The following is a 72,089-nucleotide window of genomic DNA, read 5'->3' on the forward strand; positions in this document are numbered from 1 at the left end:
CTACTCTATAATTTGGGACTTTTAGCTTATTAATGACTTTAATTGATTTACTATAACTGTTTAGTTGGTTTGGGGGTTTGTGTCAGCTGGCCTAGTTTTACGATAGGCGCCATCATGGCCGGATCCATTTTAGGGTCGTGACATCAAAATAAGCTACCACAAAAACTTGGTGATCTAGGCAGTTTTACAATTCTATGCACTTAGGGAGGAGTATATTTTGAAAAAGCACTTTGTGATTCTGGAGGTTCAATAAATTTGTTTCCATTTTCTATCATTAAAAAGCTAGATCTAGGTGAAGTGAAAGACACATGTGTTTCTCTTAAGTTAGCAGATCAAAGTACTAAGAAACTTAAGGGAATAATTGAAAATGTACTCGTAAGAGTAGATAAGTTTATTTTCCCTGTAGATTTTATTGTGCTTGAAATGAAAGAATGTCTTGATGAACCCATAATTTTAGGTAGACCATTTCTTGGTACAGGAAGAGCAATTATAGATGTTCATCAAGGACAATTAATTTTAAGAGTTGATGAAGAAAGAGTCATTTTTGATATGCAAAAGATACTAAGATATTCAGGAGATGAAACATCATCTTCATGTTTTTCAATTGACATAATTAGTTATCTTACAGATGAATTCAAGGATGATCAATTAATTCCAGATTCAATGGAGAGATGCTTGATCAAATCAGGCACCACACAGGACGATGATCCCACCATCAGAAGAGAAACTAAAATCGGACAAAGATTCAGAGGAAGAAAATATGAAATCCGAAGATGTTCAATCAAAAATTGAACTCAAAACTCTCCCTTATCATTTGAAATATGTTTATCTTGAGCAAGAATTATTTTCAGTAATTATTTCATCTTCTCTTACTGTAGAACAAGAAAATAGTTTGATTAAAGTATTAAAAGCACACAAAGGAGCCTTAGGGTGGACTGTAAAAGATATTAAAGGGATTAGTCCGGCTATTTGTGCACACAGAATCCTCATGGAGGATAGATACAAGCCAATAGTCTAGCCGCAAAGAAGATTGAATCCAACAATGCATGAAGTAGTGAAAAACAAGATCGTAAAGCTGTTGGCAGCAGGTATTATATACCCCATTTCTGACAGCCCATGGGTAAGTCCCATTTAGGTAGTGCCAAAGAAAGGAGATATGACAGTTATAAAAAATAAAAATAATAAGATCATACCTACCAGGACTATTACAGGATGGAGAGTCTGTGTTGATTACAGACGTCTCAATGATGTCACTAGAAAAAATCATTTTCCTTTGCCATTTATTGATCAAATGTTGAAAAGAATTAAAGGATATGGTTTTTACTGTTTTCTTGACGGCTACTCAGGATATAATCAGATACCAATTGCACCATAGGATCAAGATAAGAGAACCTTCACATGCCCTCATGGAACATATGCCTACAGGAAAATACCATTTGGTCTGTGCAACACCCCCTGCTACATTTCAGCGTGGCATGTCGGCAATTTTTGCTGACATGATAGACAAATTTCTTGAAATTTTTATGGATGATTTTACACTCTTTGGAAAAACATATAAGGATTGTCTTAACCGCTTGACCTTAGTTCTTAAAAGATGTGAAGAAACAAACTTAGTTCTTAGTTGGAAAAAATGTCATTTTATGTTTATGGGAGGAATTGTTTTAGGACATAAAATCACTGCTAAAGGGATATAAGTTAATAAGGCTAAAATTAATCTTATAGCAGGATTACCCCCTCCCACAACTGTGAAAGGCATTAGAAGCTTTCTAGGTCATGCGAGTTTTTACAGACGATTCATAAAAGATTTCTTAAAGATTTCAAAATCGCTGACTAACCTCTTGATGAAAGACATTAAGTTTGATTTTTAGATAACTGTGTAAAAGCGTTTGAAACGCTTAAGGAAAAGTTATCAACTGCACCTGTAATTGTGTCTCCTGATTGGAACCAACTTTTAGAGGTCATGTGTGATGCTAGTGATACAACGGTTGGAGCTGTTTTAGGCCAAAGAAAGGATAAGGTTTTGCGTCCCATTTACTATGCTAGTAGGACATTGAGTGAGACTCGGGTGAATTATGCCACGACCGAAAAAGAGTTACTAGCAGTAGTGTTTGCTTTTGATAACTTTCGCTCCTATTTGATAGGAACCAAGGTTACTGTTTTTACTGATCATGCAGCTTTAAAATACCTCTTAGCTAAGAAAGATACCTGACCTAGATTATTAAGATGAATTTTACTTTTGCAAGAATTTGACCTTAAGATAAAGGACAAAAAAGGGACAGAGAACCAAGTAGCTGACCATTTGTCTAGATTAGAAAATTCTCCCCCTGAGTTTAATGAGATAAAATAAGAATTTCTTGATGAACATATTTTTTCTGTTGACACAATTGTGACTCAACCACCTTGGTTTGCACATATCGTGAACTACTTGGTTGGAAAGTGGATACCGCAAGATTTCTCTTACCAGTAAAGAAAAAACTTTATATCTGATGCAAAGTATTATCTGTGGGATGAACCTTACTTATTTAAAATTTGTGTGTAGATAATATCATTAGAAGGTATTAGAAGGCGTGTACCTGAAGAAGAGATGAATAAAATTCTATATCACTGTCATGATGGAGCAATTGGATGACATTATGCAGCAAATCGAATGGCTTTTAATGTTTTAGAAATTGGTTTCTTCTAGCCCACACTCTTTAAAGATACTTGAGCATATGTAGCGCAATATGACAGGTATCAGAGAAAAGGTAATATCACCAAGAGAGATGAGATTCCATTGCAATCAGTACAGGTATGTGAAATATTTGATGTTTGGGGAATAGATTTTATGGGTCCTTTTTCTTCTTCTCACTCTTTTGAATATATCCTTATGGCTGTGGATTACGTGTCAAAATGGGTTGAAGCCTTCCCCACAAAAAAGAATGATGCTCGTACAATGTGCAATTTTCTTAGAAAAGATATGTTTACCAGATTTGGTACACCGCGATTCATCATTAGTGACCAAAGAACTCTTTTCATCAATAGACAATTTTCTGCTTTACTGTCAAAATATAATGTGACTCACAAAACATGAACAACATATCTTGCTCAAACTCAAGGACAAGTTGATGTTTCCAACTGCGAGTTAAAAAGAATTCTTGAAAAAACGATTGGAATCTCAAGAAAAGACTGCGCTTTAAAATTAGATGATGCATTATGGGCGTACCGAATGGATTTCAAAACGCAAATTGTAACATTTCCATATAGATTAGTCTTTGGAAAAGCTTGTTATTTGCTCATAGAATTAGAGCACAAAGCCTTTTGGGCATTGAAAGTACTAAACTTTGATTTAACCTCCGCTGGCTAAAAGCGATTTATTGAGATTAATGAATTAGAAGAATTGAGATTGGGAGCCTATGAAAATGCTAAAATTTTCAAAGAAAAAAATAAAAATATGGCATGACAAGTTGATTCGATCAAAGAGTTTCAAAATGGGATATTGGTACTTCTTTACAATAGCCGACTCAGGTTATTCCCAGAAAAATTAAAATCCAGGTGGACGGGTCCTTACAATGTTATAAGTGTTATTCCATACAGGACAATTAAAATTCAAAAAAAATGGAGGAGACAAGTTTAGGGTAAATGGCCACTTGCTAAAATTTTACTTTGGAGGACACTTTGAACAACATCCATCGGTTACTTTGATAGACTGATGAATTCTGCAATTAATAAGTCGAGCTGACGACATTAAAATCAGAACTAAGATATAAAGCCCGTAGCCATTGAGGAAGAAGCAATGGAGCCTCATATGCCCGACATAGATTTTGGTAATTAAATGCGTAATCAATTGATCTTATCAATATCTAGGTTATTGTACAACCAGAACATCTCATGAAGGCCTCTACAAAAACAGAGTCACCTGTGCAGGAGTAACTCCATGGTGATCGGTATGCCTAAGTAACTGGTTGATTAACCATTTAATGAATCAATTCAAAATGTTGGCACAGGTAAATTTGTTGGTTTATATTTAAATCAGGACCAAATGACTGATAAGGTCTTAAATTAGTCAGTCTATTACATATAAAAACATGTGTTGTCACACACTCTTTCAAGTTTCTCTCTCTCTCTCTCTCTCTCTCTCTCTATATATATATATATATATATATACCCATCTTTTATTTTGTTCTTAATTGTTGTTCTTGTACAATATTAAAGTTTTAAAGTAAATGTTTGCATATTTTTCAAACATAATATTTTTCATTTATGCCATATAACTTCCAAGTTTGTGATTTTATTTTTGTGAAAGTAAGAACGAGTATCTCCAAATTTAAGAAAGTGTTGAAATTGAGAAGAATTATGATCTCAACAAGTAGAATCAATAAAATTATGCTAGAACTTGCCGCAAATATCTATCAAGGCGAAATTCTAGACAACACTATTTTTAGAATGAAATTAGGTTTTTTTAACACACTTTAGCCTATCTATTTTTACGCATAAATATTTATATTTTCCTTTTTAGCACCCAACTTTGAGCCAAAAAAATAGAGGGATAAACTAAATTTTATTGATACACCATATTGGTTTATCCTACAAAAAGATCGATACTACTCCTTCCAGCTATAGTTGAGCAAAAATGATTATTAAAGCAAGTGATGAAGGAATACTTGTGGAGTGAATGTTCTATTTCACTCTTAAAAAAGAAGAAGAGAAAAACAAGGTGTATATATCTGTAGAATAAATTCTTGGTTCAAGAAACTTGAATTTAAGGAATCTATTGAGAGAAATAATGACTTAAGTGATATTAATTATGGAATTGGAGACCCGGACCTTTAGCCCAATCTCTAGAGTTATTTTCTTTGCGTTGAGTTGTACATAGTTACTTTGATAAAATAATAGGCTCTCATAATAAAGTTAGGTGGAACAAAGTCACTACAAATATATCACTTTACCTTACATACATTAAGCTTATCATTACAAGCCTGAAAAAGTACTAAACTAATTTTAGAAATTAGTGTTGATTCTACATTAGTGGAGACTAACATGAAGGGCAAGCTTATGGACAAAAATTTGAGAAACTCGAAATTGTAATCATAATATTATCAATCTCAAAAGGTTCATCAAAAAAGGAGTTGAAAGTCTTGGCAAATAAAAGTAGAAGCAGAAACAAGGTATAGATTTGGCGACTTGAAAGACTTATAGGTTTTGAATTTTATGTGAAATTTTATTTTTCTTACTTTTCTACTCTACAAGAAACAACAATTATTAATAAAATTACTGCCTCGAGGACGAGCAAGGATTCAAGTGCGGGGGAGTTTGATGACTATAAAATATTCATATATTATATACTTAAAAATAAATTATTTTAAATAATATATATATATATATATATATATATATATATATATATATATATATATATATATCAATTCTCTGTATTTTCTAATAGTATTTTGCAGGATATAAAAATGTCATGATAAAACAAAATAAAGGAATAAAAAGAAGCACGAGGCATCATGGCAATAGAACCATGAGGCAATATGGCAAAAGAACCACGAGGCAACATGACACCTTATGAGATTTGATTTCTATAAATAGTCGGTCATATTTGTATCGAAAGAAGAAGAGATCATACATGCCTAATTAGCAACTTTTTCTCTAGCTTTGGTCTTTGCTTCTTTCTTTATCTCTTTCATTCTCCTCTTGTAGTTTTTGAATTTTCTAAGAGTGTTGATAGTATTTTAATAATTCTTTTCTTTGTGAGATTTAAATACTTCATAATGGAATAATATCTTTTGTTGGGATAGTTGTTGAAGCTCAATATCGTTATAATATTAAATCTCAATTTTACTACATGCTTGACCTGAAACGTTCTACTTATATTTCTATATTATGATGGAATATTAGTTTTAATTAATTATTATCACTTCTATCTATTTATTATCCAAAGTTAGTTGTATGTCAATTTTGTAATTCTTACGAAGCAAAATTAATATACGATAACTATTGGGTAAAATAATAGAGTGAGAGTAATTATATTTAAGCTATCATTCCAAGTCTGTAATCTTGCTTACTTTCATTCTAATTCTCACGGAGGAGTTGTAGTTGGCAAGATTAATGATATTTAGTAAAAAGCAATCGCAAGAGGTTTTTGCTATCTTTTAGCACAACTCAGGCAAGAAAATTATTTCAGTTTAATTGTCACAAGTCATATATCATTTGATTCCCCGTGGTGTGTTATTAATTGATTATTTCTCAGTAAACAAAATATAATTGTATTAGCATTAAACAGTTATTCCTAAGAGAAATACCTGTAGAAGCTAATATTTTATTATTATCACGCTATCGAGTGAATCTAATGATTCCCAACTCTTTTTAAATATAAATCTTCCGAAAGTTATTTTGTTTCAACTTAAGCAATTTAAATTTTCAACAAACAAAACTTTATCAATTCGATTCTCTCAAATAGTAGTAAGAATATTATAAGTTTGTAGCTAGATTCTCCAATCTTTGTGGGACTATATCATAAACTATAGTAGAATTTGACAAAGTACGAGTAGTTAAATCTTATACACATTGGCCTCGTCAAGATGGCACATCTACAGCTTACCAAGGACATGAAACTGACTAAAAAGGTGTGGAGGTCGAGAACTAGGGTCGAAGGCTAGTAGCTAGTCGTAGGTTTATCATTTATAAGGACCCGACTGGTCGTTTTGAGTATCGGCACTTCGTTCGGTGATTTAGAACCAAACTCTGTGTTTTGATGCCTTAATATCCTTATTCTAGCCTTTCTTGATTTGCATGCACGGTCGAGGTATTGACCCGGGAGGCTTATATGCTAGAAAAAATGATAAAAACAAGAACTTTTGCCTAAAAAGTTACTTTTAGTTGACTTCGGTCAACGTTTTGAGTAAATGGACCCGAACTCATATTTTGACGGTCCCGGTGGGTCTGTATTGAAATATGGGATCTGGGCGTATGCCCAGAATCGAATTTCGAGGTCCCTAGCTTGAGTTATGAATTTTTATTGAAAATTAAAAGTCTGAAAAATCTAATGTCTTTAAGAATTGATTGAATGTTTGGCATTATTTATACCGAGTTCGTATTTTAGTTTCAGAGCCCGGTACAGGTCCAATATAATATTTTTGACTTATCTGTGAAATTTGGTGGGAAACGGAGTCGGTTTGACTTAATTCGGATGTCCGGTGGTAAAAATAAGATTTCAAAGCTTTCTTGAAAATTTTATTTGATTTGGTGTCCAATTCGTAGTTGTAGGTGTTATTTTAGTGATTTGATCGTGCGAGCTAGTTTGTATAATATTTTTAGACTGGTGTGCACTTTTGGTTTGGAGTCCCGAAGGGCTTGGGTGTATTTTTGTATCATTGGTTGAGAGACTAGTAGTGTTAAGAAATTTGGGAGCTTGACCATGGTTAATATAGGATTAAGACAACCTTTATTCAGTGTTTTGAGTACTCGAGCAGGTCCGTAGAGTATTTTATGATTGAAATTCATATATGGTTTGTGTCTGGGAGGTTTCGGATCATTTCGGAGAAGTTTGGGCTTTGTTGGTTTCTGGTGCGACACTGTTCATTCGCAATTGCGAACCTTTTATGGAAAGCAAAAACACTGTTCATTAGCAATTGCGAACCTTTTATGGCAATTGCAAAAACATTGTTCATCTTCAATTGCCAACCATTTATGGCAAATGCAAAAATACTGTTCATTCACAAATGTGAAGTTTTGTTCGCAAATGCGATATATGTATCCTTTTAAGTGCTGAGAATTCCGAGTTTTTTCTTGTAATGACCCGGCCGGTCGTTTTTAGAGTTAACACCCTGATCCTCTATTAGCTGCTTTTCCCGTATTTATTTCTGCTATTGTGAGTTGACGGGAAGATTCATTTTGAGTTTCAGATTATTTTGGGATACTTAGTCCCTAAATGAGAGCTTAAGCTTTAGAATTTGGACCGTAGTAGGAGTAGTGAGAAGATGACTTCGGAATGGAATTCTGTCGATTCCTTTAGCTCTTTTGAGTGATTTCTGGCTTAGGGGCATGTTCGCATTGTATTTTGGAGGTCCATAGCTTATTTAGGCTTGAAATGCCGAAAATTGAATTTTTGAAGTTTTTGGATCGATAGTGAGATTTTGATATCGGGGTCGGAATCCGATTTCGAAAGATGGAATAACTCCGTAGTATTGAATGTGACTTGTGTGCAGAATTTGGGATCAATCGGACATGGTTTGGTTGGTTTCAGAATCGGTTGTAGAATTCTTGAGATTTCTAGTTCATTAGGCTTGTATTGGAGGGTGAATAATGGTTTTAGCGTTGTTTAATGTGATCCGAGGGTTGGACTAAGTTCGTATGATGTTTTAGGATTGGTTGGCATATTTGGTTGAGGTCCTGGGGCCTCAGGTGAGTTTCAGGTGGTCAACAGATCATTTTGGACTTTGGAAAGATAGCAAATTTTCTGGTATTTTTGTTGCAGAGATTTGTTCTTTGCGTTCGCGAAGGGGAGCTCGCGTTCGCGAAGGTGTGGCCAGTGAAAGGATCGTGAACGCGAGGAGTTGAACGCGTTCATGAAGAGGAAAGATGGAACAGCTAGACCCCAATGATTTCTTCTACGCGTTCGCGTAGAGGACAACGCTTTCGCAAAGGATCTGGCAGGTGAAGCTACACGTTCGCGAGAGGGTACTCACGTTCATGAATGAGCAAAATTGGGCAGTGGATTTATGTTCATCGCAAACGCGAGGCGTTGACCGCGTTCGCGAAGAAAGGCGTACCTGAGCAGATTTTAAATTTCAAAAATGAAGGTTTTCAGTTCATATCACAAAATTGAATTGGGAGCTCGGTAGAGGGCGAAATTTTAAGAGATTTTCAGAGGAAGTCATTGGGTAATGATTCCTAACTCCTATATGATTATATCCCACTAATCTATGCTTGATTTCATAATCCATAGATTAGACTCGTGAATGAATGGGTATTCATAATCCATAATTTTTACCCGATTCTGAGACGTGGGCCCGGGGAGGATTTTTGGGCGGCTTTCCATTTTCTTACCTTAGCTTTGATTCCTTTAGCTATATTCTTTAATTGTAGTTATATTTACATTATAAAATTTATTTGATTAGATTTGGGTCACTCGGAGTTGGATACTCGTGGCAAGAGCGTGGTTTCAGGTTGATTTTGAGCTGGTTCGAGGTGAGTGGCTTGTCTAACCTTGTGTGGGGGAACTCCCCTTAGAATTTTGGCACTATTGTTATATGAGTGCTGTGTACGTGAGGTGACGAGTGCGTACACGTGCTAATTATTGAAAACCCCCGTTTTCGTTAAGTAAATATCTATGTTTTCCTGTAATTGAGCAATACCTGTACTTGAAGCCTCTTGCTTAGTTTAGGAAAATCATGCTAATGTGATCTAATTGTCTTACCTGCTTTAACTGCTTACTTGTATTCTGTGCAACATGTTTAGAGTAGAATTCCTGTTTATTGTCGTATAGAACTGTAGATTCTTTTTTGAGACTGTTGTGTGTTTACTTTGGGACTACGAGACGATATCCTAGGAGATCCCCCTCCAGTTTACTTTGGGACTACGGATTGGTATTCCGGGAGATCCCCCTGCATGTTTACATTTGGGACTACGGGACGACACCCGGGAGATTCCCTTGTATTGGATATTTACTTTGGGACTATGGATTGGTATTTTGGGAGATTCCCTAGAATTTTTATGATTCGTACTACGGGACGACATCCCGGGAGATCCTCTGCACATTTACGTTTGGGACTACGGAACGATATCCTGGGAGATCCCCTGTTGCTATCTCTGTGTACTGAGTATATTTTGTCTGTGATTTTACTCTTTATTGACTGTTAGTATTTTTAATTATACTGTCGCACTTCATACTATATATATATATATATATATATATATATATATATATATATATATATATATATATATATATATATATATATATATATGTATGTATGTATGTATATATATATATGTATGTATGTATGTATGTATATATATATATGTATGTATGTATGTATACGGTGAATCCGGGGGCCTGATTTCCTCGCCATAGGGTCGTATCGAGGTCATAACCCTCGAAGCTCGGAGCCAAGGTCGAGACTCACCCTCGGGGGTCGTCAGGTATCGGTCCGGAGGACATCGCATTTTGATAGCTATAGCGGGCTACAACAGGCAAGAGTGGAGTTCCCAAGGCACACAGCTTAATCTGACAAAGCTGACCTACCCGGGGCCTATTTCAAGATGTCACGTCCAGCCATCCTATCTCCAGGCCTTCATGGTTAACACATTTTGTACTATACCAGATTTCCCTCCTATATAAAGGGGATCCCCATCACTTTGTAATCCTCCGTCTGATGTTGCTCCAACTATTTCTCCACAAGATCAATAATATCTCTCTCTCTTTTCTCTCTAACTTCCTCGTTTTTATTGGCTCGAAACCACTCTTAGCGTCTATAGTTTTCATACTTGTTCTTTATTTATTGTTTGGTATTGGCCATAAAGAGCCTTGCTTGATAATATTCTATTGATTATCCCACTCCCTACTACCCCCGATAGCTCGAGATCGAGCCAGGATACCGACCTCGAGGCCATCCATCGACAAATCCGAAACCAGGACAACAATCCCCTCGATTTGATTACTGCCCCGTTTTAGCTTGTAATTTGTCGTTAAATTTCATATTCTTAGCACTATCTGCTCTAACAACTAGCATAAAAATGGATCACATATTTTTACAATCCCATTTACAAATTTAATTATCGTTACCATTTTTCCCCTAACCAGTTTGGCGCCCACCGTGGGGCAAAAAATAATAGTTATTATTTCTTGCTGATTCCATTGCAAAAACACAAGTTATCTTTCACACTTTTTCTTGTCCAAGAACTCTTGATTTCAAGTCGAAATGCTGGCCCGGTAAACAGGGTCAAGAATGACAACCTCGAAAACAATAGAGAAAAGGACACGACCATCCTAGAGGCCGATACACTACCGGATTCAACCCGGACTAAAGGGAAGGTCCCCCAACATAACATCCACATGATCATTGGGGGAACCACAGCTCCCCAAGGATCTATGTTCAAACGAACGAGAACGTCCGCTACAGAAGAAGGACCGACCCGAAAATGCTTACCCGAAGATACCCTCATATTCAGCGAGGAGGACCTCGAGGCTATGGCGAGACCGCACAACGACGTACTAGTGATCTCATTTCTCTTAAACAACACCAGAATATAGCGCGTGCTCGTGGATCCAAGCAGCTCGGCCAACATAATCAGGTTGAAAGTAGTAGAACAGCTGGGGTTGCTCAATCAAGTCGTTCCCGTTCCTCGAATCCTCCACGACTTCAACATGATCGACGAAGTAACAAAAGGAGAGATCACCCTCCCGGTTAATACATCTGGCACAATCTAGAACACCGAGTTCCAGTTCATCGACGGTGACATGAGATACAACGCCTTACTCAGCAGGCCTTGGATACACAACATAAGGGCAGTGCCCTCAACCTTGCACCAGGTGATAAGGTTTCCCACGAGGGATGGCATCATGACCATACATGGAGAACAGCGGGCAGCGCAAGAAATTTTCATAGTCCACCATGAGGCACCAACCCCCACACGCCCGGTCTCGGATTAGGAGGGAAGCGTACAGACCCCCGAAGACGACGAGGAAGACTTCCTCGCCCCCCGAACCTTCATCGCCCCCGAGGAATCGGATGCGACCAAATCAACTGTCGAAGAACTAGAGCAAACCATTTTGATCGAGCACCTCTCACAAGGTATACCTAGGGACGAGGCTGACTCCCGAACTCAGGACAGGGTTTATTCAATTTCTTAGTAACAATATTGACTGTTTTGCCTCGTCCCATCAAGATATGACAGGAATCCTGCCGTAAATAACCTCCCACAGGCTAAGTGTCGATCCCAAATTCAAACCCATAAAGCATAAGAGAAGACCGCAGTTCGAGGTAAAACATGCCTTCATCAAAGAGGATGTAGCGAAACTTCTTAAAATCGGATCGATTAGGGAGGTAAAATATCCCGAATGGTTAGCTAACGTAGTAGTAGTGCCAAAAAAGGGGAACAAGCTAAGAATGTGCGTAGATTATAAAGATTTGAATAAAGCGTGCCCCAAAGATTCCTTCCCGTTGCCTAATATCGATTGTTTGATCAATGCTACGGCCGGCCATGAGACCCTCACTTTTTCGATGCCTACTCGGGGTATAATCAAATCTAGATGAACCCCGAGGATAGGGAAAAGGCCTCGTTTATCATGAAGTATGGTACATATTGCTATAACATAATGCCCTTTGGGTTAAAAAATGCGGGAGCAACATACCAGTGCCTAGTTAATAAAATGTTCAAGCATCAAGTAGGCAAATCAGTGGAAGTGTATATTGATGATATGCTAGTCAAATCCCTACGCACAGAGGACCATTTGACCCATTTGTAGGAAACTTTCAACATCCTCAGAAGCTACAACATGAAGCTCAACCCCGAGAAGTATGCCTTCGGAGTAGGTTCGGGCAAATTCCTGGGCTTCATGGTCTCAAATAGGGGGATCGAGATCAACCCCGACAAAATAAAAGCCATCGAAGAGATCACGGTAGTGAACAATGTAAAATCCGTCCAATGGCTGACAGGGCGGATAGCGGCCCTAGGCAGATTCATATCAAGATCATCGGACAAAATCCACCATTTCTTATCCCTACTCAAAAGAAAGAGCATCTTCGAATGGACTCCGGAATGCCAGCACGCCCTAGAAGAACTGAAGCGGTACCTGACTAGCCCGCCTTTGCTGCACATACCCAAGGAAGATGAAATGCTATACCTATACCTGGTCATGTCCGAAATAGCGGTAAGCGATGTACTGGGTCGAGAAGAGCAAGGTTCCCTATTTGGAATAATTGGCTCTCGCACTGATATGTGCCTCGCGCAAGCTGAAGCCTTACTTTCAGTGTCACCATATCTGTGTTTTGTCAACTTATCCCCTCTGGAGCGTACTGCACAAACCTGAGTTATCGGGTCGATTGGCTAAATGGTCCATTGAACTCGGAGGGTATGATATCGATTATAAACCTCGGACGACCATCAAGTCCCAAATCCTGGCGGATTTCTTGGCCGCTTTCTCACCATCCCTCGTGTCCGAGGTAGAGAAAGAACTTTAATTAAAATCAGGCACGTCCACCAGGGTATGGACCCTGTTTATAGACAGTGCCTCAAAAATACGAGGATCCGGGCTCGGTATAGTCCTAAAGCCGCCCGTCGGCGGCACAATCAGGAAATCCATAAAAACCGCAAAACTAACTAACAATGAAGCCAAGTATGAGGCTATGATTGTAGGCTTAGAATTGGCCAAACGTTTGGGAGCTGAGACCATCGAGGCAAAATGCGATTCGCGCCTTGTAGTAAGCCAAGTGAACGGAAGCTACGAAGCTCGAGAGGACAGGATGCAAAGGTATTTGGACAAAATCCAAATCACATTACATCACTTCAAAGAATGGACCTTAGTCCATGTACCCCAGGAGTAGAACAGTGAGGCTGATTCCCTCGCGAACTTAGGATCCTCTGTCGAAGAAGAAGACCTACTCCCCGGAGTTGTCGTCCAATTGCTCAAATCTGTAGTCGAGGAAGGTCACGCGGAGATTAAATCCACCAGCCTGACATGGGATTGGAGAAATAAATACATCATTTATCTGAAGGACGGGAAGTTTCCCGCAGATCCAAACCAAAGCATCCCGGTTCTCACTCGACGAAAATGGGGTTCAGTATAGGAGAACTTTCGATGGCCCCCGGGAGGTATGCTTGGGACCGGGCGACACAGATTATGTGCTCCGAGAGATCCACGAGGGCATCTACAAAAATCATTCTGGGACTGATTCTTTAGTCCGAAAGGTGATCAGAGCGGGCTACTATTGGGACAGCATGGAAAAAGACGCCCATGGAATTTGTCCGAAAATGAGACAAGTGTCAGAGGTTTGCTCCCATGATCCACCAGCCCGGCGAACAGCTATATTCCATCTTATCACCATGGCCATTCATGAAATGGGGAATGGACATCGTTGCCCCTTTGTCGATGGCGCCAGGTAAGGCTAGATTCATTCTGTTTATAACTGACTACTTTTCAAAATGGGTGGAAGCACAGGCCTTCGAAAAAATAAGAGAGAAGGAAGTCATCAATTTTATATGGGATCACATCATATGCCAGGTCAGAATTCCGTCCGAAATAATATGCGTAACGGGAGGCAGTTCATCGGGAGAAAGGTAACACAGTTCCTTGAAGACAACAAAATCAAGAGAATCCTGTCAACACCGTACCACCCGTGTGCAAACGGCCAGGTCAAATCTACAAATAAAACCATCATTCAGAACTTGTAAAAGAAATTGGAGAGCACCAAGAAAAAATGGAGAGAAATGCTGCCCGAGGTGCTGTGGGCATACCGGACAACTTCAAAATTGAGCACCGGGGAAACACCTTTATCTCTAGTATATGGCGCTGAAGCACTGATACTAGTGGAAGTCGGGGAACCAAGCGCTAGATTCCATCACACTAATGAGGGCTCGCACAATGAGGCCATGAAAATGGCCCTCGAGATGCTCGATGAAAGACAGGAAGCTTCGCTGGTTTGGATGGCTGCCCAGAAGCAGAAAATCGAAAGATACTACAACAGAAGGACAAATATCCGATATTTTGGTATCGGGGACTTGGTCCTAAGGAAGGGTACTCTCAACACCTAGAACCCTAATAAAGGGAAACTGGGCCAGAATTGGGAGGGGCCATACCGTATCCTCAGGATAGTTGGCAACGCATCCTATAAGCTTGGCACCATGGAGGGCGAACAACTTCTGAGCAACTGGAATGTATGGATGCTCAAACGGTACTACTGCTAGGGCGTCTGATTGCAAAGTCCCACAAATATCCTCAAACAAACGTCGCACTCTATTCCTTCGACCGAGTGTTTCATCCCGAAACGGGTTTTTTCGGCAAGGTTTTTAATGAGGCAACGTCCACGCATTTCTCGAGAAATGACAAACGAGCTTCAATAGGGAATCATGTATCGGGCCAAACGGTCCAAGGAGCCGCACCCGCGCGGGCCGAGCTTACAACAACGAAAAGATATGTATTTACGCCAAGCAATAAAAGAATATCTTTTAGCATCTCACACTCCAAGAAGGGGAACTTCAATATACTCTCGATGGGGATCCCTCTACCAAATGCATCCCGAAGTACTCGGAGACTTAGCGTCAACTGCTTGGCGCCCACGCGACCCTAGAGTCGGAACTCCGGGCTCATAAAGCCCCAACAAGGTAACTCCGAGCTCACGAATAACGGTCTTCGAGCCTAAGAGAACTCGATGACTCGGAGACTGTCGCCAATCGCCGCACCCTGGAAAACCCGAGGCCGTAAGACCCCAAGCGGACAAACTCGGTATAACCAGGTCTATTTTACATAGAACAAAAATTGTAAGACCTCAACAGGCATGACAAACTGTAAAAACTCAACAGGCATGAAAATTTTGTAAGACCTTACTACAGGCGTAAAACTCAATCCTGAAGTTTAGGCTATACGTCGCATTTGTAATAATCCCGAAAGGGCATACCCTCAGTGTAGATGCCTAAACTATCACTCGGGATCAAAAATGGCTCCGGCCAAATACATATGACTACGGTCAAAACGACTGCTCCAGCCAAATTAATGCAACTCAGGGATGCCCGACTGTCGCTAAACAAAATTGCAGGCCATTACTTTGAATATACCTCGAAAAGAACTGGTTAAAATAGGCTTCCCTCAACTGGAAAACGAGCGTCGACCATGTTAGCTCCAAAATACTAGGCCTCGAGCTACTCAGCCTACGAGCTAAGAACCTTCCGAGGTGCTCGAACATCGCCGCTAACGACTTGAAATCGAACCTTAACGAGAGGAAAATAAAGCCTACAAAATGCCCAGGGGAAAAAGTGTAAGAGCCATTGTCGCTAGCCAAACGAGCCTACGGGCCGCACACAAAAAGTTCTCTACAACCAAACAACGTAAGAGCCATTGTTGCCATCTTGAAAATTGAAACTTAAGGATTAAAATGAGCTCAAGTCGTAACCCGATTCGGAGATCGGATCTAAAATAGTTAACTTCAAATGCCCACGGGCAAAAGCGTAAGATCCATTGACGCCGGCCAAACAAGCCTTCGGGCCACACACTCAAAAGGTCGCTTTGACCTAAGGCACAAGAGCCATCCTCATCCGCCTATGCAGGCATAAGAAAGCTTAAGGGTCAATTGAAGCTCGAGTCGCAACTCAACTCGGAGACTGAACCCGAAAACAAGCAAAATACGGATGCCCAAAGGCAAGGGATAAGAACCATCATCACCTGAACATGCAGGCACAGGAGATTGAAGGTCGAGTAGGCTCGAGACAAAACTCAGCCCGGAGACCCAACACAAAATGGTTGGCCAAAAGCGCAAGGACTCTCACGGTAGTCCATACTGACGGCTGCATCAACCAGCCGCATGATAACTCCCGAGTAGGTTTAAACATGCCACAGAGCTATATTGCGGGTCTAAGGTTCTTTCGCCAATCCTTGTTGAATTCAGAGCAGAAAGGGGAATAAGGGAAACAAAGCCGCAGAATTCTCTTTATACATATGCCAAAATAAAAGTACTATGTACAAGCAGGGAGATCGACAAGAAGAAACAACAGAGATCCTAATCTATTGCCGAGTTGGCAGCCTCAACAGCTCCCCAAAGGCTGCACCCAAGCGATTACGAGTCCCCCGACGGACCCTTATCAATGGCGTCCTCTCTCTCCAGGGATCCACCCCCATTTTAACACCACTTGAGCTGCCTTCCAACGCGCCCTCAATGGTTTGCCTTCGAGAACTTGGCCAGGCACGATCCGTGGCTCGAAGTAAAGTCGGGCCAGCTCCCTCAAACGTCCTCATAACGTAACAATCTGCGACGACTACTCCTTCCCCATGCAAAGATACAAGCGCCTCGGCCTCAGCTTTGATCTGAACCAATGCAGCCACCAGCTCTGAATGGAGGCTCTTATACTTGCCACTATCCTCTTTCGCATCCTAAAGCTGACGCTCAATCAAGGTAACTCTCAACCTAAGGCTTTCCATCACGGAAGCCACCTCGCTCACATGCCGACTAAGCTCGGAGATTTCAGCATCTCTGGCTCGAAGATCCCCTTTCAGCAGGGCGTTTTTCTTCTCAAACTACACAAATTGAGGCTCGAAAAGTTAAAAACAATGAAATCTCACAAGGGCTCAAATGATAAGTAAAAACAGGGGATGAATAACCTGCTCGGTAAAATAGGCCTTCTCGCGTTTGCGACGGCTCACCTCATCCTGGTACTGGGCGATAGCCTGTTATAAAGCACTTTGGCCTGAAACCATATAAATAGTTACGATAATGAAGGTCGAAGCAGCCCAAAGTGGCGAACAAGGCTAGCAGAAGTTACCCGCTCACAAAGTCTGCCCATCTCGCCAAACATGATCGAAGCATCGACCTCGGAAATACCCTCAAGAATGATCGTCGGCCTCCCAAGTGCATCTCCGCCTTCGATCAATGCTCCTGCCGCAAAAGTCTCCTTGCGAGGCCCGTCTAGCACTCCATGATATCGAAGGATCTCCCCCTGAGGAGAATCAGCAACAATCAATGGGCTAACGGGGTCAGCCAAAATCTCTGTCCCTTGTTCACCCTGGGTCCCAAATTGAGGCCTCTCTGAACTGCCAGCCAAGGGCATCCCAACTCGAGAAGAACTGCGGCCACCTGCCAATTCGTGGGCAGTGCTCGATACCCCATCCATTGCCTCACCGCCGTAAAGCTGGGTCGTGCCAGTATTAGACTCCTGCCTGGAAGCATCCACCCCCACGTGCCGAGGATCAATCGAGACCAAACACTCTTCGGAGGCTGCCAAGAAGCTGCTCTCTCCCCGTCTTTCAGCACGGGGAATTCCCATCACCCTGGAGGATGGAACCGCTAGGTCAACCTTGGAATATTCCACCTTGACCCTCTTGGGCTTCGGTGGTCCAACAGATAGACTCTCCTGCCTTTTCTTCTCCTCGCCAAGTACCAGAATGTCCCCTCTAACGGATGGTGCCTCCCTCATTAGTAGGATTCTTCCCAGACCTACATAGATGCAGAGGTTAAATGCATAGAATGGAGAAAGCTACTAAACAAGAAAGCTACTAAACTACGTCAAAATGCACGGGTGCATCAAGGCTCGAGTCTCACCATTGTCTTTGGCTTCCCACCGAGCTCGGGAAGAGTCTCGCCATGCTCGTTCGGTATATAGGCAATAGAGTATAAGCGGCCAAACCAACCCTCAAGATCCGGCACCGCACCAGGGTAGATCGCTACGGCTAAAAAGGCAAAAAAGGTAGAGTCAGACACATAAGGAGAAATCGCCAAGAAGGGGCAAAGACACCATGTTTACTTACGCCCAGCGTTCCACTTCTCAGGGAATGACATCTTCTCCACCGAGATCAGGTTAGACGTCCTCACTCGGATGAATTAGCTTAACCTCCCATCGTCCTCGAACTGTGCAGGCAAAAAGGGATTTCGGGGCTCGACAACGAAGCTTGATTAAGCCCCCCCCCCCCCCCTTCGAAGAAGATGGGTACTATACATCCGAATTAGATGGTTCAGGGTAATGGGCATTCCCTTTATCATGCTCGAGTAATGCCTGATCATATGAACCACACGCCAGAATGAAGGATGAACTTGACCCAGAATTACCTGATAACTCCGGCAGAAGTCGAGAATCACAGGGTCAATAGGGGGAGAGGATGGCCCCACCGGCCCCAAGGTGAATGGGTAGGTATACACACTCAGAAAGCAGGCTCTATGAGCCGTAATATCTTCCTCCCGAGTGGAAATCTCCACAAGCACGGTATTCCCCCAGAAATAGTTGGCCCTCACTCTTTCAACGTCCGATATAGAGCTGATATACCGAGTTACAAGCTTGCGGTGTCCTGATTTCGAGGAAGGTCTCTCGACCCTAAAATCGGAGGTCATCACAAAGGATCTTGGGATGCACTCCTCGACACGGGGGGGAAGTGGTCGCTTCGCCTTAAGAGAAAAATGAAGAAGATGAGCCCGCAACTTCCTGGGAAGCAGAAGTGGAAATTTTTGCCATCCTTGAGAAAATTTGAGGGAAGAAGAGAAGGGGGTTACATTCCTGAAAAAGAGAAAGAACAAGGTAAAAACAGACCTTACTAGGGGTTTTTTTGGCATGAAATAGAATCTAGAAAGGAAGAGGTAAGTATTTATAAAAGCACCATGGCTACATTGAAGGAAGCCAACCGCCGCAGTCAATGCTGAAACCTGCAGGGACGGTGCACGTAGTGTAGCTTGACATCTCGTAGTCGTTCGCAAAAACACCAAAGGAAGAAGGAGTTTAGGACCATTTCTTATCGCTTCTTATCACCTCCACTCTAAGATATGCGGAGACTATCTATATACGGCGAATCCAGGGGCCCGATTTCCCCGTTATAGGGTCATCTCGTGGTCATGACCCTCTAAGCTCGGAGCCAAGGTTGAGACTCACCCTCGGGGGTCATCAGGTCAGTCCAGAGGACATCACATTCCGACAACTATAGCGGGCTACAACAGGCAAGTGGGGAGTTCCCAAGGCATACGGCTTAATTTGACAAAGCTGACCTACCCAGGGCCTATTTCAAGATGTCACGTCCAGCCATCCTATCTCCACACCCTCACGGTTAACACGTTTTGTACTATACTTGATTTCCCTCCTATATAAAAGGGATCCCCATCACTTTGTAATCCCCTATCTGATGTTGCTCCAACTATTTCTCCACAAGATCAATAATATCTCTCTCTCTTTTCTCTCTAACTTCCTCGTTCTTATTGGCTCGAGACCACTCTTAACGTCTATAGTTTTCATACTTGTTCTTCATTTATTGTTTGGTATTGGCCATAAAGAGCCTTGCTTGATCATATTCTACTGATTATCCCACTCCTTACTACCCTCGATAGCTCGAGATCGATCCAGGATACCGACCTCGAGGCCATACATCAACCAATCCGAAACCATGACAACAAGCCCCTCGGTTTGATTATTGCCTCATTTTAGCTTGTAATTTGTCATTAAACTTCATATTTTTAGCACTATCTGCTCTAACAACTAGCATAAAAATATATCACGTATTTTTAGAATCCAATTTACAAATTTAATTGTTGTTACTATTTTCACGGTAAACAATATATAACTAGTACGACCCTGACCTTCCTCATCACTACTCGATCGAGGTTAGGCTTGGCATTTACTGGGTACCACTATGGTGTACTCATGCCCTTTCCTACACATGTTTTTTGTGTGCAGATCCAGGTTCTGCTGCTCAACCATTCTGTCAGTGAGACAGGCTATATCAGAGACTTCAAGGTACATCTACCGCGTTCGCAGACCTAGAAGTCCCTCTCTATTCTCCCCTTTAGCTTTAGACTTCCTGTACTTACTTTTGATTAGATATTTTGGAGTTAGAACACTATGTAGTTTTCTATAGCTTGTGATTTCATGAGATTTTGGGTTTTGAGAGTTTGATTCTGTATTGAGAGTATGTATTGTATATGCTGAGCAAAATTTTAGACTCTTTTATTATGTTTATACCCGTAACTTGCCAGTTTCGTATTTCATTTCCTCTTTTCGCAATTTGTTAGGCTTACCTAGTCGTAGAGACTAGGTGCCATCACGATAGTTCACGGAGGGAGAACTTGGGTCGTGACAAGTTGGTATCAGAGTACTAGGTTCATAGGAGACATGAATCACAAGCCGATTTATTAGAGTTTCACAGATCGGTACGGAGACGTCTGTACTTATCTACGAGAGGCTATATTACTATTAGGAAAATTCCACTTCATTTGATTTCCTTGTCGTGCGAGATTTTTGATATCAAAACTCTAAGTCTCTGACTTTTATTCCATCACAGATGGTGAAGACACGTGCTACCGGAAATGACCAGGTACCCGCGCCCCCTAATAGAGCCGCTAGAAGTCGGGACTGGGGTAGAGGCCAACGACGCGCACGTGGTTCAGCCAGAGCACCCATGCGAGCTACCACATAGGAGCCAATAGCAGCTCCAGCCGGAGCCCAGGGACCTGATACGCCTTCTGTTGCTACTATTCCAGCTCTTTAGGAGACCCTTGCAAAGTTCGTGAGCATGTACACTACTATAGCTTAGGTAGGGTTGATTTCCCTTGCTGCAGCCACATCCCATGCTGGGGGAGGAGCGAAGACTCCTGCCGCCTGCACCCTAGAGCAGCGGGTTCAGGTTGATCAAATCCTAGAGGTTATACCGATACCGCCTGTAGCCCCAGTTCAGTCCGAGGAAAGGGTAGCAGCTTCAGAGGATGAGCAGCGGAGGCTTGAAAGGTTCAAGAAGTACAAGCCTCCTATATCAGTGGTCTATCATCAGATGATGCTCTGGGATTTCTGGAGGAGTGCTACCGTATCCTCTGCACTATGGGTATATCAGGATCGAGTGGGGTTTCTTTCACTGCCTTCCAACTTCGTGGAGTCGCCTACCAGTGGTGGTGTACTTTTGAGTTGGATAGTCCAGCTGAGGCAACATCCCTTACATGGACCCAGAATTTAGATATGTTTTTGAGGGAGTATGTTCCTTAGAGCCTTAGGGACGCATGGCGCGCAGAGTTTGAACATTTGCGCCAAGGTACTATGACTGTGTCAGAGTATGCTGTCCGTTTCACCGACTTGGCTAGGTAGGCACCGGCCTTGGTTTCTATAGTTCGTGAGAGAGTCCGCTGTTTTTTTAGGGGCTCATTCCCAGCATCAGGTCTAGCATGGCTCAGGAGTTGGAGATAGATATTTCTTATCAATAGGTGGTAAGCATTTCTAGGAAAGTATAGGGTATGCATGTTTGGGATAGAGAGGATAGGGAGGAAGAGGTTTCAAGAGTCGGGCCATTATTCTAGTGCCTATGCCCCAGCTGCAGTTCGTCATGGTAGGAGTTATATGAGTCGCCCCGTTCATTCAGCTCTTCCCGCAGCCAGTGGTATTCCAGCTCCTCCTAGACCTCAGGAGCCTTATTATGCACCTCCAGTATCTAGTGCGCCTCCTGTGCGGGGTGCTTTCAGTGGTCAGTCTAGCAGACTTGGCTCGTCCCAGTCACAGCCGCCATATCCTCCCAGAGCTTGTTTTGAGTGTGGCAACGCACGCCATATGGTGATGGATTGCCCTAAACTTAGAAGGAGTGTACCTCCACAGACTTTTCAGCCACAGCGTGCTCCACCAGTCCCTCAGGCTATGATTACAGGACCGGTTACCACCCCACCTGCCCAGCCAGCTAGAGGTATAGGTCGGGGAGGTAGAGGTCACCCTAGAGGGGGAGGCCAGGCCAGATATTATTCCCTTCCTGCCCGTACTGAGGCTGTCGCCTCTAATTCTGTCATCACATGTAGTGTCCTGGTTTGTCATAGAGATGCATCGGTTTTATTCGCTCCAGGCTCCACTTATTCTTATGTGTCCTCTTATTTTGCCCCGCATTTGGCATATCTCGGGATTCTTTGAGTTCCCTATTTATATTTCCACTCCTCTGGGAGATTCTCTTAACCGTATTTATTGGTCATGTTTGATTGCTCTTAGTGGTTTTGAGACCAGAGCCTATTTATTATTGCTCAGCATGGTAGATTTCGATATTATCTCGGGCATGGACTAGTTGTCGCCCTATTATGCTATTCTTGATTGTCACACCAAAACTGTGATGCTGGCTATGCCAGGTGTATCGTGAGTAGAGTGGATGGGTACTTTAGATCACACTCGTAGTAAAGTTATTTCCTTTCTTAAAGCTTAGCAATGGTTGAGAAGGTCTGTGACGCATATCTAGCTTATGTGAGAGATATCAGTATTGATACCCCTACAGTTGATTCAGTCCTAGTAGTGAGGGCTTTTCCTGATGTGTTTCCAGATGATCTTCCAGGTATGCCACCCGACAGAGATATTGATTTCGGCATTGACTTGTTGCCGGACACTCAGCCCATTTCTATTCCTCCTTATCGTATGGCTCATCTTGAGTTGAAGGAGTTGAAGGAGCATTTGCAGGAATTGCTTGACAAGGGTTTTATTCAGACCAGTGTATCACCTTGGGGTGCTCCTGTCTTGTTTGTGAAGAAAAATGATGGTTATATGCGTATGTGCATTGATTATCACCAGTTGAACAAAGTTACAATGAAGAACCAGTATCCTTTGCCTCGTATTGATGATCTGTTTGACCAGTTACAAGGTGCACGAGTGTTTTCTAAGATTGACTTGCATTCAGGTTATCATCAGTTGGAGATTCAGGAGCTAGATATCCCGAAGACTGCTTTCAGGACTCGGTATGGTCATTACGAGTTCCTTATTATGTCATTTGGGCTGACCAATACCCCAACAACATTTATGCATTTGATGCACAGCATGTTCCGGCCATATCTTGAATCGTTCGTCATTGTCTTTATTGATGATATTCTGGTATACTCTTGGCGTCGGGAAGATCATGAGCAACACCTGAGGACAATGCTTCAGACCTTGAGAGAAAAGAAATTATATGCAAAGTTCTCGAAATGTGAGTTTTGGTTGGATTTCGTGGCATTCTTGGGTCACGTGGTATCGAGTGAAGGGATCAAGGTGGATTCGAAAAAGGTGGAAGCAGTGCAGAGTTGGCCCAGACCATCCTCAGCTACAAAGATCTGTAGTTTTCTTTGCATGGCGGGTTATTACCATTGATTTGTTGAGGAATTTTCATCTATTGCAGCACCTATGACCAGGCTGACCCAGAAGGGTGCTTCGTTCCAGTGGACGGATGAGTGTGAGGAGAGCTTCCAGAAGCTCAAGACAGCTTTGACTATAGCCCTATTATTGATATTTCCTACAAGTTCAGGGTCTTATACTGTCTATTATGATGCCTCGATGATTGGCCTTGGAGCGGTATTGATGCAGGATGGTAGGGTAATTGCCTACGCGTCCAGACATTTGAAGGTACATAAGAATAATTATCCTGTCCATGATCTCGAGTTAGCTGCTATTGACCACACCTTGAAGATCTGGCGTCATTATTTGTATGGTGTGACTTGTGAGATCTATACTAATCACCGGAGTTTGCAGCATTTGTTCAAGTAGAAGGACCTTAATTTGCGCCAGAGGAGGTGGTTAGAGCTACTGAAGGACTATGATATCACTATCTTGTATCACCCGTGCAAGGCCAATATGGTAACCGCTACTTTGAGTCACTGGACGAAGAGTTTGGGGAGTTTGGCTTACCTACCAGCAGCGGAGAGGCCCATGGTGATGGATGTTCAGGCCTTAGCCAGCCAGTTTGTGAGATTGGATCTTTCGGAGCCCAGTCGGGTTCTAGCTTGTGTGATTTCTCGGTCTTCCTTTTTGGATCGTATCAGAGAGCGTCAATTTGATGACCCTCATTTGTTTGTCCTCAAGGACAAGGTTCTGCATGGTGATTCAGATATGTGACCATTGGTGATGACGGGGTACTGAGGATGCAGGGTTGGATATGTGTACCCAATGTTAATGGTCTTCGGGAGTTGATTCTAGAAGAGGCCCACAGTTCGCGGTATTCCATCCATCCGGGTGCCGCAAAGATGTACCAAGATTTGAGACAGCACTATTGGTGGAGCCGAATGAAGAAAGATATAGTTGGGTTTGTAGATCGGTGCCTCAATTGTCAGCAGGTGCAGCATGAGCACCAGAGACTGCGTGATTTGCTTCAGCAGATAAAGATTCCGGAGTGGAAGTGGTAGTGAATCACCATGGACTTTGTAGTTGGATTCCCATGGACTTTGAGGAAGTTCAATGCCATTTGGGTGATTGTGGATCGACTGACCAAGTCCGCGCCTTCATTCCTATGTGTACTACCTATTCTTCGGAGCGGTTGGCGGAGATTTATATCCGGGAGATTGTTCGTTTGCATAGCAATCCAGTTTCTATTATTTTAGATAGAGGTACTCAGTTCACATCACGGTTCTAGAGGGTCGTACAGCATGAGTTGGGTACTCGGGTGGAGTTGAGCATAACAATTGACCCCTAAAGGGACGGACAGTCCGAGTGCACTATTCAGATTCTTGAGGATATGCGATTTGCGTGTGTAATGGAGTTTGGAGGTTCTTGGGATTAGTTTTTGCCACTGGCGGAGTTTGCCTACAACAACAGTTATCAGTCCAACATTTAGATGGTAATGTATGAGGCTTTATATGGTAGGCGGTGTAGATCCCCGATGGGTTGGTTCGAGCCGGGCGAGGCTAGAATTATTGGGTACAGACTTGGTTCAAGACGCTTTGGAGAAGGTTAAGGTGATTCAGGATAAACTTCGCATAGCCCAATCCAGACAGAAGAGTTATGCGGACCGAGAAGGTTTGTGATGTTTCCTATATGGTTGGAGAGCGGGTTTTGCTTCGGGTTTTGCCTATGAAGGGAGTTATGAGATTTGGGAAGAAGGGGAAATTGAGTCTAAGGTTTATTGGTCCATTTGAGGTATTGCGACGCATTGGGGAGGTTGCTTATGAGCTTGCCTTACCTCCCAGCTTGGCAGGAGTTCATCCGGTATTTCATGTTTCGATGCTCCAGAAGTACCATGGTGATCTGTCACACGTGTTGGATATCAGTTCAGTCCAGTTGGACAAGGATCTATCTTATGTTGAGGAACCAGTGGCAATATTAGACAGGCAGGTTCGAAAGTTGAGGTCAAAGAACATTGCACCAGTGAAGGTTCAGTGGCGGGATCGGCCAGTCGAGAAGGCGACTTGGGAGACCGAGCAGGATATGTCTGGCCGTTACCCTCATCTTTTCACCACTTCAGGTATGTCTCTATTGTCATGCCCAGAGCCTGGGGGGAGAGACCGACACCTGGTACCTCACTTATTCTTGCGTACCAACTTGCGACTAAGAGACTCTAAACATATAATATCACACTTAGGCCATGGGCCACATTGCAAGACGACTTGCAAACGCTGACTAAACATCAATATAGAGCTGGGCCGACAAGACCGTCATAACTACTACAGCTGGCAAACCAATCAAAATATACATACAAGGCCTACAAGCCCAACATACTGCACTAACTGACAGGATATGTCTAGTAGCCTCTACTGATGGATACTGTGATCGGAGCAGGACCGACCTACTCATAACATATATACATATGTACACAAGATGTACATAAAGCTCTAGACCCAGCAACTCCGAAAGGCATGGAGCTTACCGATCAAGCTGAACTCAGGCAATACCTAATGAGGAGGTCTACCCATCTGCCTGTCTGAACCTGCACGCATGAAATGCAGCGGCCCCAGAAAAGGGACGTTAGTACGAAATAATGTACCGAGTATGTAAGGCAATATACTGAAAGCTGAAACTGAACTGATAATATAATAACTGCAAGTATCTAGAAGTCAAAGATAATTTGAATATATGCTTCCTACTGATATTGACTCAACTCCCTCAATATAGTAAGTAAAATTATTGTCCGACCCTATATATATAACTGCTCTGCTGTAGTAGGCTCGCTCATAGGCGCTCGGCCACAGTAGGCTCGATATTTAACTTACCATCTGATCAGAAGTTGCCCAAGCCTGCCCATCGATTTTAGCTCGATAGTAATGAAAATACTGTTAATACTGTATATATAATCTCTCTTCTCTCTTGACTAAAAGAGGGAAATACTCAATTGAATATGAAGTACCGATAAGGAGAATATTGTAACTTACAAAACTAGAAAAATATACGTAAATTACGGGATATGAATTTTTCTTTATGCCTTGTTATCAAACTTGTGTAATGACGAAATCATGCAAAAATGAAGGAAGGGCTTAGCCTTAACATACTTGAGCCGATTCTCTTGACAATCCTCCTAACACACGCCAATCTCGATGAAACACGTAACGACGAATCGAAGTAGGGGAAAATTCGTGTGATATTCTTGAGAAAGATTGTACCGTGCTCTCTTAGAATCGCAAAATCCCATCGCGATTACACAGTATAACTTCGTTGCAAACCTCTTAGAATTGCAAATCTGTATTGTTTCCTTCAATCCATATAGAATTGCAATTCTCTTAGAATTGCAAATGTAATACATGCATTTTAATGATTATGTTGGAGTCTTTATCAAATAGAGTGGGCCCCACTTGGATGACTTAGTCACCAAATTCTTCTTAAAATGTGCCACCTTTTTACATGACTTAAGATCCATTTCTTGTCTTGATCAAGACAACCTTGGGCTGCCACTTTAAGGTTTAATTCTTATCCAAAATTTATCCACTTAATTCCTTAATTAACTTGTTAATCGCCCACTAACCAATAATTAATTAATTAATTACATAATTAAGAATTATCTCAAATTACTTAAAATACTACTCACTTTATACACACCTTATACACCTTACTATCATCGTCATGTGGTACCTTGTATGACACTAGTCCATAAATACCAAGTATTTTAGCTCGGGCCGAATTTTATCTCAAAATGTCAAACTTCGACAAAAATTCATTTTCTTTGACTTGTTTCCCCGCTCACCTTCACAAATTTACTCATCACTTGTTTGAAATAACATAACTCATATAAGCCAAATAATCTTTTCCTTGGACTGATGTCAATTACCCTACGATAAATTCAACGTACAATACTACAGGGTGCAACATCGTCGTAATTTAATACTGCGAAGCATAATCATCATCGTAATGTAATACTGCAAGGCTTAACATCATTGTAATATAATACTGCAGGACGTAACATCATCGTAATATAATATTGCGGGACATAATATCGACGTAATATTGTGGGCGTAACATCATTCCCCATTTGGAACATTCGTCCTCGAATGTTGGCTGATGCACTTATCATTCTCATAACCCATAGCTCTTGCGAATACTTTAATATTCTCCTTTTCTGTTTATGCAACTATTCTTTGAATAAATCCAAAGTCTAGGCTATTCCCCCCTTTAATCCTTTTTATCATACCACGACTTGTGGTCGAAATCTTTCCAATCTCATAACTGTTGCTACCTCCTGTCATGCAGACTATATAACTCTGAGTTTGTAAGTGCTCCTATGCCACTCTTCTCTCCTTTTCCCTCCAGCTTTTAGCCAATCTCTAGGCCTAACTTTGTAAACATATATAGAGCTTGACAAGATGTCCTTCTAGGCATCTATAGGTATACTTGAAGTTTTTTTTCTCGGTAATTTTTTTCGAACTTATGAATATTGCTATATTCGTCCCTTTTCTGGAGGCGCTACATTTCATGCATGCAGGTTCAGACAGATAGACGGGTAGACCTCCTCATTAGGTGTTGCCCGAGTTTAGCTTAATCGGTAAGTTTTATGCCCTTCGGAGTTGCTGGGTCTAGAGCTTTATGTACATCTTGTGTATATATGTATATATGTTATGAGTAGGTCGGGGCCCTACTCCGATCACAGTATCCATCAGTAGAGGCTTGTAGACATATCCTGTTAGTTAGTGTAGTATATTGGACTTGTAGTCCTTGTATGTACATTTTAATTGGTTTGCCAGTTGTAGTAGTTATGACATACTTGTCGGCCCAGCTCTATATTGATGTTTAGTCAGTGTTTGCAAGTCGTCTTGCAATGTATCCCATGGCCTAAGTATGATATTATATGTTTAGAGTCCCTTAGTCGCAAGTTGGTACGCAAGTATAGATAAGGCACCAAGTGCCGGTCTCGCCCCCCAGGTTCGGGGCATGACATCTATACTCATTCGATGACAAACGAATGTTTTAAAAGGGGGAGGATGTAACGACCCGGCCGGTTATTTTTAGAATTAATGCCATGATCCCCCATTAACTACTTTCCATGTATTTGTTTCTGCTATTGTGAGTTGTCGGGAAGATTCGTTTTGAATTTTGGAGTGTTTTGGGACATTTAGTCCCTAAATGAGAGCTTAAGGTTTAGAATTTGGACCGTAGTTGGAGCAATATGAAGACGGCATCGGAACAAAATTCCATCAATTCCATTAGCTCCGTTGAGTGATTTTGGGCTTCGGGGCGTGTTCAGATTGTATTTTGGAGGTCCATAGCTTATTTAGGCTTGAAATGCCGAAAGTTAAATTTTTGAAGTTTCTGGATTGATAGTGAGATTTTGATATTGATCCCGGAAACCGATTCCAAAAGTTGGAATAGCTCCATAGTGTTGAATGTGACTTGTTTGAAAAATTTGGGGTCAATCGGACATGGTTTGGTTGGTTTCAGCATTGGTTGTAGAATTCTTGAGATTTCTAGTTCATTAGGCTTGGATTAGAGGGTGAATCGTGATTTTATCATTGTTTGATGTTATCCGAGGGTTGGACTAAGTTCGTATGATGTTTTAGGATTGGTTGTCTTGTTTGGTTGAGGTCCTGGGGGCCTCGGGTGAGTTTCAGGTGGTTAACAGATCATTTTGAACTTTGGAAAGATAGCAGATTTTCTGGTATTTTTGTTGCAGAGATTTTTTCTTCGCGTTCACGAAGGGGACCTCACGTTCACAAAGGTGTGGCCAGTGGAAGGATCGCGAATGCGAGGAGTTGAACGCGTTCGCGAAGAGGAAAGATGGAATAGCTGGACCCCAAGGATTTCTTCTACGCGTTCGCGTAGAGGACAATGTGTTCGCGAAGGATTTGGCAGGTGAAGCTACGCGTTCGCGAAAGAGGAAATTTGACCAGTGGATTTTTGTGCTTCGCGAACGCGAGGCTTTGACTGCGTTCGCGAAGAAGGGCGTACCTGGGGAGATTTTAAATTTCAAAAACGAGGGTTTTGAGTTCATATCACAAAATTGAATTGGGAGCTCGGTAGAGGGCGAAATATTAAGATATTTTCAAAGGAAGTCATTGGGTAATGATTCCTAACTCCTCTATGATTATATCCCACTAATCTATGCTTGATTTCATCATCTAATTTCGGATTTGGGGTGAAAAATTGGGAAAATTTTGAGAAAAGTTCTTAGGCCTAATTTTGGAATTTTGATCGAGATTTTGGTATGGTTAGACTCGTGAGTGAATGGGTGTTCATAATCCATAATTGTTACCCTATTCCAAGATGTGGGCCCAGGGAGGATTTTTGGGCATTTTTCGATTTTCTTACTTTAGCTTCGATTCCTTTAGCTAAATTCTTTGTTTGTAGTTATATTTACATTATGAAATTTATTTGATTAGCTTTGGGCCACTTGGAGTTGGATACTCGTAGTAAGAGCGTGGTTTCAGGTTGATTTTGAGCTGGTTCGAGGTAAGTGGCTTGCCTAACCTTGTGGGGGGAAATTCCCTTAGGATTTTGGCACTGTTTTAATATGAGTGCCATGTACGTGAGGTGACGAATACGTACATGTGCTAATTATTGAAAAATCTCGTTTTCATTAAGTAAATATCTATGTTTTCCTATAATTGAGCAATACTTGTACTTGATGCCTCTTGTTTAGTTTAGGAAAAGTATGCTTATGTGATCTAATTGTCTTACCTGCTTTAACTGCTTACTTGTATTCTGTGCAGCATGTTTAGAGTAGAATTCTTGTTTATTCTCGTATAGAACTGTAGATTCTTTCTTGAGACTGTTGTGTTTTTACTTTGTAACTATGGGAGGATATCCCGGGAGATCCCCCTGCATGTTTACTTTAGGACTATGGATCGGTATTCTGGGAGATCCCCCTACACGTTTACATTTGGAATTACGGGACAACACTCGGGAGATTCTCCTGTACTGGATATTTACTTTAAGACTACGGATTGGTGTTTCGGGAGATTCCCCTGCATATTTATGATTCGGACTACGGGACGACATCCCGGGAGATCCTCTGCACATTTATGTTTGGGACTACGGAACGATATCCTGGGAGATCCCCTGTTGCTATCTTTGTGTACTGAGTATATTCTGTTTGTGATTTTACTCTTTATTGACTGTTAGTATTTTAAATTATATTGTTGCACTTCATACTGGTTTACCTTGTTATATATATATAACCAGTAGGGCCCTAACCTTCCTCGTCAGTACTCGACCGAGGTTAGGCTTGGCACTTACTGGGTACCGATGTGGTGTACTCATGCCCTTTCCTGCACATGTTTTTCAAGTGCAGATCCAGTTTCTTTAGCTCAGTCGTTCTATCAGTGAGGCGGGCAATATCAGAGACTTCAAGGTACATCTGCCGCGTCTGCAGACCTAGAAGTCCTTCTCTATTCTCCCATTTAGCTTTAGACTTCCTGTACTTACTTTTGATTAGACATTCTGGAGTTAGAACACTATGTAGTTTTCTATAGCTTGTGATTTCATGAGATTTTGGGTTTTGGGAGTTTGATTCAGAATTGAGAGTATGTATTGTATATGCCGAGCGGCATTTTTAGATTCTTTTATTATGTTTTTACCCGTAACTTGCCAGTTTCGTATTTTGTTTCCTCTTTCCGTAATTTGTTAGGCTTACCTAGTCATAGAGACTAGGTGCCATCACGACAGTTCACGGAGGGAGAATTTGGGTCATGACATTGCTTCATTTTCATATTTTTGAACCCTAGCTTCGAGGTGAGGTGATTTTGAGAAGAGATTTTCATACCAAAACATTGTGTAAGTATCTTTAATCAATTTCCAACTATATTTCATGATTTTATACTAGATTTAACATCAAATTCATGAGAATCTATGGAAAATTTGGGAATTTGTCAATGTTTTGAAAAATAAAAATTTAGGATTTGAGAGTCGAATAGGACTTGGATTTGAAAACAAAACACATATTTGGACTCATGAGGCTATGGGTAGCCAAGACCTACCCTTGGACCCGGGTTTTGCCCGTGTGGGCCCGGGGTTTGACTTTTGTTGACTTTTTAGAAATTGAGCAAAGATTAAAGCTTTATTAATTGAAGTTATTTTCACTTGCATTGTGTGATGTATTCAAGTCGTTATTGGCTAGATTGAGTCGAGCGGAGGCAAATTTGTAGAGGAAAAGGCTAAGTTGAGTGTTGAGTTAGCCGAATTGAGGTAAGTGTTTTGCCTAACTTTGTTGAGGGAATATTTTCTCCTATTTGTTATTGTTTTCTACATGTGGGGGTGATACATATATGAGGTGACGAGAGTATATGTATGTGCCGGGGTTAATAATGGTCGGGGGTAGGTTGTGATATAATTGTGTCTTCTAGATTTACATAACTTCCTTGCTTCATGCCTCAGTAAATTTACCGATACTAAGAACGTAGTATAATATTTTAGTAATCAAGACTTAGCCTAATATAACTTGATCAAATTTGATAGAATTGTGAGAATACATGGACGTGTCTAGTTCGGTCATCCCTATGCAAAATCATTTCTACATTGCTACGACCGATAGATTGAGATGCTAGATTCCATACTTGTGTTGTTGATAAATGGTGTTATTTGTGGAAGTACTTGAATTATATGTCCCTTGAGGGTTCATTGAATCATTGTTGACTTGTAAAGCAGTGATTGAGAATTTGTTTGGAATATTCGTTGAACACTCTCCTCGATGTTATTTATACTTCCTGCCTTGCCATTTTATATTCATTATCATGTGAGGAAGAGTGTAAAGCACGAAGGATGATGTTGGGCCATGTTATTGAGAGTAAAAGCATGAAGGGTGATGTCGTGCCATGTTATTGAGAGTAAAAGCACGAAGGGTGATGCGATGCCATGTTACCGACAATAAAAGCACGAAGGGTGGTGTCGTGCCATGTTATTGAGAGTAAAAACATGAAGGGTGATGTCGTGCCATTATTATTGGGTTGCCCGAAGTGTATTAGTTGTGTATTGAAGATCATAGTAAGATGAGTGGTTATCGAGAAGGTTTTGGAGAGTTCCAGGTCTTATGTAGCCTTTAAGGACTTATTGAATTTGTCTACACGCAAGCTTGAAATCGGTAGGGAATGGTAATCGAATCTGCGGTATTTTATGTGTCAAGAAAGTCCTACAAGTCAATGTTGGGGTGATGCGAGAAATGGCTTCGGGTTCCTAGGAGGTTCTCCTAGGGCGGGCATATCAGATTGAGTTACTTCTGGGTTGGCAGTCTGTGTAATTCAGTTGAGTTAGAGGCGATTGGTTCTTATTCCTCGATTATGTGTTAATGTGTTCCAAAAAATTTATCATGGTTATGACCACTACCAGAGTTGATGTTTTCTACAGGTATAGAGGTTATATTATGTGTGGTGTTGTTTTCCTGGATTGGGTTAAATGAAAGATTCTCGGTTGATGAGGTGTTCAATTTTCTTCTGGTTCAGAGTTGGCTATGAGATTTTCGTAATGTTGTGAGTAGCATGTTAGAGGCGATGCGCCGTGTGGGGTTGAAATTTGAAGGTATAAGGTTGCATATAGTTTTGGAGGGAAGGATATGAGTTCTTGATGGCACGGACGATTTCGGGTGTTTAAGGTTTGCTGGCACTATGTGTTCCCATCGGAGTAGAGTTCGTCTGTTGGAAGGCACCATGTCTTTTGACTTATGGGTGTTTTTCCGTGAGATGACGAAGTATGAGTTACGTGTTAGCCATTGAGTAGTAGTGTTGAGATTGGGTATGAAAATTCTGGTATTCATGAGGCTCAGAGACTGAATGTTCTTGTTGACAGACTATTCTTGTATTGCAAGTTGATAAAAAATGTAGAGGATTGGATGATTGACGGTAGGTGTTATGGAAAGGTTGCTATAGAATTTGGGAAGGTTATTACATGTTTGAGAAAGATCAGAATTTGGTTTTGGGATTATTTTGAGCCTAATGAGAATGTGTATTGTGTATCGGGTCGGACCTGTTTGTTTTGTGCAGTTGTTGCCATGTGTATATCATCAGGTGGAATGGATGTCATTCACGCCTTAGTTTATATTATATATTTCTCCCTTATACTATGGCGGGTTGTGAGGGTTACATGATTCTTCGCACGTATATTGTGATTCAGTTTAGACTTCATGGCACTATGGGCGAGGTGGCCTTTGTGATGTTGATTTACTTATTGCACCATAGTTGTGCTTGTCCTTCTCAGTATTGTTTGTTCCTAATGATTTTTCCCATAGTTATATTTGTCACACCTCCTTTTTACCACCCCCGGAAGGGGCATAAGGGAGTTTTTTCCAACTTAAAGTGACAATCAAAACGAGATTTATTTTCATTTAAAATTCAGAGTCGCCACTTGGGATGATTTATGGTGTCCCAAGTCACCGGTTTCAAATCCCGAATCGAGGAAAGATTGACTCTGTTTTGCAATCCGCGAACATAGAAATCTGGGTAAGGAATTATGTTAACCCGAAAGAAAGTGTTAGGTATTCCCGAATTCCGTGGTTTTAGCACGGTCGCTCAACTGTTATAATTAGCCCATTTATCTGATTTTAATACATGTTTTAGCCTACGGTATATTTTAACTTATTAACCGCTTTTAATTATTTTTAAGGAAAATTTCAACGTCATCTAAAACAAGTCTTTGGACCACACCACATGAAATGCACTCGCAGTCTGCGACATATTTTATTTAACGTTGTTGAGATTTGAATTTGAGTCACATGAAATGCACACCCGAGTTTAGGAAAGTAGTTTAAAAATAGCGCGCCTAAAGCAACTACGCACTTTTTAAATTTGCGAGGGCCATGAAAAATTCTCTAAATATCACACCTCGATTTCTAAAGGATTAAGATTAATCAAGTGAGGGCCATAAATTGTACATTTGGCTAGTATGGCACACCTCAATTGATTAACAATATCTAATTAATTAACTACTAAGGGGTTTCAAATTCTCTTTTAAAAAAAAATTCTCAGACTAATTTAAGGGAAATTGTTTTAAAGGGGGGCAGGACTTGATTATTTAAACCTTGGTTTGGGCCAACAACAGTATTAAGAGGGAAGTCCAAAAGGCGAGCCTAGCCATGATGAGGCTATACAATTATGTCTGCGCAGCCTCAAGGTCCAAGTCCCAAAGAAAAAGCCCAAGTTATTTAAGAACTAAGGGGTTGAGGAAGGTGAGGTTCGAGTTCGAGTCTCCAAGCATCCGAAAACATCAGAAGGTCAAAGATGCTAATAGGGACCCAAAATGGCTTTGCAGCGATTCACCAATGTATTTATGCAATCAGTTTTTTAAAATCAAACCTTTAACTACTCATGGGACGGTTGCATGAACAAACAACGAAACTGATATTAAAACCCTTGAGAGTCCAATTCTTCGAGAAAACTAATAGTATGCAACTTTAACTTTCAAAGCCCTAAACTAATTTGAAATAAAGACAAGGAAATTTAAACCTTACCTAAATCTCGAATTAACAGAAACCCGGGAAGATTGATATTAAGCAACCATGATTTTAACACATCAGGCCTAACCACATAACATTCATACAATAACAAATAATTCAAACCTGGCCTAAATGTTACTGCAAATATAACCCAAAACAATTCTTTCACTTATAGCCACTTTCAAATAGAACCGATAACTTAAACATGAGAATCTAAACGCTTAAAGCTTCAATCTCATGCTATGACATCTTTTCATGATCCATGTACTAATCAGAACATTTCTAGAGCTAAATATTACAGCTATACATGAGATTGAAAAGAGAAGAAGTAAGATTAAACAACGAATAACATCAGCCCTTCATATTTCCAAGTCCAAACTTCATATTACAACTAAGTGAAGTCCATGGTTCCAAAAATACCTGGAAAATACCGAAAGAAAAGTCAAGAGAATGAGGGAGCAGCAAACAGCAGTAACCCAGCAACAGGAAACAAAACAAGCAAAACCAGCTCAAAGCAAGCAATGGAAGAGTGATTCCCAGCAAACCAAAACCCAACTTCAAACTAGATTCAAACCATTTCTCAACCCCAACAATATGATTATAGAATTCTTCAAGAGTTCTAACTAATAGGAGAATTAGAAATCCAAAAACAAAGCAGAATTTTATCAATTTTTTCAACGAAGAACTACCAGGATTTTCAGTGTTTTTCAGAGTTTTCTATAGATTCCAGCCGTTTCAATTTTCATTATTGTTTTGGTCTCTAAAAGGTCTCTCTTGAGCTTGAAGAAAAAGTGCCTTTATAGGCAAGTTTTTAGGGTAGCATAAAAGGGATTCAGATTTGCACTTCTACCCTTTTGATATTTTCATTCTTGCTCTAATACCCTTAGCTTAAAAAATCAGTTTTCATTTTGGGTCCTAATGACACCTTCGTAGCAGCTTCCTAATTCAGTTACTGAGATTCCCCTCACCTAGAGTTCCTAAATTACCCTTTTAAGCCTTGTTAATTACTCCGAAAATCTCATGGGTCAAATAGTTAAACCAAATATGGGTTCAATTTTGACCCAGTGACCTAAATCAACCCCTTGGGGAAGGTCTAAAATGGTTTCAAAGCCCAAACAGAAAAATGAAACTAAATCAAATCAGTACACAAACAGAGGAAAAATGCTTAAATGATTTCGAAACCAAACCTACACTAATTGAACGATTATTAAACACAAGTAAGCAGGAAATTAACTAAGTTATCAAAATAAACCTAATTAAATTAACTAGGTGACCAAACAAAAGATGAAATCAGAACTTTAAATAACAAAACTTAACGGACTAAGGAAATCAGAGAACAGACTTTCACAAAAGAAAAAAAAAGCAATGAACAGAAGACAATTTGAACTCAGAGGATTGGTCGAGTTTCAGCCAGATTAGTAGAAAGGAAAAAAACTAACTAAAGAAAAGGGGAGGAGAAGAAGAATAAGATAGTAAAAGAAAGAAAAGACAAAAGGATGAAGGGGACTTACCAAATCAAAAACTTGAAACCTATTGGAGACAAATGACTTCAAAAAACTAATGTCGATCATTTGTTCTTTGTCAAGAACAACTGAACGACATCAGTTTTTGTTGAAGTCAAACTTTAAAACTAGAAAGAACAACACCCTATGATCATGCATGCCACTGGGTTCGATGAAAAAATGATTTTAGATTTTTAGGGCTCGAACTCGGATTTAAGATTCGAGGAGTTCTAGACAGATTCGAGGAAAAATAGTGATGGATTAGGTATGAGGGGGTTATGGGGGTTGCGTGGTGTTAATTTGGGTTGGTTTGGGGGTGGCGCCGCTGAGCAGATGCGGTGGGAAAATGGGGGCAGCTCTAGGGTTTTCCGTTTGTTCTCTGAAGAGGAGAGTTGAGAGAGATGAGTGGTTAAGCGGTTATGCGTGTTTCTTTCATCATCAGTAGGGTATAAAGGTTTTGAATGAGGTTCTAATCGATATGAGGTTTGTACCGGCACCGAATTTGTTTTGGATTTGTTTTGGGCTGTAATGGTTGTCAACAGTTCCTACTGTGAGTGTCGAAGTGATGGGGTATATCATGTGATTAAATCTTGGGCTATGGTTGTGTTTTGATACAGCTTGTTCAGACTTATAGAATGTGTAGATGTGGGATTCGGGTCTTGCAATAAATTCTGGATGATAGAGATTGAGTTCTAAGATTTCAGGACCAAGGTTATAAGGATCTCTAATTTTGTTGTGTTGGCGGGCTTATGTGGAACAGGGTGACGTGGGATTACCCCCGGTTATGCATAGTAAGGTTACACCATGATTTAATAGCTTTAGAACGACTCCTAGCACATTTGAGTACAAACGTGTGTTTAAGTGGTGGAGGATGTACCGACCTGACTAGTCATTTTGAGTATATGCATTTCGCTCAGTAATCTAAAACCAAACTATGTATCTCGATGCCTTTAGAGCCTCATTCTAGACTTTCTTGATTTGTGTGTACAATTCGGGTATTGACCCGGGAGGCTTATATGCTAAAAAATGATAAAAACAAGAATTTTTGCCTAAAAAGTTACTTTTAGTTGACTTCGGTCAACATTGAGTAAATAGACCCGGACCCATATTTTGACAGCCCCGGTGGGTCCGGATTGAAATATGGTATCTGAGCGTATACCCAGAATCGAATTTCGAGGTCCCTAGCTTGAGTTATAAATTTTTATTGAAAATTAAAAGTCTAAAAAATCTAATGTCTTTAAGAATTGATTGAATGTTTGGCATTGTTGATCTGGGGTCCGTATTTTGGTTCCAGAGCCTAGTATAGGTCCAATATAATATTTTTGACTTATCTGTAAAATTTGGTGGGAAACGGAGTCGGTTTGACGTAATTCGGACGTCTGTGGTAAAAATAGAGATTTCAAAGCTTTCTTGAAAGTTTCATTTGATTTGGTGTCCAATTCGTAGTTTTAGGTGTTATTTTAGCAATTTAATCACGCGAGCCAGTTCGTATAATGTTTTTAGACTGGTGTGCACATTTGGTTTGGAGTCCCGAGGGAGCTTGACCATGGTCAATATCGGGTTAAGACGACCTCTTTTCAGTGTTTTGAATGCACGAGCAGGTTTTTAGCGTGTTTTATGATTGAAATTCATACATAGTTTGTACCCGGGAGGTTCCAGATGAGTTTTGGGGTGGTTTCGGATCATTTCGGAGAAGTTTGGATTTTGCTGGTTTCTGGTGCAACACTGTTCATTCGCAATTGCGAACCTTTTATGACAATTGCGAAAACACTGTTCATCCGCAATTTCCAACCATTTATGGCAATTGTAAAAACACTGTTCATTCTTAAATGCGAAGTTTTGTTCGCAAATGCGACATCTGTAGCCTGTTAAGTGCTGAGAATTCCGTTTTTGCTTCATTTTCATATTTTTGAACCCTAGCTTTGAGGTGAGGTGATTTTGAGACGGGATTTTCATACCAAAACATTGGGTAAGTATCTTTAATCAATTTTCAACTATATTTCATGATTTTATATAAGATTTAACATCAAATTCATGAGAAATCTATGGAAAAATTTGGGGATTTTGTCAAAGTTTTGAATAATCAAAATTTAGGATTTGAGAGTCGAATAGGACTCGTATTTAAAAACAAAACATATATTTGGACTCGTGAAGCTATGGGTAGTCAAGACCTACCTTTGGACCCGGGTTTTGACCGGGCAGGCCCGGGGTTTGACTTTTGTTGACTTTTTAGAAATTGAATAAAGATCACAGCTTTATTAATTGAAGTTGTTTTCTCTTGCATTGTGTGATGTATTCAAGTCATCATTGACTAGGTTGAGTCGAGCGGAGGCGAATTTGTATAGGAAAAGGCTAAGTTGAGTGTTGAGTTTGTCGAATCAAGGTAAGTATTTTGCCTAACTTTGTTGGGAGAATTTTTCCTCTTATTTGTCATTGTTTGCTGCATGCGGCAGTGATACGTATATGAGATGACGAGCGTATATGTATGTGCCCGGGTTAATCATGCTCGGGGATAGGTTGTGATATAATTGTGCCTTGTAGAATTACATAACTTCCTTTCTTCATGCCTCACTAAATTTATCGATACTAAGAACGTAGTATAATATGTTAGTAATCAAGACTTAGACTAATATAACTTGATCAAATTTGATAGAATTCTGAGAATACATGGATGTGTCTAGTTCGGTCATCCCTATGCAAAATCATTTCTACATTGCTACGGCCGATAGTTTGAGATGCTACATTCCATACTTGTATTGTTGATAAATGATGTGATTTGTGGAAGTACTTGAATTATATGGCCCTTTAGGGTTCATTGAATCATTGTTGACTTGTAAAGCAGTGATTGAGAATTTGTTTGGAATATTCATTGAACACTCCCCTAGATGTTATTTATACTTCCTGCCTTGCCATTTTATATTCATTATCATGTGAGGAAGAGTATAAAGCACGAAGGGTGATGTCGTGTCATGTTATTGAGAGTAAAAGCACAAAAGTTGATGCAATGCCATGTTATTTAAAGTAAAAGCACGAAGGGTGATGTCGTGCCATGTTATTGAGAGTAAAAGCACGAAGGGTGATGCGGTGTCATTTTATTTATATTATTATGATTGTGTGTTATCGTGAGGTCATGGCACGATGGGTGTTTGCGTGCAGGAGAGGATGAGGGACATGCATTATGTTTGATATCAGTCTTTCGTGTGTACGTTCCTGTCTTTACCTTGAACTGTTATTGTCATAATTATAGATCTAATGTGACTTGTTGCTATTGTTCTTTCATTGATATCTATTTCAATTGTTGTTGTGTTACTCATACCTTCTACTTGCTTAACTTGCAAACACCATGCATATTTCCTATTTTTATAATTATACTCATGTTGTGTCTATTCTGTTGCACTTTGGTATAAGCCTTCCACCATGTTAGCCATCCATGCTCTTACCTATCAACTAGTAAAAATCATGTATTCCAGTCTTATTTATTATATTTGTACTTAGGCCTCCAATATGCTAGTTAATTGAAGTTGATATTCGTTATTTTTCAATTGTTGTTATTACTCACGTGCTTTTCACTTAGTCTCTTACTGTTGCCCACATGTGTATCCTTGTCCATTGTTGCACTTGCGTATTTCCTACTTTGTAATTCCAGTTATCGATATTTCTATCTGGTTGGTTCTGTTACTCGTACATTTGGGAGGATGAGTTGAACGCACGAAGGGTGTTGCCGTTGCTAATATATATATATATATATATATATATATATATATATATATATATATATATATATATATATATATATATATATATATATATATGGTGAGGCAGAGATAGAAGCACGAAGGGTGTTACCGTGTCGTTTGACGTGATATCTTGGATATACTTCTTATACCAGGAAAGATTGTAAATCTACTACTGTGATTCCTTTTAGTAATTGTTGACTGTCTCGCCGAGTTGTATATGATACTTTTATCTGTTATGCTTTGAAGTGCTTTACTGCTAATCTAATGTACAGGTTATAAAAATAAGCATCATTTAACTAAAAGACTCGTTACTACTTCAACGAGGTTAGACAAAATACTTACCAGTACATAGGGTCGGTTGTAGTGATACCACACTTCTACACATTGTGTGCAGATTTTGGAGCGGAGCTGCTGGTGACGTCGGGCGCTGATTCGAAAGATGTTCGTGCGTTTGGATATAGCTGCCACTTGTCCTTGGTAGGTTAGATTGTTGCTAATCTATTTGTGTAACCTTCAAACAGAACATGTATTTATTTGTATTAGTTTTGAAATTACAAATCTTAGAAGCTCGTGATTCGTACTACCAGATCTTGGGTAAACTTGAAAATGTTCAGTTATCTATTCTCTTTTCTCTTATAATCTCAATTGAATTGTGTTTTTCTGTTTGCTAGCTTACTTAGCGGGTTGAGTTAGGTGCCATCACGATTTGTGGTTTTTGTCACGACCCAAACCGATGGGCCGCGATGGGCACCCGATACCTTACTCAACCGAGTACCAACGTACCGTATCTTTCTTATTACATCATCATATACACGTGACATACGGGCCTAATAGGCCAACATAATCATTTATAAACTCAAAACATAGGCCGACAAGGCCGTACAATCTTTCACGTACACGACATATGTCTACAAGCCTCTAAGAGTTTATAAATGTCATAAAGGTCGGGACAGAGTCCCACCATACCAAACAATACACGTCTGAATCATACTAACCAAACAAGAAACTCCGAAGCAAATGGAGCGCACCAACATCTTTCGCTAAGCTGATAGCCTACTTGGAGGGCTCTCAGCCTATTTATCGGGACCTACAGGCATGAAACGCAATGTCCCCAGGAAAAAGGGACGGCAGTACGAAAAATTTACAGAGTATGTAAGGCACATAAATAAGTACATAATAGACATGAAAGAAACATGGAGTACATGACTCAACTTGTAAGTCTGAATAACTTTGTAAATCATGAAATAATTATAGCATCATGTATATGCGTATGAATGTCATGTCGTGTATAGGTACGTATTTCATAACATCATCAATCTCTGAGGGCATGCCATCATATCATCTTGGCTAATGTGGGCAAAATCATCAATGTATACCAGTAGATCAGATGATGGTGCGTATATAATACCATAACCTTTTCCATATCACATATACATATTTATGCATACATATATATGTGTATATAACGCTATTTGGTCACGGGTCAATGTACATGAATGAAATGCATGAAAAGTACGTTAATAAAAACCTTTCGAAATGTCATAAGACCATTTTGCCTTTGAGTAATATCATAAGGTAAGCTCGTTTCAACTTTCGTATTTTTCTGAGACCCATGATTAGATGATGAAATATTATAACACATGGAAATTCAAGAACATAGATATCTCTAATACTTCTATGAATAGAGTCATTTATGGAATTTGTGCATTTATACATTTCGTTCGTATTGTATGGATCATGCCAAAAGAAAGAAGGGATAGCCTTAACATACCTGAATCGATTCTCTTGATAATTCCTTTAACACTCATTGATTAATGTAGGATTAGTATTAAGAAGCAAACTAAGCTGCATAATATTGGTTGGTCATAATCCACAGTAAACCTACCTATACTTTATTATTTAGTAGGATTAAGCCCGAGGCTTGATGGTGGGGGTGGTGCTCTATGTGTTGAAAATGGAAAAGGGTTACTATAAGGCCAAATAATAGTTAATTTTGCCCTTGTCAGATAAGATAATGGATGAATAGTTTAGTAGAGAACCTGATACAGTAGTTGCCTCAATATCTAGAATACTACTCTTGGAATCACTGCGTATGTGATTAAGATTCAAAATTTGACATGGTATAACCGACTACAACTAAAGAATAAGATCTAAGATACGATCTAAATCTTGACACTTTGTTATAAAATGAATGGGATAGTCTTGAAAGACAAGATAAAGATGGCTAAGATAATCACTTCTTACTTGTAAAATTCCTTAAGATTTGTTGTCCATGTGCCCACTATCTAGCTTGTCTAAAGACAAGTAACTTAAGTGCTCCTTCATCTGCTGCCACGTGGGGTGGGGTGGGGTTTAATCTTATCCAAATATATCCCCAATTAATTAGGTAATGTCTTGTTACCCGGTAATTAATTAATTACCTGCAAAATTGAGAATTATTCTCACTTACTTAAAATATTACTCAACTTTCACATATCTGATACACCTTACTATTATGGTCATGTGGTACTTCGTATAACACTAATCCATAAATACCAGGTATTTTAGCTCGGGCCATATTTTACTCCAAATGCCAAACTTGGACAAAATTCATTTTCTTTGACTTGCTCCCCCTTTCAACTTCATGAATTTACCAGTCGCTTGTGAAATAGCATAATTCTTATAATCTCCAAATAATCTTTTACTTGGACTGATGTCAATTACCTTATGACAAATTTAACGTACAATACTTCAGGGTGCAATATCATCGTAACTTAATATTGCGAAGCGTGACATCACCGTAATATAATACTACTGGGGGTAACATTATCGTAATATATTACTGCAAAGCATAACATCGACGTAATATTGCGGAGCGTAACATTATCCTCCCCTTTAAAACATTAGTCCTCAAATGTTGACTGATTCAATTATCATTTTCATAACTTATATCTTCCGAATATTTTAGAACTTCCCTTGCTATCTAGGTGACTGTTCTATGAATAAGTCCAAAGTCCAGGGTATTCCCCCCTTAGGCCTCCTTCTCACACCACAACTTGTAGTCGGAATCCTTCTAATCTCGTAACTGTTGCTACCTTTCATCATGCAGCCTGTACAATTTTGACCTTGTAAGTGTGTCCAATCTCTAGGCTTCATATGTAGAGCTTTATAAGATGTCCCTTTGGGAATATATGAGTATACTGAAGTTCTTCGCTTGGTACTTTGTTGAATTCACGAATATTGTTATATCTCATCGCATAGGTCCGTTTAGCCATCCGTATGAATTTACTGCCATAACTCTTACTTTAATTCATTGTTGCTGAGGTCTGGTCTTCTTGTTTTCATGGTCTTAATCCTAAAGATTTATCCATTCTCGTCACCTTGTCACTTGCCTTTCCTCATCGTTACTCATGTTTTCTTAAAACTTTGTCGTTCTACCATACTTTAGCTTGCGACCTATACATATCCATTTATAAGCTTTCCTTCAACTTGCTTGCACCATAAATTTCCTTATGTTATTCTGGAACGTCAAGCGAGATATCACATCGTCTCCAACTTTTCTCTATTCTCTTAACTAGATATCTCGGTACTTAGAAACCATAGGCTAGAAGACATGTCGCCGACGATGCCGCTATCATTCTGGGTTATTTGATCCCCGTGCTTATAGCCTTCTATCTGAAGTATGGACTATTCACGATCTTCTGTCTTTGAGTATCTCATACGTTGTTCACCTTTACCTTACTTACCTTAAAATCTTGCATCGTATTTTCTATCTCTTTTATGACCTCTCTTCTACCTAGGTGTAATTCACGTCCATAACTTGAAGCTCTATTATAATACTTGCACCTCTGGTACATACATAATCCAGTGGGAGCTTCGTACTGACTTCTTATGATGCTGGTACTTCTTCTAACTGGATTCCTTATAGAGCCATTATAGATTATGGTTGTTGTGTTATTTCTCTGGAACATCTGATATTAAGAGTGATTCTGTCATGTTCTCAAGCACTTATAATTTTTCTAGGTCCAATAATCAAACTCCTGATTTACTTGGGTGATGTAATTCTTTAGTTCCTCTTCCTTCTGATAAGCCTTTATATAGGCTTAAGCTATTTTCCGATCTGTGGCTCATAGTATTAGTTATTACCTTAGTCTTTCATAGGCGTTATGAAATATCCATGATACAATCTCCTAACAATTCAATCCTTTGTCTATACCCTGGGCTCAATTCTTTCTTTTAACTTATGCTGGAGTCTTCTATGGCTGTATGATTGTCAACAGATATGCTGCCTGGATAATGCTCCAAAATCTTAAATGTATCCGTAACGTACTAATTCTGGATCATTGATCGAATAATTCTTTCGTTCCATCTTAGCTTTCTTCCAACGTAAGCTATTACTTTTCCTGGTCTTTCTGCCCCCTTGTTGCGTTCATACTTAGCTTATCTTAGTGCCCACACTTGCCAGAGTTTTCATACAACTCATATGATCTCGAATATTACTTTTAATTCTTACTTCCCGTTCATTAGCCACGGTAGGTACCATTTTCTTTTGGAATGCTTACAATGTCGTTGCGAGATTGTTGTTACACGACCATTTCCTCTTTAGGTCGTTGTGCTTAGGTTAAAGCCTTCTTTCTTATCTCCTCAACTAGTTTTTCATTGTAATACTTAGGGAGAACCCTTGACCCTCGAAGTTGTGAGCTTATTATGGACCTTTTTGATGTCATTTACTTGCCTATAATCATCTGTAGTTGCTTACTTCCATGCTCTTGTGCTTGTATGGTTGCTCCTGAACTGATATTTTGATTGCCTTCCTAGTGGCACTTTCTTTTATTCCCGTAACTCTCATACGGTACCTTTAACTACCCTAACTTTTGTTTGAATATACCTCAAGTATTATAATGATATTCTTCGAGGCTGAATTCTCCATGTTGGGTTCTACTATATTTATCTCACACGATCTGATGACTCATCTGTAACCTCCTGTTTAGCCATAATTGGGATCTCCCTGACCAATTACTAACTACTCGTTGGACCATTCTCATATCAATATTCCTCATAATATTTCTTGGGTTATTTCCTTTGTCTTAACTTATGTCTCGCACTGGCTCCTTTTTTATTAATAACAGGGGCAGGAACCTTTACTTCCTCTCCTTGATGTCGTGCTTGCACAATATTCTTGAATCGTATTGTTTCTGTAAGATTTGGATAAGTGCCATCTCATTCCTCTTTCATTTATAGCATTCTTCCTTTACCATTTCATAGTCACTAGAACCGCTTAATCCTGACTTAATGTCACATCAATCCATATTCCCCCTTTTAGGGTGTACTAAGAGTTGATGCCACGAGGATCTACCTATAGATGTTTACCTCTTCATCTTTGGAATCGTTTCTCAACATCAATGATCCTTACTCGCCTTGCAGCAATCCTTTTGTATCAAGGATGACAAATTCCCTTACTCGCGAGGGTGACACTTAATGTAACTGGTACATACAGTCCCTTAAGCTTAACTTTGCTAACATTGCTTGCTTTAGGGAAGCGTCTTCTTGAAGGACCATTCTCTGAATTTCTCATGAATATTCTTCTGTTGTCCATCCTATTATTGCCGGAGCGTGATCTAAAATTCTAATGATGCTGACTATTATCAAATCACTCGGTCCCTAATTCATATTTAGTTTATCTTGTTCACCAGTCCATATTAATTTCTATTACTCTGGGGTTTAACTTCTCCTCTTGGTAATTGCGCTAGAGTTGCGAACTTATTTCTCGAAATGAGGATATGACTTTACGGCCTATATTCTTTTATTGTCTCAAGGCCTGACAACTTTTGTTTTTTCCTTCACTTGACCGTAAACTCTGTAATACTATCATCATTTTTTTACCTACCGTTATCATCTATGTATCACATCTTACTCATAATGCTTCATTAACTCTCTTCTTATCTCTTGCTAATTATCTATGTCTACTGCTTTACTCTGAAAACTCGAACAAAATATTCTCTTGCTTTTGGCTCCCCTTGCTCCATCCCTTGGCTCTTTCAATTGCCTAACATTCTTTCTTTACTGGGGGCGGGAGCCACACTAAGAAAATATTTATTCCTTCAAGGCTTCCAGTGCTCATATCTAGCTTTAATATTTTAGGGTGCACTATTTAGGTGTCTCACGAGGAGATCTACTAGCACACTTGCAATATTCTTTGGAAATGTCAACTAACACAAACAATCCACTCACCATTCTGGTTTACTCTAATCCCAGCCAGGTCTTGATGTTCTATTTTTTTCTTAAACTACACCTGTTAGCCCCCATAGGACATAACTGAGATGGGTACGGCCAATTGTACATACCTTTGTTACTGTTGAAGGTAACTCTTAATGCTTATATTTTTCTGCCGAAACTAAAAATACAGATAATCTTCATTAACCGGGTACCTCGTACCCTTCTCACCTTACTCCTTTTACTTGTTGAAGCTTGTATCTATCTTCTGAATCTCTTATTGCCTTTCACCATAAAGGTGGATAGATATTCTTGCCTTAAGGCTCCTTATCAAGAAGCTTACACGTAAGGTACACACATGTTCAGCTGAAGACCTCACATTTATCCATCATAGAAATGATGAAAAATCGAGTTCCTCTAATTCAACACTTCTGCAACTATATCTCTTATCAATCATCATTTTGAACGTAGGCATTGTCTTATTATGAATAAAATAGAAATTCGGAATTTGAATTCTAATAAGTGAGCTCTACCACACGTCTAGAGTAAGAAGAAAGAGTGACAGTCCTAAATGTCATGTAGACTCCTGCTTATAAGTGTGGTGCACAACACACGCATAAACAAGACTCCACTAGACACGACTCATAGACTCCCTAGGACAGAACTGCTATGATACCCCTTTTGTCACGACCCAAACCGATGGGCCGCGTTGGGCACCCGGCACCTTACTTAACTAAGTATCAACGTAACGTATCTTTCTTATTACATCATTATATACACGTGACATACGGGTCTAGTAGGCCAACATAATCATTTATAAACTCAAAACATAGGCCGACAAGGCCGTACAATCTTTCACGTACACGACATATGTCTACAAGCCTTCTAGAGTACATAAATATCATAAAGGTTAGGATAGAGTCCCGCCATACCAAACAATATACGTCTAAATCATACTAACCAAACAAGCAATTCTGAAGCAAATGGAGTGCACCAACATCTTCCACTGAGCTGATAGCTTACTTGGAGGGCTCTCGGCCTGTCTATTGGGACCTGCGGGCATGAAACTCAGCATCCCCAGGCAAAAGGGACGTCAATATAAAAAATGTACCGAGTATGTAAGGCACATAAATAAGTACATAACAGTCATGGAAGAAATATGGAGTACGTGACTCAACCTGTAAGTCTTAATAACTTTGTAAATCATGAAATAATTATAGTATCATGCATATGCGTATGAATGTCATGTCGTGCATAGGTACATGTTTCATAACATCATCAGCCTCTGAGGGTATCCCATCATATCATCTTGGCCACTGTGGGAAAAATCATCAACGTATACCAGCTGATCAGGTGGTGGTGCGTATATAACGTCATAACCTTTCTCAAATATATATATATATATATATATATATATATATATATATATATATATATATATATATATATATATATATATACACACGTGTATATAACGCCATCTGGTCATGGGTCAATGTACATGAATGCAATGTATGAAAAGTACGTTAATAAAATCTTTCGAAATGTCATAAGACCATTTTGTCTTTGAGTAATATCATAAGGTAAGCTCGTTTCAACTTTCCTATTTTTCTGAGACCCATGAACAGATGATGAAATATTATAACACATGAAAATTCAAGAACATAGATATCTCTAATACTTCTATGAATAGAGTCATTTATGGAATTTGTGCATTTGCACGTTTCGTTCGTATCGTATGGATCATGCCAAAAGAAAGAAGGGATAGCCTTAACATACCTGAATCGATTCTCTTGAAAATTCCTTTAACACTCATTGATTAATGCAGGATTAGTATTAAGAAGCAAGCTAAGCTGCATAATATTGGTTGGTCATAATCCACAGTAAACCTACCTATACTTCATTATTTAGTGGGATTAAGCCCGCGGCTCGACGGTGGGGGTGGTGCTCTATGTGTTGAAAATGAAAAAGGGTTACTATAAGGCAAAAGAATAGTTAATTTTGCCCTTGTCAGATAAGATAATGGATGAATAATTTAGTAGAGAACCTGATACAGTAGTTGCCTCAATATCTAGAATACTGCTCTTGGAATCACTGCTTATGAAATTAAGATTCAAAATTTGACATGGAATAACTGACTACAACTAAAGAATAAGATCTAGGATAAGATTTAAATCTTGACACTTTGTTATAAAATGAATGGGATAGTCTTGAAAGACAAGATAAAGATGGCTAAGATAATCACTTCTCACGCGTAAAATTCCTTAAGATTTGTTGTCCATGTGCCCACTAGCTGGCTTGACTAAAGACAAGTCACTTAAGTGCTCCCTCATCTCCTTCCACATGGGGTAGGGTGGAGTTTAATCTTATCCAAATATATCCCCAATTAATTAGGTAATGTCTCGTTATCCGATAATTAATCAATTATCCGCAAAATTGAGAATTATTCTCACTTACTTAAAATATTACTCACTTTTCACATACCTTATACACCTTACTATTATAGTCATGTGGTACCTCGTATGACACTAGTCCATAAATACCAGACATTTTAGTTCGGGCCGTATTTTACCCCAAAATGTCAAACTTGGACAAAATTCATTTTCTTTGACTTGCTCCCCCTTTCATCTTCATGAATTTACCAATCGCTTGTGAATAGCATAATTCTTTTAATCTCCAAATACTTTTTTACTTGGACTGATGTCAATTACCTTATGACAAATTTAACATACAATATTTCAGGGTGCAACATCGTCGTAACTTAATACTGCGAAGCGTGACATCTGCGTAATGTAACACTGTTGGGGTTAACATCATCGTAATATATTACTGTGGAGCATAACATCGACATAATACTGCGGGGCGTAACAGTTTTTGGGTCGTGACATCATTGTCTTCCCTGTAGTATGTATAACACTCTCGTGCTTCCTTATACTTAGATTTGTATTATTACCTGTTGTTTTGTTGCTTGCATTTTCTTATTATGTTGTTGTTGTTGATACTGTTTCGTGCTTCTGTTTTCTTTTTTTTGTTTATTTGTTATTGTATTTCTTTTTGACTACGATGTGACTTTGCTTTTCCTGAGCCGATGGTTTATTGGAAACAACTCTTATACCTTCAGAAAGTAGGAGGTAAGGCTAAGTACACACTACCCTCGTTAAAATCTTAATCGTAAAATTACACTAAGTCTGTTGTTATTATTTTACCTTTGCTTTTCCTTTTCAAATCAAATGTCTACGGGTGAAAAGTAAATAAATCAAATGACTACAAGTGATAGTTTTCTGATGTTCAACGACTTAATTAAGACTATATAAGGAGAATGTTGTTACACCTCACATTTTTATATGTTGAAAGTTTCGTCTTCAGTTAATTGACGTAGACTCGGGGATCAAATCATCTTGACGTTAACGTATTTACGCTAGTTATAAAAAGCGATAAATAAGTGTTATGGAGGATAAAGGGTTACGCGAATTAAAGAGAACAAGTTTCGTTGAAAGTGGCCAATTTGGGATAAAATACGGGTCAAGCGATAATACTCGATAATTATAAACTAGTACCATGCAAGGTACCATATGACCACGGCAGTACGATGTATAAAGTATATTAAAAATAAGTAGAATTAAAGTAATTTGAGATAATTTTTAAATTATACGGGTAATTGATTAATTACTCGGTAACAGGACATTACCCAGTTAATTAATAAGTGAATAAAAATTATAAATTATACCCCCTCCCCCCTCCGGCATAAAGCTACAATAGCTAAAAAATGACTCTTGATCGCTTTTGCTAGATGGCTACTTATGGAATATAACCAAAACATGAGTTAAATTTAAGTCTTATCAAAATAAGACTTGTAAGCATTATCCATGAAACTGGGTAATCAATTCCTTGTAAAAGAGCAAACAACATTCTGTCTTTGATTTAAATGAAAAAATGTTAGAAGCAGAAACCATTTCGTCCAACATTTCAAGAAATCCATAGCCAAATTTCGTTTGAAAATTTCAAAGAAGCAAGAACAATTTCGTTCAAGGATTCAGAAAGCAGAAATCCAATTTTTTTGAGTTCTAAGTTCCATTAACGAAGGTTCTCCAACGGAAAAATATACAGAGTTTTCCATACTCCATGTATGTTAAGGTCATCCCTTCTTTCTTTTGGCATAGTCCAAATTATACTGAAGAAATAAGCAAACGTACAGTTTCCATAAATTACTCTATTCATAGAGATACTAGGGGTGTCTATATTCTTTATTCCCCATGAGAATTATTATTATCTTTTGTTCATGGGTCTCAGAATAATACGCAGTTAAAAAAGTTTATCCGGTAGGAATATTGAGATTTTTATGTATTTCTCATGCATTTTACCCATTTATACATCTGCAGTGACCCATTACCAAATGGCATTATATACGTATATATATGTAAATATATGTATATGGAATATGGGAAAAGGTTACAACGTTATATGCGCATCCACCACCTGATCAGCTGGTATATATTGATGATGTTGCCCACAGTGGCCGAGACGATATAATGGGATGCCCTCAATGGCTTGACGATATTATGTACACCCATACCTATGCATGGCACGACATTTATACGCATGTGTATGACATTATAAATGTTTCAGAATTTACAAAGTTATTCAGATTTAAAGATGTGTTTTTTTATTCCATGTTTCATCTATGTCTTTTACGTACAAATTTTCAAGCCTTACATACTCAGTACATTTTTTGTACTGACGCCCCATTTTACGGGGTCTGCGTTTCATGCCCGCAGGTGCAGGTAGGCAAGCCGACGGTCCCCCTTCTTAGGATCCTTGATCAGCGAGAGTTGGCGTGCTCCACTTGATCTATAGCTGCTTTTGATTTTGGTACGATATGATATGGCTCAGTCCCGTCTTTATACAGTTATATTTCTATTAGAGGTTTGTAGACAGTATGTCTAGTTGGGTTGTATGTGGCCTTGTCGGCTTTCAGTTTTGGATGTATAGTTGTCTACAGCAACCTTACCAGCTCGCCCACTGTATTTTGCATGTATATGTACATACGCCTTTTTGGAAGATTTCTTTCATGTAGGTTATTTTTGTAATTTAGAAAATGTTATTCAGGTTCATATCTTAGACGCATGCTTAGGGGTGTTTGACAGGTAGGATTCAGGCACCCGTCGCGTCACATCGGTTTGGGTCGTGACAAAAGTGGTATCAAAGCAGTTCTGTCCTAGGGTTGTATACAGATCGTATCTAGTAGAGTCTTGTTTATGGGTATGTCATGCACCACACTTATAAATAGGAGGCTACAGGACATATAGGATGTTATCCTCTCTTTTTATTTTAGATCGTGAGATACCAGAATTTATGTTCCTAACAATATGCTATATTTTCATCAATTCCTCCAAAGAGTACGACCGCCTAGAAGGGAAAGTCTATGGCTGGTGAGACTAGTAGTCGAGCACCACGAGTTACCAGGGCTTGGGGAGAGTCTCATGGTGATGTTCCATCTCAGACTTCATATACTCGCCCTTTCCAGAAGAGCTCCAAGGGGCACTAGCTCCAGCGCCTGCCCTTGTATATTCAGCACCTCCGCCGGATGCACCGGGTCAGGAGATGAGAGATGCTATTCAGCTATTAACTCGATTAGTACCCCGCATAGGCTCGGCGTCAGGAAATAGGTATTGGTCATGCAGATAGGTCCGTCAGTGCGAGGGTTCACGACTTCATTAATTTAGACCCTTCGGTATTCACTGGGGCAGATCTGAATGAGGACCCTCATGTATTTATTAATAGAGTGCAGAGGATGTTACGGGTAATGAAGGCCACTACGACTGAGTCAGTTGATCTAGCTTCCTATAGACTCCGAGATGTTGCAGTTAATTGGTACGAGTCTTAGGAATTGTCCAGAGGTGAGGATGCCCCTCCACCGATATGGTGGGAGTTTACAGAGGCCTTTCTTTGTCATTATCTGCCACCAGAGCTTAGACGGGCTAGGGTTGATAGAATCTTGACCCTTCGGCAGGGTAACATGAGTGTTCGGGAGTACAGTCTTCAGTTTGATTCATTGGCTAGGTATGCTCCCACTATTGTATCTAAGATTGACAATCAGGTTCACCAGTTCGTGATGGGATTAGAGCCTCAGTTGCTTAACAATGGTATGTCGGTCTCACTTCAACCAGACATGGATATTTCTCGTATTCAGGTATACTCTCAGGGTGTAAAGGAGCGTAAACAGAAACAGAGGGCCGATCGTGAGCATGATAGGGCCCAAAATAAGAGAGCGAGGTCTTCGGGGCCTTATGGTGAGTTTCAAGGTGGTCAGAGGCAGCAGTACCCGAGGTATCCAACCCAACTATCGGCTAGCAAACCCTCTCAGTTTGGAGGTAAGAGATTTGATCATTCCTTATATTCAGGGTCTGGTCAGAACTTCAGGGCCTCAGATTCTCACTATAGGGGTGAGTCAAATCAGACGAGGCCACCCTTGCCACGATGTGCTCAATATGGTAAGCAACATACCGGGCAGTGCCGTATGGGGTTAGATGTTTGTTATACTTGTGGTTATCCGGGCCACGTTATGAGGGATTGTCCGATGAGAGGTGATGCAAGCATACCTCAGCCATCAGGATTTGTAGCGGGTTCATTATCATTAGTATGCCCCCCTGGGCAAGGTCCACAAGCAGCAATGAGTCATGGTAGAGGCAGAGGCGGAACATCCAACTCGAGCAATCCTCAGAACCGCATTTATGTGTTGGCAAGACGACAGGACCAGGAGTCATTGCCTGATGTTGTTACAGGTATATTATCAGTCTCCTCATATGATGTATATGTGCTGATTGACCAAGGTTCCACCTTATCATACGTTACTCTGTTAGTTGCTAGTAAGTTTGGAATAAAACCTGAATCGGTTAAACCTTTTGAGGTGTCTACACATGTTGGGGACATAGTGATAGCTAATCGAGTATATAGGGGTTGCATAGTAGCAGTTCATAGTCGATCTACCGTAGCGGACCTAATCGAGTTGGATATTGTAGAATTTGATGTTATAATGGGTATAGATTCGTTGGCTTCCTGTCATGCCAACGCTGATTATAGATCAAAGATAGTCCGATTTCAATTTCCAAGGGGACCTATTTTGGAGTGGAAAGGTAATACGGCATCTCCGAGAGGAAGATTCATTTCCTATCTCAAGGCAAGGAATATGATCAATAAGGGTTGTATTTATCACTTAGTTTGGGTTCAGGATATGAAAGTAGAGTCACCAACCATTCAGTTCATCCCTATGGTGAATGAGTTTCCCGATGTTTTTCCCGATGAGCTTCCAGGTCTCCCGCCAGAGCAAGAAATTGAGTTTGCTATTAACCTACTACCGGATACTCACATAATATCTATTCCTCCCTATTGAATGGCCCCCGCAGAGCTAAAAGAGTTGAAAGAACAATTAAAGGACTTACTTGAAAAAGGCGTTATCAGACCTAGTACGTCAACATAGGGAGCACCTGTGTTGTTTATGAGAAAGAAAGATGGTTCCTTACGAATGTGTATTGATTATAAGCAGCTGAATAAGGTGACAATCAAGAATAAGTACCTGCTCCCGAGAATTGATGATTTATTTGATCAGTTGGAAGGTGCCAAATGCTTTTCAAAGATAAACTTGAGGTCTGGGTACCATCAAGTAAGGGTTAAGGATGAAGATAGTTCGAAGACCGCATTTAGGACTAGATATGGGCACTTTGAGTTTCGGGTTATGTCGTTCGGTCTGACCAATGACCCAGCAGTATTCATGGATTTGATGAACTATGTGTTCAGGACTTTTTTAGATCTGTTCATAGTTGTATTTATCGACGATATATTGGTGTATTCTCATTCAGAGGCTGAGCATGCAAATCATCTGCGTACTATGCTCAAAGTTCTACAAGAAGGGAAGTTATATGCAAAATTTTCTAAATGTGAATTCTGGTTGAACTCTATAGCTTTCCTTGGGCATGTTATTTCGGGTGAAGGCATCCGGGTGGATACACAAAAGATTGAGGCAGTAAAGACTTGGCCTAGACCCACAACACTAACGGAGGTTCGTAGCTTTCTCGGTTTGGAAGGTTATTACAGGAGATTTGTGGAAGGATTTTCTTCCCTTTCAGTACATTTAACAAAGTTGACTCAGAAGGGAGCAAAGTTGACTCAGAAGGGAGCGAAGTTTCAATGGACTGACGCTTGCGAATGGAGTTTCTAGGCCTTAAAGGACATATTAACTTCAACACCAGTTTAACATTCCCAGAAGGGACCGATAGTTATGTGATCTATTGTGACACTTCCGACGTTGGATTGGGTTGTGTGCTGATGCATCATGGTAAGGTTGTGGCTTATGCTTCTAGACAACTAAGAAAGCACGAGAAGAACTACCCGACCCACGATCTAGAGTTAGCCGTAGTAATTCATGCACTAAAAATGTGGAGGCACTACTTGTATGGCATTCATGTTGATATTTATATAGATCATAAAAGCCTCCAATAGTCAAAGGAGATGGTTGGAGCTACTTAAAGACTATGATATTGATATTTTGTACCACCCTGGGAAGGCGAACGTAGTACCCGATGCCCTCAGTCGTAGATCTATGGGTAGCCTGTCGTATTTACAGCCAGAAAAGAGGGGAATAACCTATGAGGTTCATCAGCTAGCTAGTCTTGGAGTTCGGTTACTGGACTCAGGTGATATTGGAATTACTCTTCAGGATACGGCAACATCTTCTTTAGTACTTAAAGTAAAGGAACTCCAGTACGAGGATCCTGTGTTAGTTCATTATAGGGATACCACCCTTCAGAAGGAGAAGACTCCGTTTGAAATTACAGAAGATGGGGTCCTCAGATATCGAGGATGAATATGTGTGCCTAATGTTGCAAGGCTGCGTCGGCAGGTTATGGGAGAAACTCACCATTCTCATTATTCTATCCATCCAGGAGCAACAAAGATGTATCATGATATCAGGGAAGTGTATTGGTGGGACAGAATAAAAAAGGATATAGCAGAGTTGGTTGCTTAGTGTCCTAACTATCACCAGGTTAACATTGAGCATCGAAAACCCGGTGGGTTATTGCAAGCTATGGAGATTCCGACTTGTAAATGAGAAGTAATCAATATGGAATTCATCGTAGGCTTACCTCGTACCTAGTGTAAGTTCGATTCGATATGGGTAATTGTTGATAGGCTTACAATGTCAGCCCATTTTCTACCCGTTAGAACTACATATTCCTCAGAGGATTATGCGAGGTTTTATATTAAGGAGATAGTACGACTGCATGGTGTCCCTGTATTTATTATCTCGGATAGAGAAGCTCAATTTACAGCGAACTTCTAGAGGTCCTTCCAAAAAGGATTGGGGACTCAAGTAAGTCTTAGTACAGTATTTCATCCCCAGACGGATGGATAGGCTAAGTGTACTATTCAAACATTAGAGGATATGTTACAAGCTTGTGTGATGGACTTCAAAGGTAGCTGGGATGATCATCTGCCGCTTTTTGAGTTCGCATATAATAATAGCTACCATTCCAGTATTCTTTACGGACAGAAGTGTAGGTCGCCTATAGGGTGGCTTGATGTTGGAGAATCTGGATTACATGGGCGAGACCTGGTTCAGCAAGCCATAAAAAAGGAAAGCTTATTCGGGATCGACTATTGACAGCTCAGAGTTGTCGAAAGTCGTATTCTGACGTGCAACGACGAGATATAGAGTTCGGGGTTGATGAATGGGTATTCTTAAAAGTGTCACCTATGAAGGGTGTGATGAGATTTGGCAAGAAAGGCAAACTTAGCCCACGGTATATTGGGCCTTATAGGATAATTCGAAGAGTGGGCCAAGTAGCTTATGAGATAGAATTGCCCTCGGAATTGGAGTCTGTCCATCCAGTTTTTCACGTATATATGTTACGGAAGTACATTGGCGATCCTACCCGAGTGGTGCCCACAGATGATGTACAGATTACAGAGGATTTGTCATACAAAGAAATTCTGGTTGCCATCCTAGACTGACAAATTCGCAAGATGCGGAATAAGGAGGTAGCCTCCGCTAAAAGTACTCTGGAGGAACAACAATGTGGAAGAAATGACTTGGGAGATCAAGGAAGACATAAAGTCTAGATATCACTACTTATTACCTCCTCCAGAGAAGGGCACGATTAAGGCATCATAACCATAAGGTACGTGTACAAATTCTTTTGTTGGTTATTGTCGTTGGTCGTGTGAGGCCATTGTCGTTATTGATAATTGCGGTCCTGTATGGCATTGGATTATTAAGCTTCTACAGGGAGAGTTGGTAGTGGTGTTGGTACAAAGGCGACCCTGCCAAAGTTATATAGATCACGGGGAGTTGAACATTCGAGGACGAATGTTTCTAAGGGGGGAAGGAATGTTACACCTCGCATTTTCGTACGTGAAAAGTTTCGTCTTCAGTTAATTGACATAGACTCGGGGATGAAATCATCTTGACGTTAACGTATTTATGCTATTTATAACAAGCGATAAATAAGTGTTATGAAGGATAAAGGGGTACGCAAATTAAAGAGAACGAGTTTCGTTGAAAGTGGCCAATTTGGGATAAAATACAGGTCGAGCGATGATACCCGATAATTATGAACTAGAACCATGCAAGGTACCATATGACCACGGTAGTACGATGTATAAAGTATATTAAAAATAAGTAGAATAAAAGTAATTTGAGATAATTTTTAAATTATGCGGGTAATTGATTAATTACTGGGTAACAGGACATTACCCAGTTAACTAATTGTCACGACCCTAAACCCAAACCCGGTCGTGATGGCGCCTCTCGTGAAGACAAGGCCAGTCGACACTTCCCATTTTTCAATTTATTAACGATTAAGCATTTAAGAAACAGTCGACACATGATAAAATAGTTTAAAGTAGCAGATAATATCATAAATACGCGGAAGAACAACCCAACGCAGCCCGATACCGGGGTGTCACTAGTCATGAACATCTATAAAACCTAATACAAGTCTGACAAATCCACAAACTATTACAATTGTCTGATTAGAAATAGAAATGATAAAGAGGGAGAAACACGGGTCTGCGGACATCAAGCAGCTACCTCGTGAACTCCGAATATCCGCCGGGAGCTCTCAACTCGCACCAGCAGGATCAGCAACGCCTGAATCTGCACACAGTGGTGCAGGGAGCAAAGTGAGTACTCCAACTCAGTGAGTAACAAAGGTAAATAAAGACTGAAAGAAAAAAATCACGTAAGGCACAAAGCATTCTATAATGAAGCAGTAAAACCATTTAAAAATAGTAAATCAGTGAAAGATAGGTAAAATCTTTTAACTCAAATGTGTTTTCATGAAAAGCCTTTTTCAATACTTAAGCAGGTAATTGACAGTCAATTAGGAAAAATAAACACATAAAGGTTCGCCCCTCGGGCACAATATCAACAAATCCGCCCCTCGGGCAACATCTCATAACAGTACCAGCCCCTCGGGCTCAAATCTCACATCACAATGGGTACCCGCGCTCACTTGGAGTGTACAGACTCCTGGAGGGGCCCCTTACGACCCAAGCGCAATCTCAAATTACCTCGTGGCATCATCACTAGGCCCTTGGTCTCATATCAATCAAGCCACCTCGTGGCGTACATATCTCAGCCCTCGGCCTCATAATCAATGTCAAATATTTTCTCACAAAATAGGCCCTTGGCCTTACTCAGTCAAAATCCTCACAAGCCACTCGGGCAGTAGTAAAACATGTTTCTCAGCCCAAAATATCATTTAAAAGATCATTTAAGTGTTAAAATAGAGTAAACATGGCTGAGTACAAAAACAGTGAAATATAACATGACTGAGTTCAAGTATAAAGTCAAAACAGTGAGGAAATACTAGTAAAAATCCTCGAAGGGTTCAAATAGTTGGCACAAGGCCCAAATATGGCATTCAGTCTAAATGATGATGATAGCAATTAGGTTTCAGTCAAATATGCAGTAAAATAGTTATCCGGGACGAACCAAGTCACAATCCCCAACAGTGCACGACCCCACGCTCGTCACTAAGCGTGTGTCTTACCTCAATATAGCACTATGATGTGCAATCCAGGGTTTCAACCCTTAGAACATCATTTACAATCATTACTCACCTCGAAACGATCAAATCTCTAGCTCGTGGTGCGTTTGCCCCTCGAATCGGCCTCCACTCGCGTCGAATCTATCCAAAATCAGAACGAGGACATCAAAATATGTTAAGGGAACGAAGCCCAAGTGAAAATAATCAAAATACAACATAAATCCCGAAATTTCCAAAACCCCGACCCCCGGGCCCGCATCTCGGAATTCAATAATTTTTACATCAATAGGTTCCTTATCTCTCCACGAGTTTATACATATCAAAAGTTCTCAAATCCGACCTCAAATGGTCCTTCAAATCCCCAATTAAAGGTCTAAGTTTCCAAGCCCTAGTTTCCCCAATTTTCATCCTTAATTTCCAAAATTTCTGGCTCTAATCCGTGACATAATAGCATAGGAAACGAGTTTTAGGTCCAAATTCCTTACCTGAATAAAGTTCCCTTGAAATCCCTCTTTCAAATCATCCAAAAAGGTCCAAAGCCGAAGTCAAAAATGGCGAAATAGCTCAAATTCGTGAAGGTCACAACTTATACCTTCTACCCAGTCATTTTCGCATTTGCGGCTATATTTTCGCTTCTGCGGTACTGCATCTGCGGTCAAAACTACCGCATTTGAGGTCCTAACTTAAACTCCCCTTTCCGCATCTACGATCAACTTTCCGCATCTGCGCCATCGCAGATGCAGTATTCCAACCGCCTCTGCGGTTCCTGACGACTTCTCCGAAATCCGCTTATGCGGTCAACCTTCCGCTTATACGGCGGCGCACCTGCAGTCCCCAATCCGCAGGTGCGAAAATACCAGAAGCAGCAATTTCAGCAGTTGCAACTAATTCGAAACTTCTCCGTTAACCATCCGAAATCACCCCGAGGCCCTCGGGACCTCAACCAAAAGCACAAACATATTCTAATACCTTATTCAAATTTGTAACAATCTTCAAAATACCTCAAACAATATCAAATCATCCAAAATACATCGGATTCAAGTCAAATTTTCTAAAATCTTTCGAATTTCGCTTTTGATCAAAAATCCAACCAAACCACGTCCGAATGACCTGAAATTTTGCACGCACATACCAAATGACACAATGGAACTACTGCAACTCTCGGAATTCCATTCCGACCCTTATATCAAAATCTCGCCTACCAACCGGAAAACACCAAAATATCAAATTTGCCAATTCAAGCTTAAATCTACTCCGAACCTCCAAGACTCATTCCGATCACGCTCCTAAGTTACAAATCACCTCCCGAAGCTAACCGACCCATCGAAACTCACATCTGAGCCCTCTAACACGTAAGTCAACATCCGATTGACTTTTCTAACTTAAGTTTCCTTAAAAGAGACTAAGTGTATCAAACCTTACCAAAATCATTCCGGATTCGATCCGACCAACCCGATACCACATAACACAGATAGATAAAGCATAAAGAAGCAGAAATAGGAAAAACGGGTAACTCATGAGACGACTGGCCGGGTCGTCACACTAATAATTGGATAAAAATTATAATTATACCCCCTCCCCCCCCCCCCCACGTGGCATAAACCCACAATGGCTAAAAAATGACTCTTGATCGCTTTTGCCAGATGGTTACTTATGGAATATAACCAAAACATGACTTAAATTTTAAGTCTTATCAAAAAAAGACTTGTAAGTATTATCCATGAGACTTGGTAATCAATTCCTTGTAAAAGAGCAAACAACATTCTGTCTTTGGTTTAAAACCAAAAACGTTAGAAGCAGAAACCATTTCGTCCAACATTTCAAGAAATCCATAGCCAAATTTCGTTTGAAAATTTCAAAGAAGCAAGCACAATTTAGTTCAAGGATTCAGAAAGCAGAAATCCGATTTTTTTGAGTTCTAAGCTCAATCAATGAAGGTTCTCCAACGGAATATTATACAGAGTTTTTCTTACTCCAGGTATGTTAAGGTCATCCCTTCTTTCTTTTGGCATAGTCCAAATTATATTGAAGAAACGAGCAAACGCATAGTTTTCACAAATTACTTTATTCATAGAGATACTAGGGATGTTTATATTCTTGATTCCTCATGAGAATTATTATTATCTTTTGTTCATGGGTCTCAGAATAATACGCAGTTGAAAAAGTTTATCCGGTAGAAATATTGAGATTTTTACGTATTTCTCATGCATTTCACCCATTTATACATGTGCATTGACTCATGACCAAATGACGTTATATACGCGTATATATGTAAATATATGTATATGGTATATGGAAAAAGGTTACGGCGTTATATGCGCACCACCACCTGATCAGCTGGTATATGTTGATGATATTGCCCACAGTGGCCGAGACGATATGATGAGATGCCCTCAATGGCTTGACGATATTATGTACACTCATACCTATGCATGGCACGATATTTATATGCATGTGCATGACATTATAAATGTTTCAGAATTTACAAAGTTATTCAGATTTAAAGATGTGTTTCTTTATTCCATGTTTCATCTATGTCTTTTACGTGCAAATTTTCATGCCTTACATACTCAGTACATTTTTCGTACTGATGCCCTATTTCACGGGGCCTGTGTTTCATGCCCGAGGTGCAGGTAGGCAAGCTGACGGTCCCCCTTCTTAGGATCCTTGATTAGTGAGAGTTGACGTGTTCCACTTGATCCGGAGCTACTTTTGATTTTGGTACAATATGTTTGTATATATATATATATGGGTGTGACGTGGCTCGGTCCCGTCTATGTACAGTTATATCTATTAGAGTTATGTAGATAGTATGTCTAGTTGGGTTGTATGTTGTCTTGTCGGCTTTCAGTTTTGGATGTATAGTTGTCTACAGCAGCCTTGCCGGCTCGCCCACTATATTCTGCATGTATATGTACATACACCTTGTTGGCAGATTTCCTTCATGTAGGCTATTTTCGTAATTCAGCAAATGTTATTCAGGTTTATATCTTAGACGCATGCTTAGGGGTGTTTAACAGGTAGGACTCAGGCACTCGTCGCAAACAATCGATTTGGATTGCGCAAATATTGTCTTAATGATGAGACTATATATGGAAATTTTGGGATGAGGATTCCTCTATGGTAAAAATTTATTCAACTCATGTGTTTATACCAACGGAAAAATATAAAAGTTGCACCCTGTACTTGTATCAAAAGGTTAGTTTGACACTCAACCTTTATAAATGTTCTAATATCACCCTATTCTTGATCAAGATGAATTTATTTACCCCCTAAAATGTCATAACCAAATTCTACCAAAGCAGTGTTTACACGCACTGAACATGTGTCACTTTCACACACACACAAAAAATCTCTTTTTACTGAAATAATCCTCCCCTCTCCTACTGTGAATCTTTATTTTTCTCTTTTTTCCTCCCATCATTAATTTCTCCTTTTCTACCCAAAACTGCAGAGAAAATTTTCCAGCAATTGATGTGAATCAATCCTCGCTATTCGTCGCTTTCTGGATCGTGGTGAACACACATAGCTTGTGAACAAACAAGTATTTTTATCTCTTTACTCATATATTGCCAGAATTTCCATGGCACCGCCTTCAATGGAGCTGTTAATTTTGATCTCTTTAAAAGCTTTTGTTACAAATTTATTTATAGCTATTTGGTGATAGACCAATCACTTTCACTTCTAGATCTACAAGCACAAAATATTTTACCCCTTTACTAAATAATAATAACTTAAAGAGAAATTCAAAAAATTAATAAATTTATTTTAGGAAGGTTTCTTTTCTTGGTAACTGAAAAAAATTATTTTATGTAGTCGTTCATCACCAGAACAAATGGTTTATTCTAATGAAGCACCAAATCATTGAAGATATTTTTTCAGTGAGGGCTCAATTAGGTCAATAAACAAGCTTTTATTGGTGATGGCTCTATTACAATGGTGGGATGATGTTTGTATGGTGGTAGCGATGGCCGATGTGTGTTTGTGTGGTGGTGTTCTCTAGCAGAAATTATGGAAAGAAAAATAACAAAAGGAAAGAGAGAATGAGAAGAGAAGAAAACGGGAAAAATAAAAAAGAAAATGGAAGAAAATATTAAAAGTGTTAGTATTACATTAAATACAACTAATTAAGTGCAATTAAATGTAACAATCAATTAAGAAATGTTATACTGTATAATTTAACCAGCCTTTAATATTTTCTTATCTTCCCACGCGCTTTAAGTGAGGTGAACCCACTTTATGAATAAGAATAGGGTGATAGTAGAACGCCCTAAAAATTGGGTGCGAAACTGACTTTTTGGGACAAATACAGGGCATATCTTATGTATATTCCCTATATATATATATATAACATTTGGCCATTCTTAGTTAATATGCATTCTAATCTCATTATATCACTTAACTATAGTAAATGAATATGGTTTGATGTAAAGAGTTGGTGTGATAATTGGTGTGATGTCCTAATTTGCTTCCCAGTTACAGGGAGCTATCATGTCGGATCAAAGACAAGAAACAGTCCTTTAAAGTCACACCTTCTACATTTTCTTAGAAAAGTGCAAAAGATATTTCAAACAAATGTTCTCAAACTTTTTAAAACATGGATTAGGATGTCCTAACAACTTCTTGTTCTCAAATTTGAGTTCAATAATCTAAACAAAACTCGGAATGTCTTTGTCTATGCGTATTTAGTACTTGCTTTAAGAAAAAGTTAGGTATCCAATCAATTAGCAAGAGTTAAAAAATAAATTATGTTCGTTTTGCAAGATAAATCATGTATGATTTCTCTACTAAACCAAATGCATAATCCAAAAGGTGCAAACACGAAATGTATCTTACTTGTTTGGTTTTTATTGTCAAAATATCGAGAGAAGCAATTTATTATTAGCACTAAAAATGAATATTCATGTAACAAATAACTAAATGCGTAATCAGTGAAACTGTTCAATTCAATAAAATAATTCAAAGTAAACAGTTCCAAAGTGAATAGTGTCGTAGGGTCCTATATTATTGTTATTTTTATTCTTTTTCCTCTAGTGGAGTCCATTGTCATGACAAAAAATCTAACCACGTCGTGATGGCGTCTATCGTAATACTAGGCCAGCTACTTATTTTCAAATTTTTCATTTTTCAAATAAAACTTAAAGAAATTCATAGTTTTAACATAAGTTCAATAAGATAAGAGTAGAAATCCAAAATCCAGCGGAAAGAAATACAACCCTGACCTCGGGTGTCACTAAGTCATGAGTCATAACTAATACAACTGTTTGAAATAATATGACCATCACGGTCTGAAAATATCCAAAACATATAAACTAAAGGGAGGTAAGGAAAGGAGAAGGCAGAACTGTGGTCGCCAAGCAGCTACCTCGCAATCTCCAAGTGAAAGTCCGCATAATATAATCAGTAGCCGCTATTGTGCCCCAACATACCTGGATCTGCACACAGGGGTGCATGGGGTAACGTGAGTACACCAACTCAGTAAGTAACAAGTCCAAACTATGGACTGATGGTAGTGACGAACCAAACCCCATACGGGTTGCAATAGATAATTGTACAGAAAAGTAGACATGCTTACAGTTCATGTATTCTTCTCAGAAATAACCAAACACAGTATGAACAATGCAGAGTATAAGCTCAGAAAAACTCTAAGTATCAATGCACAGATAGCATGATCAATGTCATGTATGATACCTCCACTCACAGTGCTTAACCACTCAGTACTATATACGGCCCACTCAGCCCAGGGAAGATCCTTCCCGGAATGTACGTACATCATAGACTATAAGTCACCCAGTACCGAGGAAAAACAGGCCAATCCAGCCTCATGGAGAAGATACATCTCCATACCAATACTTCGAACAAGATCCATACCACGGAAGATCCATCCCTCAATATCATCCACTACTGCGCTCACTGGGGCATAAAGACTTCGGATGGGCTTCTCTGAGCCCAAGCGCTATATCAATGCCAACGAAGGCATGATCAATTTCATTGCTGCGACGTGCATCTCGATCCCATACTGTCAATCAATATCCGGCTCTCGGCCTCACTCAGTCAATACTTTCCAGCCTCATACACATGGGCTAAGATCTCATGATATAAGCCCGAACAATGATATGATATGGCAAATAGCAACAATCGTTACTGAGGCATGATATAATATGCATGAACAAGACTGAGTATAGAATATACATGAATTAATGACATGACAGCAAGAAACGACCTCTCGGGTCTCAACAATATCGGCGTGAAGCCTTAACATGATTTGCAGCTTATCAACTTAATCACATAATTACAACACAATATCAACATAAAAGAGTAGCTAAGCGGTGCCATGGAATAATCCAGTCCGCATTTCTCACGGTACATGCCACACGCCCGTCACTTGGCATTGCGTCACCTCAATAGTAACCATAGAACACATAGTTTGGGGTTTCGAACTCTTAGAACCAAGTTTGGAAGCGTTGCTTACCTCAAGACAAGCCAAACTCTAGCCCGTGACGCCTTTTCCTCTCGATTCGGCCTCCAAATGCCCAGAATCTAACCAAAATCAGAACCATAACATCAAAATATGCTAAGGGAACAAAGCCCATGCAAAAATAATCAAATTACATCAAAAATTCCAAAATTGGTCAAAACCCGACCCCTAGACCCACGCCTTGGAATCCGACAAAATTTACATCAATGGAATTGGTCTCCAATTTGTCAAGCCCTAACCCCCAATTTGCTACTGATTTTCCCATAGATTTCAAGTTTACAACCTTAAAAATCATCATAAAAACGAGTTTAGGGACCAAGGACTTTACCTATAAGAAACCCTCTTGAATTCTCCCTTCAATTAGCTCTCCAAAGCTTCTTCCTGTTTGAAATGTTATGAAAAAATCGCGAAGGAAATCTTTTTATACTTTCTGACTCAGGCTTTTAGCACCTGCGGTCCATTTCCACTTCTGCGCTACCGCTTCTGCGGTTTTCACTTATCCGCCAGCCACCACACCTGCGATCACCTTCTCGCACCTGCGCGATCGCAGGTGCGCTCAAATTCCGCATCTGCAGGCTCCAGCCTTTCCCTCTTTTGGACGTATCTGCAACTTCACTTCCTCTTCTACGGGCTCGCACCTGTGGTCCCCAAGCCGTAGGTGCGGTAATGACAGAAAACTCAGCAGCTTCAGCTGCAAATTCCCAACTCCAAACTTCCCATCAACCATCCGAAGTCACCCCGAGGCCCCCGAGACCTCAACCAAAAGCACGAACAAGGCATATACCACTATCCAAACTTATACCAATCTTCAAAATACCTCAAACAACATCGAATCAAACAAATAACATCGGATTCAAGCCTAAGGATTTAGGAACTCTCAAATTCCACAAGCGATGCCAAAACCTATCAATTCAACTCCGAATGACATGAAATTTTGCAAACACGTCAGAAATGACACTACTGACCTACTCTAATTTTTGGAATTCCATTCCGACCCCGATATCAAAATTTTCACTACCAACCGGAAAGAGCCAAAATTTTAATCTCGCCAATTCAAGCCTAAATCTAACACGGACCTCCAAATTACATTCCAAAAATACTCCTAAGTCCCAAATCACCTCACAAAGCTATCCAAATCATAAAAACCGAATTCCGAGATCGTTTACTTACAAGTCAACTTTCGGTTGACTTTTCCAACTAAATGGCCAACTTAAGAGAGTAAGTGTCTCATAACACTCCAAAACTACTCCAAACCCGAACCAACCAACTGGATACCACATAATACAGCCGAACAAGAAATAAAGAAGCAGAAATGGGGGAAACAGAGCGGTAGCTCATGAAACGACCGACCGGGTCATTACATCCTCCCCCTCTTAAACAAATGTTCGTCCTCGAACGAGTCAAGAAACATACCTGAAGCCTCAAATAAGTGAGGATATCTGCTCCGCATCTCCCGCTCGATTTCCCAAGTAGCCTCCTCCATGGGCCAACCTCTCCACTGCACTTTCACCGAAGCTATATCCTTTGACCTCAACTTTTGGATATGTCGCTCCAAAATGGCCATTGGCTCCACATCATAAGTCAAATCATCATCTAACTGAACTGTGCTGAAATCCAAAACATGAGACAGATCGCTAATATACTTTTGGAGCATAGAAACATGAAACACGGGATGCACATCGACAAGCTGGGTGGCAAAGCAAGCTCATAAGCCACCTCCCCATTCCTCTGAAGTACCTCAAAAGGCCCAATGAACCTCGGACTCAATTTACCCTTCTTCCCAAATCTCATAACACCTTTCATAGGTGAAACCTTCAATAGAACATTCTCCCCAACCATGTAGGACACATCACTTACCTTCCTATCAGTATAACTCTTTTGTCTGGACTGTGCTGTACGAAGCCGCTCCTGAATCACCTTCACCTTGTCCAAAGTATCCTGCACTAAGTCTATACCCAAAAGTCTAGCCTCACCCGACTCAAACCAACCAACTGGAGATCTACACCGTCTCCCATATAAAGCCTCATATGGAGCCATCTGAATACTCGACATATAGTTGTTGTTATAATCAAACTCTACGAGTGGTAGAAACTGATCCCATGACCCTCCAAAATCAATGACACAAGCGCAAAACATGTCCTCCAATATCTGAAAAGTGTGCTCGGATTGCCCATCCATCTGAGGGTGAAAAGATGTGCTCAACTCAACCTGAGTACCCAACTCTCGCTGTACAGACCTCTAAAACTGTAAAGTAAACTGAGTACCTCTATCTAAAATGATGGAAATTGGGACACCATGCAATCGAGCAATCTCCCGAATATATATCTCTGACAACCGCTCTGAATAATAGGTAGTACACACAAGAATAAAGTGCGCGAACTTGGTCAGCCGATCCACAATTACCCAAATTGCATCGAACTTCTTCAAAGTCCGTAGGAGTCCAACTACAAAGTCCATGGTGATCCGCCCCCACTTCCACTTTGGAATATCTATCTGCTGAAGCAAGCCACCCGATCTCTGATGCTCATATTTCACCTGCTGACAATTGAGACACCGAGCTACAAATTCCACAATATCCTTCTTCATTCTCCTCCACCAATAATGTTGTCTCAAATCTTGATACATCTTCGCGGCATCCGGATGAATGGAATACCGCGAGCTATGGGCCTCCTCTAGAATTAATTCTCGAAGTCCATCTGCATTGGGAACACATATCTGGCCCTTTATCCTCAACACCCCATCATTACCAATAGTCACATCTCTGGCATCATCGTGCTGAACTCTATTCTTTAGGACAAACAAATGAGGATCATCATACTGGTGCTCTCTGATGCGATCAAATAATGAAGACCGAGAAATCACACAAGTCAATACCCAACTGGGCTCCGAAATATCTAACCTCACGAACCGATTGGCCAAGGCCTGAACATCAACTGCAAGAGGTCTCTCCCCAACTGTAATATGCGCCAAACTCCCCATACTCACCTCTTGATATGAACCAGATCTCCACACTCGAAGCAACCCCTCACAGCAAGTGGCGGTAGGGACTAAAGGGATCCCCGCGCACGGGGATCCCCATTGGAAGAACCAGGCATAGATAAGCCCTAAACTGATGGTGCCTGAGTCGAACTCTAAGCTGGAAGGGCATTGAGAGACGAGTGACCCTGATGTGAAATGTGAGAACCATGGCCAGATGACCCACGATGGTGACCTGAACGGGCTGGCTGAGCATGTCTGAATTAACGGCCTCTGTCGTGCTGAGACTGACCTCCCGAAGGAACACCACTGGATCTTCCAGATCCCCGAACCCTCTTGGCCTGCCTCTCATCCTGCTCTTAGCGGCGAACAGGCTCTATCTCTCTAGAAATGTCAACCACCTCCTCAAAAGGAGCGCCAGATACTCTCTCGCTCTCTGGTCAGAAAAATTCGTAGCTGATAGTTGAGGCCATCAACGAACCTCCTGATCCTCGCCCTGTCTGTGGGAACTAGCCAAATAGCATGACGTGCCAACTCGAAAAACCTCATCTCATACTGCATCACGGACATGCCCTCCTGACGCAGCTACTCGAACTTCTTACGCAACTCCTCTCTGCGGGAATGCGGTACATACTTCTCTAGGAAGAGAATGGAGAACTAATGCCAGGTAAGGGGCGGTGTACCAACAAGCCTACGTCTCTCATAAGCCTCCCACCAGGTGAAAGCAGCCCCAGAAAACTGAAAAGTAGTAAATGAGACCCCACTAGTCTCCAGAATACTCGTTGTACGCAATATCCTCTGACACTTATCCAAGAAACACTGCGCATCCTCACCTTCTGCACCACTGAAAGTCGGAGACTAAACTCTACCAAACCTCTCCAATCGACGTTGCTCGTCATCAGGCATAACTAGAACTACAAAATCCTGAGCAGGTGCAACCGGTTGGGCTAGTGGTGCCTCCAATGTCAGGAGTCCCTAAACAACCAGCTCGGGTATATGGGCGGTAGGAGACTGAGTGCCTCCCCCCACCTGAGAAATAGCTGCTGTAATAAAAACTATGACTGCCTGAGCAAGATTGGTGCACACAGTCAGAATCTGAGCCAAAGTCTCCTGGAGACACGGAATAACAATAGGCACAGTCGGTGCCTGAGCTGGTGTTGCTGGAACATCCCCAGCTAGAGCCTGATCATGAACTAGGGCGGCGGGTGGATCTGAAAGTGTTTCCCTAGCTGTTGTGCGGGCCATATCCATGCCCCTACCACGGCCTCGACCGCGGTAAAACCACTGCTGACCGCGGTAAAACCATCGCTGCCACGCTTCTGGTAATTGCACAAACAGGCCTTAGTATTTTGGCCATAACTTTCTCTAATACCAACATGTCACGACCCAAAATCTAACCACGTTGTGATGGCGCTAATCGTGATACTAGGCCAGCCACTTATTTCAGAATTTTCCATTTTTCAAATAAAACTTAAAAAAATTCATAGTTTAACATAAGTTCAATAAGATAAGAGTAGAAATCCAAAATCCAGCGGAAAGAAATACAACCCCGACCTCGGGTGTCACTAAGTCATGAGCCACAACTAATACAACTGTTTGAAATAATATGACCATCATGGTTTGAGAATATCCAAAACATATAAACTAAAGGGAGGTAAGTAAAGGAGAAGGTGGAAATACGATCGCCAAACAGCTACCTCGCAATCTCCAAGTGAAAGTCCGCACAATATAATCACCAGCCGCTACCGTGCCCCGAGATACCTGGATCTACATACAGGGGTGCAGGGGGTAATGTGAGTACACCAACTCAGTAAGTAACAAGTCTAATCAATGGACTGATGGTAGTGACAAACCAAACCCCATACGGGTTGCAACAAATAATTGTACAGAAAAGTAGACATGCTTACAGTTCATGAATTCTTCTCAGAAATAACCAAACACAGTATGAACAATGCAGAGTATAAGCTCAAAAAAACTCTAAGTATCAATGCACAGATAGCATGATCAATGTCACATATGATACATCCACTCACAATGCTCAACCACTTGGTACTGTATACGACTCACTCGACCCAGGGAAGATCCATCCCGAATTGTACATACATCATAGACTATAAGTCACCCAGTACCGAGGAAAAACAGGCCAATCCAGCCTCATGGAAAAGATCTATCTCCATACCAATACTTCGGAAAAGATCCATGTCTAAGGAAGATCCAACCCTCAATATCATCCACTACTATGCTCACTGGGGCATAAAGATTTCGGAGGGGCTTCTCTGAGCCCAAGCGCTATATCAATGCCAACGAAGGCATGATCAATTTCATTGCTGCGACGTGCATCTCGATCCTATACTGTCAATCAATATCCGGCTCTCGGCCTCACTCAGTCAATACTCTCCAGCCTCATACACATGGGCTAAGATCTCATGATATAAGCCCCAACAATGATATGATATGGCAAATAGCAACAATCGAGACTGAGGCAAATAATATGCATGAACAGGACTAAGTATAGAATATACATGAATTAATGACATCACAGCAAGAAACGACCTCTCGGGTCTCAACAATATCGGCATGAAGCCTTAACATGATTTGTAGCTTATCAACTTAATCACATAATTACAACACATTATCAACATACAACAGTAGCTAAGTAGTGCCATGGAATGATCCAGGCTGCATTTCTCACGGTAAACGCCACACGCCTATCACTTTGCATTGCGTTACCTCAATAGTAATCATAGACCACATAGTTCGGGGTTTCGAACCCTTAGAACTAAGTTTGAAAGCGTTACTTACATAAAGACAAGCCAAACTCTAGCCCCGATGCCTTTTCCTCTCGATTAGACCTCCAAATGCCCCGAATCTAACCCAAATTAGAACCATAACATCAAAATATGCTAAGGGAACAAAGCCCATGCAAAAATAATCAAATTACATCAAAAATTCCAAAATTGTTCAAAACCCGACCCTCGGAACCACGCCTCAGAATCCGACAAAATTTACATCAATGGAATCCTTATTCCCCCCAAGTTCATTCATGCCAAAAGTACCAAAATCCGCCCACAAATGATCCCTCAAACCCCTAATTTTTGGTCTCTAATTTTTCAAGCCCTAACCCCCAATTTGCTACTGATTTCCGCATAGATTTCAAGCTTACAACCTTAAAAATCATCATAAAAACGAGTTTAGGGACCAAGGACCTTACCTCTAAGAAACCCTCTTGAATTCTCCCTTCAATTAGCTCTCCAAAGCTTCTTCCCGTTTGAAATGTTATGAAAACCCACTCAAAATCGCGAAGGAAATCTTTTTATAATTTCTGACCCAGGCTTTTCGCACCTGCAGTCCATTTCCGCTTCTGTGCTACTGCGCCAAGCGCACCACTTCTGCGGTTTTCACTTATCCGCCAGCTACCACACTTGCGATCATCTTCTCGCACCTGCGCGATCGCAGGTGCGCTCAAATTCCGCATCTGCGGGCTCTAGACTTTCCCTCTCTTGGCCGCATCTACGACTTCACTTCTGCTCCTGCGGTCTCGCACCTGCGGTCCCCAAGCCGCTGGTGTGGTTATGACAGAAAACTCAGTAGCTTCAACTGCAAATTCCCAACTCCAAACTTCTCGTCAACCATCCGAAATCACCCCGAGGCCCCCGAGACCTCAACCAAAAGCATGAACAAGTCATATACCACTATCCAAACTTATACCAATCTTCAAAACACCTCAAACAACATCGAATCAACCAAATGACATCGGATTCAAGCCTAAGGAGTTAAGAACTCTCAAATTCAACAAGCGATGCTGAAACCTATCAATTCAACTCTGAATGACTTGAAATTTTGCACACACGTTAGAAATGACACTACGGACCTACTCCAATTTTTGGAATTCCATTTCGACCCCGATATCAAAATTTCTACTACCAACCGGAAAGCGCCAAAATTCCAATTTTGCAAATTCAA

This window comes from Nicotiana tabacum, chromosome 11, assembly GCF_000715075.1.
Source record: "Nicotiana tabacum cultivar K326 chromosome 11, ASM71507v2, whole genome shotgun sequence".
Taxonomy (NCBI): domain Eukaryota; kingdom Viridiplantae; phylum Streptophyta; class Magnoliopsida; order Solanales; family Solanaceae; genus Nicotiana; species Nicotiana tabacum.